We start from the raw sequence: 69853 nt of genomic DNA, 5'->3' as shown, positions 1-69853 counted from the left end.
CTTTCCAAATGTTCAATGTTGAGCTATTTCGGATCTTTAACCTTTAAATCTATGTGATTGTGGGCTATACTAGAACTTTAATTGTAGCTGATGGTTACTGAGCACTTTCTATGTGGTAGGCCCTGTATCAAAAGCTTTAATATAACCACCTCGTCAGATCTGTGGAATGGGTACTATTACTACCCTTACATAAAGATGAGGAAAATGAAATTTAAAGAAGTGAATGAATTTGCCCAAGGCCACAGAATTATTCGCTGATAGAAACGTAAGTCAAGACCAGGCAGGCTGACTTTAAATGAACTCTGAGCCACTCTGTTATAGATCTACCAATACTCATTGGGACCTCATAATATACACTCCATAAACTTGGAGTGTGTGTAAACTTGGAGATAGCTAAATGTTAGTCATTGTGGCCAGATTTCTACCCATAGTCTGTGGGGCTGGGCCTGTGTTCATCTTCACTCCTTTAAATGAGATATCTTACTATCCATTAGATTCTCCCATGGCTTCCACATGGCCCATTCAGCAGCATAGGAGCTTTTAGTATATACTTATGTGATGGACATTAATGACCAAGGACATGTCATTGCTCTGTGATCAGAGAGAAGAAAGGAAGCAAATTAGGGTAGAAATATAGCACTATTTTAAAAATATGCTGGGGATATTTATTCATTTGTATCAGAGAGAACAGTGGTTATCAGCTTCTCGAGGGAGTGTGCCGAGCTGCTAGGCCTGTGCCTCTGGAAGGCCAGGATGGTCTGGTGTCTGGTGGGAAGCCAGGTTAGGGTGTTGCCCTTGAAATCTCTGGCAAGAGGGTGGAGACAATTATGTATGGACAGTAACTGTAGGAAATGATAGGGATGGGACTCTGTATGTGGTAGCTGGCTCACTTGCTGCCTGAAATGGGCACCTGAAGCATCTTTGGCATGTGGACCAGGGATTGCCAACCACCAGCCCGTAAGATTGCTATTTACTATTTGTTGTGAGTGTGGAGCATCATTGCTAACTAGGGTTGTTGAGACAGAAATAAATGGAGAAGGGAGGCCGTCCCGCTGAGTGGAAACATGACTGTTTTCCCAGCCAGCGGGGAAGCGTCTTATACTCCTCGCTTTCTTGACCAAGGTTGAGTAGCACTGTTGCATTTTGATCTGTCTATTTTTAACCTGCGTTTCTCTGTTTGTTTGCTTTTAAATTTTGAGGTCATGTTAGGCTAAAAGAAGAGCTGGATCCTTGAGCACAGTATGATTTAGTCAACAGAAGTGCTGGCTCAGAGTCGAGATGTCTGGATTCTCGTCCCAGTTGCCCCACTAATTCACTGTGTGACCGTGGAAAAGTCATTTAACCCCTCTGGCCTTCAGTTTCCTCACCTATAAGATGAAAAGTTGAACTAGACAATCTTTAAGGTTATTTCTTCTTTTCTAATTTTCTCTCTGTTGGTTTCTCGACTTTTCACTGGAATTTAGATTTTCACCTTTTCAAAGGAAAATGGAATAAGTTTCACGCAGAGAAGATGAAATGGACTCTTAAAGATAATTGAATATTTCAGGTCTTAAACATAGTAGGAACTCAAGAGTAACTGCTGAATTAGTCAATGAGTTTACTATTTCAGTACTCTAGGAAATCAGGACTGCAGAAGGCTGGCTGAGACATAAGGCGAAATGCCTTAAGAAAAAGGAGTTTAACTGGCCTCGAATCTTATTAAGATTAACTTTCACTGGGAAAAAATGGTTCTAGCACCTGGAATAAAATTTACATGTCTAATTCCGTGCCTCTATTGCCCATATTGTAAATAATAATTTTAATATCTACTCTTTATTGAATGCTTACTGTGAGGTATTGAGCTGAGATACCTGCATTGTTATCTTGTCTAAGTTTCATGAGTCTTCTATGAGCTTAGTACTTTTATTATACTCATTCGTAAAGCAAAAAGGAAACAGAGGCACAGAGAAGGTAGAGACTTTCCTGTGATGACCAGCACAGGTGTGTGACACAACCTGGGCTCCCGTCCAGGTCAGCCTGGGTCAGCCCACTGCCTCCGAGGTGGTTGTACAAAGACCTACTTCTGCCCACCCCTGTGTGTGTGTATAAACCCGTTTTTAATTGGGCAAAAGTTACCTAGATATAAGTAGAGACAAATGAACCAGTGAAAACTACACGTACAGCCCTCTAGTAATTAGAGAAATGACTTTTAAAGCATAAGATAGTATTTTTTTTTGCCCATGGACAAAAACAAAAAGATGTATACTTTCTTGTGTTGCTGAGCATGTGGGCAAATGGATATTTCCCTGTGGTCTTGTTGGAAATATAAGTGAATTTGGTGGTTATTTGGGAATATATCTTTAAAAATTAAAACTTGCACATCCTTTGATGCAGCAATTCTAATTCTAGGAACATAGCTACAGACATATTCACATATATGGGCAAAATATATATACAAATGTATTTTAAATTGAAGTGTTATTTGTAATAACAATGTCATAAAGTACCTAATATCCTTCAATAGTTGGGTGGTTAAATAAAACATTATAAATCTATATAATATGGAATATTATGCAACTATTAGTATAATCAAGTTTTATTTCTATAATATCCAGAGAAGGTTCTCATAAAATAAGTGAGAAAAGTAAGTCATATTGATATAGTACTTTATCATTCACTCAATTTTATGTGAAATACAATCCAAATACAGGTTTCAAGACAGATCCCCTAGGCCACACTGCAGTAGAGACATTCTGAATTGCTCCTGCTCCCCAGGTCACCTCCTGAGGTACCCCGTCGGTGTCGGCCAGGAACCATCGGATCTCTAGATAGTGGGGAATCCTGTTACCTGGGTCAGGTGTGCCACAACCAGTTGTATCCTTGTTTGCTTCCCCATGTATAAAATGTTGGCAAGGTACCACCCACCCTGTTCCGAGGGGATGTTGTTAGCTTCACAAAAAGGTAACATACATGCCAACGCTTCTCAAGTTGAAATATAGCCCTGAACATGACTCCTGTCCTGGAGCATAAGGGTTCATCAGCTCTCTCCTCCCACCATCTTTCCTCCTCCCCCACTCTCTCTGTGTTATTTACCTGGCCCCTTGTAAGAAAGAGAGGGCTTCTCTGTGTGCTCTCTTGAACTAAAACCCTCTACAGTGCAGTTCTAGGGAAGATGCCAGGGGAGAGCCAAAGGAGAGTGTCCGAGCAAAAGACAAACCTGGGCAAAGGGGTTTGCTTTAGGGAAACCAAGTTAGATGGGTACGTGAATCCTTCCTTCCCCAAGAGCAGGTTGTGACAGAGGTTGGACAGCTGACACTTCAAGAAGGTGGAGAATGAAAGGCTGCATTTCCAGCCACTCAAAATGGTATCCCCATGGTGACTGCACTGAATGGGAGGAGCAGAAGCAATGACTGAAGTTGGTAGAGTCAGACACTGAGTGACTGACTCTTCTGGGCTGTTCCATCTTTATCAGATACAGCAGCACAAATTGCTAGTGTGTGTGCAGTGGGCATCTTTTCGTGGCTGAAGCAATGCTTCTGATAGAGTAGTATGGGCCTTTTGTAAAGCTAGTGCCTGCCTATTCAGTACGATTTTGGAGGCACCGTAGGCTTACAAGGACCTCTCCCTCCTGCCTTCAGATACTCAGAATTTCTTTAGCAAGACAATCGTCTGTTTCACAATCAGAGATCAGCTGAACATGCAGATGCACATGTTTATGCGAGGTTGTAAATAGCAGGTGCCAGGGGACCTGTTTGGGTAAGTGTTACAGTCCCAGATACCTAAAGAGGGTGGGGAGCAAGGGAGGCAGAGACTCCCCCTGCCGACATCACTTGCTTTAATCCCTACCTCTTCTGAAATTCTTGGCCACCCCAGGTTTTAACTTCCACTTAAGTCTTTGAAAGAAAGAGAGGGCTAGGAGACTTGAGCAAATGCCAGAAACAAAACAAATATACACTAAGTTCCCCCAGTGGAGGCTGATTAAAGAGCAGTATCTTCATGCCCGTGTAGTGGAGTGCAAGCAATTGTCAACAAACAAACAAAAAGTCTAACATGGTCATTTCCTATATCCAGTACAGAAAAACCTTCAAAATCCATTGAGGAAAGCAAGTGTACTAGAGATAGGGTGGGTAATCTATGTGCATAAAATAATTCTGGGGGGGATACATAAGACACCAAGGAGAGGGGGGGACCCAAGGTGATGGTGACAAGCAAGAGAATAATCAGGCTGGAGAGGCGGCCTCTTTCAGGAAAAGCTTGTGAATTAGTGACTGCAAAGTTGGTTCTGGCCTGGAAGGGGCTCCGAGGCCCACGCTAGCATCCTGCAAATCCCCTGGGGGCGAGCAGGGAGGGAGAATGGCAGGGCATGCTTTTGAAAGCTGTGAGGAGTTTGGGCCATTTACCTATTCAAAAAAACTAAATGAAAAAATAGTCAATATGCTCACCAAGGTAGCTTTGGAGAAAGAGAATTGACTAAGTGATCGACGAAGCCTCATGAAAAATTTGAGTTCATAGCATCAAATTTATAACAAGCTGCAGAAACCACAACAGTAACTACACTGGTATGTCATATTTCACCTATCAGATTGGCAAAGATGAAAAATTTTTAGAAACACAGTTAGTGAGAGCATGGCGTGTCACACTGCTGTAATTTGGTACGAGTGACCTCCATGGAGAACAGTTGGCCAACGGCTCCCACAGTTACGATGCCCAGACCATTTGACCCGGCAATTCCATCTACAGGAACACATCCTACAGGTGGGCTGGCACGTGTGCAAAGCAACAGAGGTAGAGGTTATTCGTCGCAGCACAGTTTGTGCTGCTCAGTGATTGGAAACCTCAGTAGGAGACTGGTTACCCAAATTCTGGTCCATCCATTCACTAGAGCACTGCACAGCTGAGAAAAAAGCAAGGAAGCTTTGATGTACTGATACTACAGAACAATCTTCAATCTATATTTTTAAGTGAAAAATGCAAGTTTCAAAGTATATTGTGAGCTATCATTGATGTGATGCATTTCCTATAAGCACAGAATATTTTTGGAAGCATTTCACAGATAACTTGTAATGTTGGAGTGTCCAGGAAAGAGAGCTGGAGAGCTGAGGCACCTGTGTGAAAGGGAAAATGCACACTTTTGTCCTAAATTTTGAAACATGTCCATGTATAACTTTCTCAAAACATGATTTTTGAAAAAGTTAAAGCAGATTTTTTTTTAATCCTCACCTGAGGATATGTTCTTATTGATTCTAGAGAGAGAAGAAGGGAGAGGGAGAGAGAGAAACATCGATGTCAGAGAGAAACATAAATCGGTTGCCTCCCATGTGCACCCTAACCTGGTCTGAACCCATGCCGACTGGGAATCGAACCTGCGACCTCTTGGTGCATAGGAGGATGTTCAACCAACTGAGCCACACCGGCCAGCGCTAAAACAGATTTTTTAAAATTCTGCAAAATTGACAGTAACTTTAAACTCTAAGGAAGACTGAGACTGTTCAGAGGGCAGCCTGTTCAAGTCCCAAATCTTCAAGGGAGAGGAAGACTGGGCATTTTCCCCTCCACTGGAGAACAGAGCATTTAAATATCTCATTAGTTGTTCAGTGACTCAATGACTTTATGATTCTAAATGAAACATTTTCCCAGGAATTTTTTCAGTGAACCCCCCAAAATTTCTAGGGAATGGTTCTGTAAGTTCCTGACAGCTATGAATTCTTCTCTGTAATGTACCTCATTACAGTGCTTTAGCACGTAAAGATGAAAGGACCTCCTTTGCCCAGCTCCTGGAGGAGACAGAAAAGAATTTTTGGCACCCGGTATTTCTTCCTTTATTACCCTTTATTTTCATTGGTGTCTTAGAATTATTCTGCTCAATTCAAAGGCCAGATCCCTTGGGACATGGTTAAAATCCAAACCTGAAAACACATAGACTAAAAGAAACAAGTCTGAGCTGGGGAGAGTATTGGATCCTGAGTATGAGTGATTGTTCTGAAAAGAGAGCGGCCAATGCCTGGCAGTTGCTGATTCAGCCACCAGAAATTTAGAAGATATGAGAGACTTTCTGTTACTCACAAATTTTGTGTTGCAAGAATTATTTAGGGCCAAGAACACGTTTCAAGGTTGATTTTTTCTTAAGACAATTATTATTTTCAGAACAAAAAGGCTGTGAGCAAAACCATTTATTTCCACAAGATGGTGCTGTAACTTCTGCCAAGCAGGGAACTTCCATTTCCTTGGGAGCCAGACAGCAATCCCAGATACACTTCTGATTGGGGACCAAATCTGCATGTGCTTCGGTGAATCCATCAAAGAAGCACATTGGGCAAAAATGTTCTGGTGGAGGTTGACTTGGGTCAAAAGGGCGAAGGTTGTTCCAGGTAATAATGCCTTCCTCTACCTCCACACATACCCAAGTTGATGTCTCAAGGCCTCATGCTCACCTGCCAGCCCACTCCTCCAAAATGCTGCTCTTAACACTGTCAGGCGTATGTGTGTCAGGAATGGGACCTGGATGCTAAGGAGTGGCGCGAGGTGGCAACTACCATGGAAAAGTACCTCCTACACCCACCCACACTCTCCACTTGGCGGCAGCTGATGATTCAACTTCAGTGAAGCCTTCCTTACCACCCTGGCCCACATTAATCATACTTTCCTTTGAATTTCCCTGGCATTATTATTATTGCCTCTCTTTAGACTTATCAGAGATTGTTTAGGATAGTATTTTACCATTTCCACCTACATTTTCCAAGTTGTTCTGGGACAGAGCCTGTGTCATAATTGCCTTTGTATAACCTAGAACAAGGAGCATCCTACCTCAAATTTATGCGTATCAATGATATCCTGAGGGCAGGCAACCTAAAGTAAACACTTAATAACCTTAGTTGGTAGCCTGAGTAGTTGAGATGGTGCTAACCCCAGTTGGCCAGTACCTAGGAGCTGTTTGACCACTCTGCAAGGATAGGGTTGAACTGTCCTCCTAACTCTGCTTTTCTTTCTAATGTTTGCTTCTATGCCTTTAATGTCTTCAGTATCCCTGTCTTGAGGGAGCCGTGGAGGCAAGAATATCTGTGTCATAAGGGAAACAGAAAGGTGTTTCTACTGATGTGAATGGCACCTCCCTCTCTGTTCATCTTTATTCTTGTCGCTATTTTTGTGTCTTTCATTCTTTGGCAATCAAAACTGTGACACAGCAATCAAAGCTGGCCACTCCCTCTATCTTTTGTCACTAGGACCCCTCTACTCCCACAGGGAGATGAGGGCAGGTAAGTGGAAGCCTAGGTGCACAGTAACAGCAGGTGCTCTGGGTCCACTGTTAGGAGGGGGACAGGGGACCTACTGTGCAGCTGTAGGAGTTGTGGCCGCAGTTGGAAGGGGAATGGATAATACGGATGGAAGTGAGAAAGGGATACTTGTAGCTAATGACAGTCACTGGGGACTGTGGTCGCTGGAACAGGACACTTCCAGAAACACATCAAGGACCTGAAACTGGGGATAAAGCCAGAAACTTTATACTGAAGGGAAGGAGAGTGTTTGACCAATTAGGGAAGAGCCAAGATCATTCTGTGTTCAGAATAATCAGACCTGGGGAGAGTGTGGGCAGGCAGCTCATGAAGGGCTTATAGGCCATGCATGCTACTGAGTTTGGACTTCACACTTCCAGAGGTGTGGCTCCTCTAAAGGAATTTTCCACTTCATTGAGGTATAATTGACAACTGTATATATTGAAGGTGTACAGCTTGATATTTTGATATGCACGTGCTGTGAAATGATCAGTTGAGCTAATTAGCATATCCGTCACCTCTCATAGTTACTGTCTTTTGCTTCATTGCCATGTCTTCGCCCACCTTGTGTTAACCACACCGTTTGCTCTTCCCTGAACCAAGTACGCTCAGGCTTCTATTTTTGTATGTCCCATTTCCACTGTTGGTGTCCTCTTCGGCACTGAGTAACACGGTGCTTTCCTAAGACAAGTCAACTCAAGTGTCACTGTATCCTTTCCGCCTTCTCTTACTCCCCAGGCAACGCTCTCTCCTTTATGCCACCGTTGCACTTTGTGTGGATGTCAGCATGACCCTTAGCACACTCTGCTGTCCTGTGTCTTTCCTCTGTTCCTTGGGGGCAGAGACCTGGTCTTTGTATATTTGGTTTCTAAAAATGCGTATTGAGTAAATGAACAAAAGGCAATGAATGAGGTGAATGGTATTTATACCTTGAACAGCACTGTACTTAGGCTATTGACAGTGTGTGAGGGATGAGAAAAGAAAAACTGTCCATCACGATGGCACTGGGTGGCTAAGGACGACAGCAGCCACGTCAGGGTGGACCCAAAGGGAGAAAGATGGAGAGACTGTGCTCAGCCAAGTTTTAAGAAAAGAACTGAATTCAAAATCGGTTCAAAAGGTTCAGAGGTAGGTCATGGGATCAGACAAAGAGCAGAGTTGGAAAGGCCAGAGCAGTTTTCAAAGAACGAGCACTGGATCTGCTGAGAGTCAGAGTTAGCCAGATGGGAGAGCCACCGCCAATGACATGGATGGTGTCACCAGGAGGATATCTGATCAGGGCAGTGATAGCCCCAGGGATGACTCTGACAAGTTCCTGCTTGACAAAAGGTCACTGTAATTCCTTTATTAAAATATTAGGATAGGGAGACAGGCCCGATTAAGAAGCCCAGGCACCAAGAACCAGTATCAGGAAATGGAAAAGGAAAGAAAAAGAGGGAATCATAGTTTGCAAAGCGAAGAGCTCCACTGGTCCCCAGTTTGCACATGCCCTGCAGACAGGATGCTCCATGGGGAGAGCTAACTCCCTAAGGGACAAGTCCCAACTTTCCTATACCTCACTGCTACTTGAAAAGTCAGGTCTAGCCTTGTATGCTTAACTCTCTGGATAAGAGCTCAGAGGTCACTGAGTCGAGGGTGGTGACTTAAACAAAAGTGCTGATAGGTCAGAGCTGGCAGAACAAGAGGAGGTTAAGTCCATGAGACCTGAGAGAGGAAACAAAAGGACAGAGAGCTGTAATCAGGAGAGCCAAGAGGGCCTGAGTGGGGCAGGAAGGATGGCCAGGCTGGTGTGGAGGCTGGTCCAGCACCTCTGACCACACGGCCACTCCAAGTAGGCAGCGTGGAACAGCAGAGGTCAGCAACTGCCGCCCAAGGATCCGGAGTTCACTAGCTTTGCTCACCCATACCCTGGATGAAGTGCGCTCTCCCAGTCTAGAAATAGAGGCAGTTCTAGCTTAACTCTTTTCTTTATTTAAAATTTTTATTTAAGTATAGTTTGTTTACAATATTATATTAGTTTCAGGTATACTATATAGTGGTTCATTGTTTTTATATCTTACAATATGATCATTCCACCAATTCTAATAATGATTGGTCACTATGCAAAGTTATCACAATATTATGACTATATCCCCCTTACCTTTTTCTCTCACCCCTCCAGCCCCTCCTTTCTGGCAACCATCTCTTTGGTCTCTGTTTCTATGAATCTGGGTTTTTATGTTTTGTTCATTTGCTTTGTTTTTTTAGATTCTACATTTAAGTGAAACCATACAGTATTTATCTTTCTCTGTCTGACTTATTTCATTAGCAGAATACTCTCCAGGTCCATCTATGTTGTCTCAAGTGGCAAGATTTCATTCTTTTCAAGGCTGTATAATATTCCAGTGTGTGTGTGCATGTTTATATAACCTTTATCCATTCCTCTATCAGTGGACACCTGGGTTGCTTCCATATCTTGGCTGTTGCAAATAATGCTGCAATGAACTTTTTGACTTAATGCACTCACCACTTTTATCCCCTTGCTGAGCTTATGGCACATGCTAAGCTTTATCGCTGAACTCCTAGTCCTGGTTTCCCCCCATGCTTCCCACACCTCCACAGCAGCATAGGGAGGGCTGAAGGCTGCTGAACGGTTTAGGGCTTACCCCCTCAGAGGAGTGTAGTCGAAGCAGCACATTCTTTGAACATAGAGATGCTTCGGGACTTTATTGGAGAAGATACCTTTCTGCCTTAATTACATTCTATCCTAAAGTCCCCTTCAGAAACCTAGTAGACATGGTCAGCGGCTTCAACACAGCAGCCAGTGGGCACAGTGATCTGGAAAGGGCCTAACCTGCTAGCTGTTTGGGCTCATAGATCTTGTCATTCCCAGGAACAAACTAGCCAGAGAGCCCATGCAGATTCCACTCGGCTTAATCAGCATGGAGCATGGAACCTTTGGGGTGATGGGTGGGGTAGGGGTGGTCTGACTAAGATACCAAGAATCTCATCCCCTAGGGCTGTGTGTGTGTGTGTGTGTGTGTGTGTGTGTGTGTGTCTGCACCACAGAACATTCTGGCATCTTTGAAGTTTATGGAGATGCATAAAAATAGACCCACTCAGGCTTGGACTCAGACCAGCAGAACATAAGCTCTCCCTGAAAGAAGCAGGAAAAAATACAGCTGCGCAAAGCACACAGGCCTGGGACATGGGCTTAGATACTTCAGTACAAACACACACACACAGAGGTCCTGGGGAGAATACAGGAGAACACCCGAGATGCATCGACATCCTAGATGAGCACAGGTAACACCTAGAGGAAAGATGGGCAGGCTGGCTCAGAGATGCGCATTCCTAGGCCCTAAGAGACGGCCTCCTAGGGAGAGGGCGGGGGAGAAAGGGGGAGAGAGAGAGAGAAAGAGAGAGAGAGAACTCAGGATACACCCTTCCTCCTACAGGGGTCACAGGAAGGGAATTAACATCGAGGCCTTAAAGTTAACTCAGAAATGTTAACACAGAAACTCAGACGTCTAGAGACAGAGAAGCCAACCAAAGGCAGATCAGCGTGGTCCAGTGTCAGGCGCAGGTGAAGAAATGCAGGGGAAAAGAGACGCCAGGGCAGATTTCAGCAACAGACAGGGCACAGGGGAGGCCCCCTCTTTCCCGGTCCCTCCTTCTCCGGTCACTCCTCCGGCCGCTGTCCCCTGCCCCGGCACCCGCCCGTGCGCACCGGCTCCCTCCAGGCCGCCGCTTCCCAGATGTGACGCGGGAGCTGCTTTCACACCAATGGGGCGGCGGGGCCGGCGGGCCCTGCCCCTCCCCCAGGAAGGTGTGTCCCTGGTTTCCTCACCTGAAACTTCCGAGGAGAACCAGGTCCCTCCCTCCGGGCCGCGGGGAGGGGCTGCGCGGCGCGGGTGGGGCGCTGGGGCGGCCAGGGCCTGCGCTGGGGACGGCCGGCCGGCGCCTGGGACCCGCAGGGACTCTGGGGCCGGGACAGCATGTGACACTGCCCAGGTGGGTCCCCTCCTCCCGCGCAGCTCCTGGCTCCGGGCGGGCGGCTGTAGAGCCCCGGCGGAGGTAAGGGAGGGACGCAAGGGACGGGAAACTAGGCCTTCACCCCGGGGCCAGCCCCAGCTGGGTCCCAGGGCGCAGGCTCCGGAAATGGGGGGCTGGGCAGATGGGCAGAGTTGGGGCGTGTGGCTGAGTATCCTGGTCTGGAAGGGGAGGGGAGCTGGAGGAAATGCTCTGGCCTGAAAAATTCGCTTCCGGCCTGGTCCCCGCCTTGGAACTGGGCACCCTGCCCCGAGATGTTCCCCAGGCCACTAATAGGGCTCTTCCAAGTCTGGGACGTGGGGAAAGCTGACCCCATAAGGCATAACTGGGGCTCCGTTTGTGGACTATTTCCCACCTGTAGATATTTCATTGTCTCCTGTTTTCTGAACTAGGCCTGGGCCTGCCTTCACTCACCTTCCTGTGGATTCGCACAGTGCACTGTGTGTGTCTTAGTACTTACCTGTCCCCTGCTGGCCAAGGTGCTTTCACCTTGAAAACGACTCCTGCCCTGGCCCCTTCCCTTTCTCACATCTGGGAAGTACCTCCAAACTTTCCTGTCAATCTCAATATTGCAATCTGAACTCAGGGAGGTGGGCAGGGAGCTGTTTAGAGGTGGGGGTGGGGGTGGGGTGAGGCTGTAGTTCTGAGCATCATTTAAAATTGCCTTTTAGCAAGACTGTCCTCACAGAGCTTGTCCTGATGCCACTTGATTTTCAGATCTCAGTCCCTCCTCTTCCTGGATCTTGGATTCCCAAGACAGATCTGCCCTCCTGTCTACCGCAGTGAACTCTGGCCAGGCTCTTGTCAGATTGAGGGACACGGGTGTGTCAAGCAGACAAGGGAGAGAGCAGAGAGAGGCTTTCTTTTCTAGCTTCTTTCCTCTGTGCTCCCTCCAGGGCATTCTGAGGCCCTGCATCCTTGGCCTACTCCAGAAATCCCAGCTCCTAGCTAACAGCTCCCAGTGTGGCCTTTCTCAGACTTCCTGTTTTAGCTACACTGGGGTGTGCAGAAGCTACTGGCCTAGGTCCTAGCAAAAGGGGGTTGTTTGTTGGCCAGTCTTTGGGCCTGAATCGGAAGCCATGTCTATGGAAGGGGTTCCTGGGGGGTGGGGCTGGGAGGAGGAAGGACATGGGTGTCAATTTTGAGTGAGACTGTCTCCGGGAGGAATGTGGGTCATTATCCTGGTAGGGGAGAGAGAGGTCAGGAGGCATGCAAGGGAATCCCTCTTATCAAACAAATACAGTGACTCAAAACATAGTCAAGAGTCTTCATGTATCTTAGTCAAGGGGTCTCCAGAGTGTGTGGCTGCCCACAGTATGGTCTCTCTGAGGTTGTCTGTGGCCACATCAAGCATGGTGTCTGTGGGGCAATCGAGAAGATGTCATCTGTGGTGTCTGGAGTGGTCAGTCAGTGTGGTGTGGTCAAGAATGGGTCACTCACAGGGCTGTGGGTTGAATAAGAGCAGTGTTACTCAGGTGTCAGTGGTGTAGACCGAACAGGTGGCTCACAGCACCCGTTGGCTCACAGCTCCCGGTGCCTGTGGAGTGAACAGGAGCTGGTCATTTACAGTGTCTGCAAGGTGGGCCAGAACAAGGGCACCCTCAGGAGCTATGCTGAGGACACAAAGAGGTCACTCACACATGATCTGTGTGGATAGCAGAGGGCCACTGTGGGCCCATGGGGCATGTCAGCATTGCCACCAGTGATGTTCTTGTGAGCCCATCCAATCTGCAAGACAGTGGATGCTGAGGTATTTCAGACATTAGGCATAGATGAGAGATGTTCACTATGGTTTTCGCTGAGATGCTGGGGCTTCCTAAAGTGGCCAGAACACATGTCTGTGCAGTTAGTGGTCCAGGTCGCTACTCTTATTTTTATATCATTGTAGCATTGGGGCAATCATGTCAGACACTGAGTAAAGGCATCCCTCTATGTGGGAGTTTCATTTTCTACATCAAAATGAGGACATATCTTCCAATTTGGGGCTATTTTCCTAATATAATAGTACAGACGACATAGTATAAATGCAGAAGTGTTGTAATTTGAGTATTTTAGTGATTTGTAGTGTGGGTCAGCGTATTTGAGACTGGTACTTGGAGTCACAGAGCAGGCAGCGTGGGTTGGAAGGAGCAGTATGGTGGAGGTGGGGGGGGGGCTGTCTTTGAACAGTGTTATTTCTGCAGACTATAAACGGACAAGAGCCAAGGTGTTAGGGGGCTCTGGGGAGATACTGAGCTCTGTCATACATTGTGTTACAGGGTGACTTGCAGCTTTGTCTTGAAAGAAGTTCCATGTGGGACAGGGACAGCAAATGCACCATGTGTCTGGTCCAGGTGATGCCCTGCTCTGCCTTGGCCTGTGCTCAGTTAGTGAGATTCACCCCTGTGGAGAGGGGGTCAGGAGGCAGCTCCAACTCAGTGGGCAATGCAAAAACTCTCTCCTGATGTCTTTCTGTGAGTTAAACCATGCTTTGCAGATTTCCCTGAGCTTCGTCGTGTTCTAGGTTTGTGGTGCCTGATTGTAATAAAAGGACAGAATCAAGTATAGGGAATGGTGGCTGAGGCGGTGACCGCCAATTTTTCAGGTGGGTAAAGACTGTGTTAGAAATAGTGCCAGTGGCGCTGCAGGGGAGCAACGTGCATTGTGTCAGTAGAATGGAACTGAAGATGCCCAGGTAGCCCATGGTGCAGACAGACACAGCCTAAATACAGCAGATACAGCCTAAACACATGTACACCTTTGGAGACTGCTTGTTCTGAGGACGTGGTGGGTATGTGGGTACAAGGCCAGCACAATACAGATGTGGGGAAGAGGGCTACAGGTTTAGCTACACCGTCCCCTTGGGCAGGTGGGAGACAAGATTCACAAAGTGCTTACGCTGAGCAAGTACATTAAGTATATTGTTTAATGTGTGATTGAGAGAATGGGATCACGTCACAGTATCACCCATAGTGATTATAGTATTTTGTCCTTAGGACTGGACATAGGGAGCAGATCTTGCTCTGTGTCAGTTAACTGGAAAAGGTTATAAAGGTCCTCTGCACAGGTGTGCTTATGTTAGACATGGTGGCTCTTTGCCCCGTATAGGTGGTATCTGTGTCTATGGGGTGGCCAGGAACTTGTCACACGCTTATCACATCTGCAGGGTGTCTAGGGACCTGCTTGTTTGGTTATGTCAGTCTGTATTGTGTGGAAACTGCAAGGGTGGCTCATTATGTGTGTGTGCACCCATGTGCATGCACGTGCCTGTGGGTGCATGCTTGTGCCAGCATATGCCATATCTCAGGACTGCAGGCATTTGGGGGGGGGGGGGGCTTCCACTTTAAGTCTGGACCAGACAAGAAGGGTGCAGGGCCAGGTGCAGCGGTGGATTCCATAGGCCCCAGAGATCTTCTCCAGGCTGGTGACCTTCCAGCCTTCTTACACCTGGGCTTCCGGTTGCTTATAGTTGACTTGCCGGAAGACCTTGGTTTGAGTTCATCTCTACCAGTTGCTTAGGGAACCTGAGCAAGCATCTAGATGATCTGACCTTCAGTTTCCTCATCTGTAACTTAAGCAAAGTTTTCTGTCTGTCCCTAGAGGTCCTTCCAGCTCATAAGTCCTGTGCTTCTCTCTTACACTCTCTCTCTCTCAACAATAGCTCCAATCCCTAACATTTCTGTGACCCTTTGATTTAACAATGCACTTGTTACACTATCTTACTTAATTTTCATTAGAATTCTTTGCAAAGGAAGCATTTTATCCCCTTTATAAAGATAAGAAAATGGATGTTCAAATAAATTGATTTCCACAATTGTTTTTAAACCTGCAAGATACAAAACAGGCAGAACTAGAAATTGAACAACACTCTTTTAACTGCCTCCTTCCTTCCTTCATTCGCACAATATGTTGTCGTTGAGTGCCCACTAAGCTTCAGGTAGAGGGGACTGGACAGCTAATGTTGCGTTTTTTGCATCCTCATGAGAATAGATGTTCAGTATGTAACCAAAAGTGCAGCAAGTGTGAGCCAGTAGAGGCTTCTCTGGTGCGGGAGATGCTGATTCCAGGCCCAGGAGCAGCAGCCTGAAGGTGCTCAGGAGAGAGGGAGGTGAGCCGAAGGGACTGAGAGCAAGGCGTGGGGGGTGCTGACAGGTGATGAGGCTGTTGGAGAGGCAGGGGGACGCCAGGTTGAGGAGGACACCTAACCTATGCTGGATTATTTGGGTTTCATCCCAATGGCAGTTAGAGGCTACTGAAGATTTTAAATTGGAAGTGAGGCTTTTAAGACTCATTCAAGTGCAAGGTAGAGAATGCCTTGGAAAAGGGGTAGGAGAAGCTGTGTGGAGGTCAGTGGCCAGGCCGTGCCCAGGTGCAGTGGCCGGCCTGAGGACAGCAGCTGGCACCAGATCTAGCAGTGGATTTAGAGAAAAGTGGACAGACTTGAGGGATATTGAGGAGGTGGGGTCAGTAGGACTTGGTGACTAGATTAGATATGAGGAATGTGGGCCCAAAGAGAAGCAAGAATTTCATTCTGTAATTTAAAAATATTGAGCACTTAGTATGGGCCAGGTGTTGAGCTACGTATAGACACGTGAGCAGGACAGATGTAATTCTTGATCTTGTGAAGTTTACCACCTAAGATAGATGAGATAGATGATACATCGGAATACATGCTTAATTATATAATTATAGTTGTGTAAATGCTACAAAGGGGAAGGAAAGCGGACTATTGTTTGTAAGTACTGCAAAGAGGAGTACAGTAGGGCAGTTAGAGGATGGGGGAGCATAGGGGTTAAACCGGTAAGTCTCACATAACGAGAAAGGGAGCATTTCTAGTGTCAGATACGGACAGGGACCTCCAAGACAAGCATCCGTAGAGTCTCCTAACAACTTGATGAGTGTAGGGGAGGCAGGCAAGGTGGGAGGCTGTAAAGGGAGCAGGTGTGAGCAGCCCCTTCTACAGGTTAGAAAAACACGAAAGGCACAAACCTGCTCCAGTGCAGGCGGGATGGTCGTAGCAGAGGTGCCAATGAGAGCATAGTTCCCGAAGGAAGGCTGGAGGAGGAGGTGCTTAGAGGGGGGACACCTGCACCGATGGAAGAGGAAAGATGGGGAGCGAAGGCAGGTTGCTCCGAGTTGTAAGAAACTGAAGCAACTCCTCTCCGGTTTCTCAGTATTTTGCAAAATTTTTGCTGGAAGTGAGAGCAGGGCTGGGAAGGTCAAGGTTTTGAGGAGTTACGAGAAGAGTTCACAGGCTGTTGGGGAGAGAGAGAGCAGGGTAATGAGGGTGACACAGTTTTATGGTCCTGCTTGAGGCAGGTGGCCGCTGTGTCCTGCGGTTCTAATCTCACAAGTCCTCCTGCTTCATGGCAGCTGCCTCTCTAGTTGGAGACAAAGTTTTAATTAGTTACCGGGCTGTGCAAGACTGTAAAAAGGACAAGCACAGTCCAGGCCCCGTGTAAAGCTGGTGACACTGCACTTTGCCTCAGTTCTGGCTGTAATGACCAGATCTGTGTTGATCCTCCATTAGCAGACGAAGACAGATATCCCCGCAGACACCGCTTCTTGGGGCTGTTGGGCCTTGGGCGTGTCACTCACTTTCCGTGTCTGGGAGTTACATAGGGCTGAGTCACTCCTGGTGTCCAGAGAGTAGACGGGGAGAGACAATGTGACATAATACCAGCTCGAGTAATGACCACTGGAGCTCTTGGTGCCGAGGCTCTAATTCAGTCCCTGTCTACCTGCCTCTCCCACGAGACTACAGGCTCTACATGGACAGCATCTCCTTCACTACTGAAGGCCCCCCCGCCTGAAAGGGTCACTTGCTAAGTATTTATTAAATGAACAAATGAGCGACAAATTTATAGAAGCTATAGCTTATCTTGTTGAGTACCTTTTGTCTCAAAGAATGACTGTGTGGAACCAAAGAAATGTCCCCTCTTGTTCCTGAGAGGTAAAAGCAGACAAGGTGATAGAAACTGTTTTTTACCCTCTTTAGGATTCAGCCCCGATGGAGGCTGAGGAGCCCCGACATGGAGCACTGGCTCCCACCTCTGCCGTAGCCGAATTCAGTGTTATCCCTGAAGCCCTCATGAGGATAAGCCAGAGCCCTGCCCTGGGGCCAGAAGCTCAGGAAGGCCAGGAGCCATCCTGTGAGTGGGCAGAGGAATGCAGACTCTTGGAGATGCAGCAGAGGGATGTAAGAGATGCCAGTGACTGTGCACCTGAGGCTCTGACCTCTTTCCCCAAGGCCGCCCCTGCGGATGTGGAGACTGACCAGGAGAACCTTATGATTGAGGCCTGGGCCACTCCAGAGTGCCAGGAAGCAGTGCCCCGGAGCTTGGCAGACAGACGGGCAAGGACACCAGCTCCCCCAGAGCCCTGGGCTGGCCCTGGCCCGGCCGAACATCAGGACACAGTCCCTGTGTCCAGCGAACTGAGTAGCCAATTGGAGGTGGCATTTAGACAAGCAGAAGAGAAAGAGGAAACATCTCCAGATGCCTCTGCTCAGGCCAGATATTTGTCTTCCTGTGAGGAGCACCCTGCAGGGACCACCCCGCTGCAGGACTCTGAAAGTGGGCCCATCGGGCAGGGGCACAAGCTGCAGGAAAGTCAATGGGAAGAAGGGCTTGTGTATCTCCAGGAGGCTGAGGGGCTGGAGGAGCAGGGACAGGAGGAGGGCAGAGCCCTGGGAGGGGCTGTGTGTTCTAACAGGCTCCTAGGGGAGCAGGAACAGGATGGGGAGCAGGTTGATGGTACACAAAGGCAAAGGCAGGAGCAGATGCAAGATGAGAGGGTACTTGTGAAACTAGGAGAGACGGAGGGGCTTGGTGGGGGACTGGGAGGTGTGGATGGTGATGAGTGGGAGGGACGGGCTCCAGGCCAGGAAGACTGGGAAGTGGGCGACCAGATGAAGAGGGTGTCGAGGGGGCCCGACGAGAGTGGGGTGGGTGCTCAGTGCCAGGAGAATCAAAGCTTAGTGGGGAGATCAGTGAGTGTACCCGGAAGGCAGGAACATCAGGGTCTGCCAGGGAAACTGAGGCTGGAGGAAGAGGAGGAGGCGGAAGATTGGGATGGGGAGGGGTTGGGGGGAGTGGGAGGAGAGAGCAGTGCAGAGGAGGAGGAAGAGGCTGAGGGTCCTCCCACACCTGCTCTGGTGCCCCCCGAGGTCGCCTCTCCCTGGGACTTGTTTCCCATCTCCTGTGATGCCCTAGCCAGGCTTCCTGGGACTCAAGCCGAGCTTAGGGCTGAGGAGCTGTCTCCCGGAGCTCTGACGCCTCCCCCGGAGCCAGTGTGGTGTTCCCACCAGCCCAGTCCTTTACCTGGCTCCTTTTCCCCTGGGGGCTCCCCTGACCCAGAAACAGCTCAGGACCTCCAGCCAGAGGGATCCGAGCTGAGGATGGGGGCAGCACCCAGCGGGGTCATTGAGGTGGCCTCTGCCGGTGCACCTGAGACTTCTCCAAGGACACCAGATTCAGCTCCTTCCTCTTCTGCTGACGTCTCCCCCAGTGCAGCCACCTCAGCGGCTGCCAGCTCCCCAATTGCCATCCCCAGGACCAAGGCCTCCTTCGCTGCATATTCTCCGGAAACCACCGGAGCTGCTTTCTCAGCCGACACCCCGTCTCCCTGCGGGGCCTCTGAGACTCTCCCTGCAGCCCTCCACGGCTTCTCCTCCGTGGAGGCCACCATGGACTCGCGTGGCAGCTCCACCTGGGCCCCCCCTCAGAGCCCCCTCACCACGCCCGCAGGGGCCGTCCAGCACCTGCGCAGCAACTCCTTCCCCGGCTTGCACAGGACGCAGCTGGCTCCAGACCTGGACCTGGTGGAACGCTCGCTTTCCTTCTCTCATTCAGACTTGCCCCAGAGGCCCCCCAAACCTGCCATCTATGGCTCTGTGGCCCCAAGAAGGGACAGGAAGAGCAGCAGGGACTGCAGCGTTATTCTCGAATCCCCCATTTCACCACCCGCTCCTGGGCAGGACTCTCGAGACTTCGCCTCTGATCCGCACGGGCCCAGCAGTACCCCTAGCAGCCAGCCGTGGGGCTCCCCACATCATCCAGCCTTTGCCCCAGGGTCTCCTGCCTATGGCTCTTCACCGCCCCCTGTCTTTGTAGACATGAGGCTGCATGAACCCCCACCCCCTGCTCCCCCAGAGAAGAGGCGCGCCCACCTCTCCATGGTGGAGAGAGACAGCCACCCTAGTGCGGTGGTCCCCACCCTGAGGCACTGTAGCTATCCTCCCCTAAATTTAGAGCTATATGGCCCCCCCAGGGGCCCACTTCCTGAAGTTCCTGACCCCCCTGTGGCAAGGCAGTACCGACCTCTGCCCTCTACCCCGGACGATCCCCACCATCCTCAGACCTCTTCCTCCCCCAGGCTGCGATACAACAAGCCATTACCCCCTACCCCTGATGTGTTCCAGCCCCACCATTCTCCTGTTTCTCATATTAGCCCGAGGAGCTACAGGCCTCTACCCCCTGTCCCTATCATAGATCCCCACCCCGAACCACCCCCGTTACCCCCAAAGGCCAGGGGGAGGAACAGGAGCACTCAGGGAGCACTCATAAATTCAGGGGGTCAAGCCAAGCCAAGGCCTATTGGTCCAGAGTGGGTGGTCCCCAGTCCCCACACTGCCGGACGTACCTCCTGGCCCCCAGCCATGGGCCGATCATCAGACTCTTTGGCGTCCACCAGTTGGAGTAAGAGTGAAGTGTCCCCTGGCATAGCTTTCAGCAACCTGACTAGCCTTCCTAGTCCCTCTTCCCCAACCACCCCCTGGACTCCAGGGCTCCAGGGGCCCACCTCTGAGCCGGGGCTCTCAGAAGAGTCGGAGGCCCTGGCCAGGGGATCTCTAAGAAGAACAGTCCCCCAGGAAGGAGCCAATGGCCTGAGGAGGTTGGATCTAGGGCGAGCAAGGCAGCCTGAAAAACCCAGCCATCCCCATCTGGAGAAGGCGTCCAGCTGGCCCCACCGGCGGGACCCGGGGAGGCCGCCGCAGGGCAGCGGTGCACAGGCGGCCGCCCCTGGCGAGGGCTCCAGCAAGCACAAGGGCTGGCATCGGCAAGGCCTGCGCAGACCTTCCATCCTTCCCGAGGGCCCTTCAGGTGAGCCAGGGGTGCTCATCGGACCGAGCTTTCCGCAGCTTTACCGCCTCATCCACCTGCTGTCCCCAGGGCTCCTCCTGTTCCCCCGCTGGCGCCACTCACCAGTGTCCAGCCCCAGCACAGAGGGAAACCCTTGGAAGCCTCTCAGCTCACCGCGATGCTATTCCTTCTTCCGTCCATCTCCCACTGTCACCCAATCATGCTGTTCTTTTATTGTGTATCTTTTCCCCAAGGTTGTTCTGGACACCCTCCCCCCACCCCCAAACACACCCCACTTTCCAGTTACCAACACCTGTCTGATGTCCCCATGGTAGAGAAGACATGACGTCCTCTACTTGTCCAGTTTACATTCCGGCACGAGGATGTGTTTGTACCTGGCAGGAGTGTCCGCAGGTGCTTCCTGCTTTGGCCCTTCCCCCCTCACACTTTCCCAGCTGCCTGCATCGCACACTCTAGGTCTTACCTTCTTCGGCTATCTCTGAATGTCCCTCTGACCCCTCAGTTACTTCACCCATTTCCCTTTGCAGATGCAAGAGGTCCAGCCACTGAAAAGTCCCCTGGCCTTTCAGACACCATTGTTTTTCGGTGAGTCACCCTCTCTCCCAACAGGCACACTGTACTCTTTTTTTCTTAGAATACTGAGATTTCTATTAGCTGACACAGGTTCTGGGGCCCTATCTCTTCCAGGTGGAAGGAGGGAAAGGGACAGACACCAGGATTCCAGGGGGAGCCCTTTGATCAGCCTGGTCTTGTTTTCCGAGTCCTAGTTTTCCAACCCCCCAGGCCCATTGGCCATGACCCAAACCCCCTGTAAAAGTTCCATGTGACATCCAAAGAAGCTCCAAACTACCCCAAGTGGGTCAGGCGACAACATTCTTCTCCAGGGGCCTTGGCCTGAACATCCCAGGGCACGTCCCAGAGGTTAGAGATTAGCCCGTCCACAGTTGCCTGGGGCTCCTCAGAACCTAGTGGCCAGCAGGCACCCCAAGCTCTTCTTTGCTCCACAGGGAGAAAAAGCCAAAGGAGGCAATGGGAGGCTTCTCAAGACGCTGCTCGAAGCTCATCAACTCCTGTGAGTATCTCGAAACAGAATGTAGCTGCACACAGGTGCTCTACCCAGGCCTAGAGAGGGTCTCATGGCTGTAACAGTGGGGAGGGGATACCTACAGGCGAGAAAGTTGCCAGGAGATCCAGAAGCATTCTGGTGGCTTTGTCTCTAACTCCCTCCCTCCCCTGCTTCTTCCCCCGCCACAGCTCAGCTGCTTTATCAGGAGTACAGCGATGTGGTTCTGAACAAGGAGATCCAAAGCCAGCAGCGGCTGGACAACCTGGCGGAGGCCCCTGGGCCCGCCTCCCCCCGGCAGCCCCGGAAGGCTCTGGTGTCCTCAGAGTCCTACCTGCAGCGCCTCTCCATGGCCTCCAGGAGCTCCCTCTGGCAGGAGATCCCTGTGGTGCGCAATAGCACCGTGCTGCTCTCCATGACCCATGAAGACCAAAAGCTGCAGGAGGTACCCAGCAGGCCAGGGCAGGGCAGGGAGAGGGATATGGGAGGGAGGGCCCCCATCCTCACCATGACCACACACCTGTGCATGCCCCAGCTATCAGTCATCTTCACTCTGCTGGACTTGAGTCGATCTCAGAAGGTTGCCACCAGCCTGCCCCTTCACTTCTCATGCCATGGCCATTTCCTACCACCCAGTATTGGTTCAGACTCATACACAGCGGCCATGCCTCCAAATTTGTTGGGAGACTGTGGAGTTAATCCCATCCCTACTGCTTCAGGCTAGACTAAAATTTCCCTTTCAGCCAGGGTTTCAGGCTCCGCTGAAGATTTCCTCTTCAGCCAGGGCACATACAGGGGCTTTTTGTTGGGTCCCTTGAAGACTGGGTGCCCCTTGCACCTGTCCTGTGTTCCATTGGACCCATAGAGGCTTTTGAATGGCCATCAGTCTCTGCTTGGCCCTTACTCCCAATGGCAAGACTGTAGTAGAGGCTGTTTGTCTGATGCTATTACCGTTAGTGGGTTTCGCATGGAGAGCTTCTCTGGCAACCAACCTGAAATACACCTTTCTTCCCAGGAAGACAGTGTGGCACAATGGAAAGGTGCCCTGGAGCAGTGTTTACGTACTTAGGTTCCAGAGTAAATGACCTGGCAGCCCACTGTAGTATTTCCTAGCTATTTAACTCTGGCCAAATGACTTGCTCTTGCAAAGCTTCTGTTTCCTCATTTGTAAAACTGCTTTGCAAAGAGGTACTGGGAGAATTTTTTTAAAAAAAGAAAAGGAAGATAAGTTGCTAATATGTAGTAATCATGCAAAACATAATCAGGCAAGCTGGGTTTGAAGCCTGGCTTCAGCATTTACCAGCTCTGTAACCTCAGGCAAGTTATATAACTGCTCAGTCTCAGTTTCCTCATCTGAAAATTGAGGATAATGAATGCCTACCTTCCAGGTTGCTGTGCGGTTTAAGTGAAATAACACGTATCTGGCTATAAACATAGTGTGTGGTATGTGGTTTGCTATGTAGAGTGCTGGGCTCTCCCCTTCAGAGGTGGGGAGGAAAAAGCATGTGGGCCAAAAGACTTGTGGATAAACTGCTTTTACCGGGTCAAACAGAGGCAGGTGTGCATTTTAGGATTTTTGAGGCTCAGACTTGGAGACCCTGCTCTGACCTCAACTTTTAAAGCTCTTGGAGGGTACTTAGGAAATCACTGCTCTGCCCTGTAATTGTGGACTTAGCAGTGGGATGAGGTCTGAAGCCGAGCTGTCTTCTACCGCCTCCAGCACACTCGCGGGTCCGCCGCGGCTCCCAGGCCAGCCGGCCTCATGTCTCTGAGAAGCCGAGCCTCTGCGTTCATAAGCACATGTTTCTTTCATAAAACAGCACTTCTGGGGGCTACGAAATGCTCTCACTGACTCCATTTCTCTTGACTGTCACATCTTTGTCAGGTGGGGTCACTATCCTTGCACAAAAAGACAAGAAAACCGGTCCAGAGAGGGTAAATGAGCCACCCAGAGTCATATAGTCAGAAGTCACAGGTACAAGTGAACCTTGGGAGTTCTCCGCTCAGGAGTGACTCCATCACTTTCCCAGTTACTGGACTCAGAATGGAGGCATTAGCCGTGACTCTTTCAGCTCTTTCAGACCCATTCCTAGCACATAACCGGGTTCTTCCAGTGTCCCTCCATCTCTCACCTGGACTCACTAAGGCAGTTTCCTAACATGGCTCTCTTGCCCCTTCTAGCCTTTTCTCCACATTGTGCTTAGACATACATTGACGATCGAGTTATTCCTCTATGTAGAAACTCTTTGTTTCCCCGTGGTCTCTGGCCCAAACTCTCTTACCTTGTTTACACAATCCTCCAGGCCTCCACCGGTCTGCCTCTCTGGCTTCATCTCCTGCCACTACTATAGCACATGGTTCCGAAACGCTCAGTTTAAGTTTCTGGGAAGCATCTTTTTTCTCTCACCCGTGGGGCCTGCACACATTCCTCCCTTGGCTTTGGTGCTCTTTCCCTCTCCCCAGTATCAGCTTAGGTTCCCGTGCGATGGTGGGCGACAGAGGGATCCGTCTTGGTCACCACTCTACCCCTAAAACATACACCAGGGACTCAAAAAGTGTTTTTTTTAATCTTCCTCCTCCCCAACTCCTAGGCCAAGTTCGAGCTAATTGTGTCGGAGGCCTCCTACCTGCGCAGCCTGAACGTGGCTGTGGACCACTTCCAGCACTCAGCCCAGCTCCGTGCCATCCTCTCTAACCAGGAGCAGCAGTGGCTCTTCTCCCGCCTCCAGGACGTGCGTGACGTCAGTGCCACGTAAGATCCTGTATCCCTGGGGCCACTCACTCAGCCCCAAGGTCTTCATCCTGTCAACCTTCCCTTGGGGTTTCTCTCCACTGCTCCCTCCCTAACTGCCGGTGGCCGCGGGGAGAGGGAGGGAAAAGAAGAGGAGGGGCGGTGGATGTATAGAGCCACTGGTGGATGAACAAATGACTGAGAAGTGCCTCCTGGGTTGAGTTTCGGATGAACTGTGTGCATGCAGGGCATTGGAGATGAGACTGGGAAGCATCTAAAGGTTAGAAAACCAGAACATGTTACAAAAAAGGAACAAGAAATGGAATATTAGGACCTGAGAGTGAGATCAGGGAAAACTAGGAGCAGCCTCGGAGAGGACTCTAGTGCAGAGCAGGGGCCCAGAGCTGAGCGCAGTCGATAGGAGTTAGTTACTAATGGAGACATCACAGGTTCGAGGGACAGCAGGGCTCAACCAGCAGCTCACGTGAAGCCCAGGGGTCTCACGAGACCTGTTTGAACTCGCTCAGGTTCCTTTCAGACCTGGAGGAGAACTTCGAGAACAACATCTTCACCTTCCACGTGTGTGATGTCGTCCTGAACCATGCCTCCCACTTCCGCAGGGTGTACCTGCCTTACGTCACCAACCAGACCTACCAGGAGCGCACCTTCCAGAATCTGCTGTGAGACCTGTCCCCGTTCATCCCCATGTGGGGTGGGCGGGACATGACCTTGTACCCGAACTACAACCCCCAACCCAGAGTGCTGTCCCCAAAGCATGTTTCCTTGTGCCTGCTCCCAGACCTCAAGGCCCACCTGCCCTTTGCAGTGAGAGGCCCTCAGCCATTATGTCTGCGCCCTGCCTGGCTCCATGTCACCAGACCCCACCACTCCTCCCTGACCCAGAGATGTCTCACTGTGCATGTTTCACCATGTCCCCACATTCCCCACCCCTCCTCACTTGGCTCACTGTCTGCACAGGGCTTCCAACAGCAGTTTCCGCGAGGTCCTGGAGAAGCTGGAGAGTGACCCTGTCTGCCAGCGCCTGTCCCTCAAGTCCTTCCTGATCCTGCCTTTCCAGCGCATCACCCGCCTCAAACTGCTGCTCCAGGTACAGGCCCCACCTAGGACTCTCTCCTCATCTCAAAGGGGGCCCTCCTGTGCTGCCCCATACCCCGTGGACAATGGGCATTTCCCCACCACCCACACCCTTCTTTCTCAGGGTGAATTTGCTACTAAAATTGTGTTCCTGGACCTTTCCGTTAGCCCACCCCCATCCTCTCTTCCTGTTTCCCATCCCTCATCCATCTAGCTGCTCTACTCTCTGTTCTATAGAACATTCTGAAGAGAACACAGCCTGGGTCCTCAGAGGAAGCGGAGGCCACAAAGGCGCACCACGCCCTGGAGGAGGTAGGCAGCTCCCACTTCCCCTCACAGAGAGGTCTTCTGGGCCCAGGTCCACAACCACGGCTGATGGGAAATCCCAGGCACCTCCTATATCCACCAAACCTCCCTCCACACCCATAGCCTCCTCTCCCTCCCAAAGGACGCTGCAGCCAATCTCCAGATTCCATCTTTTCGCTTGGCTCAGGAATGCTAACCCTGTCATACTAAGTCTATCAGGGCCCCAAAACTTCAACCAGATGCTGCCTTCATGCAGTGTGGGCCTGTAGAAAGACCCGCTGTCACAACTACTGATTTCCAGATTCCTTGTAGGGGCTCAGAGGTCAAACCTCTGACCTAGTGCTCTTCCTCTCTCCTCACCCTGCCCTGCGCAGCTGATCCGGGACTGCAACAACAATGTCCAGAGAATGCGCCGGACAGAGGAGCTCATCTACCTGAGCCAGAAGTTTGAGTTCGAGTGCAAAGTGAGTGAGTCTCGGCATGTCAGCAGGTCACCTGCTAACACAGAGCTCTCCTGCTCTCACCATGCCAGTCTCTAGCCTCACGTCTGCACGCCTTTGTTCTGTCCAGTTTCTGGGGTGCCTGAGTGCCTACTTCCTTCTCCATGATACCCCGTTAAGTGAAAAGGGGGAGATGCAGAACTGTGTGTATTACCTTTGGTGGGAAAGTAGGAGGGTGCAAATCTGTATATGCATTTGCTTGTGTGTATATAAAGAAACTGAAAGGGAGACATAAGAAAGGACAGGGTCTCCTGAGGGGCAGGGAGTGCACTTGGGAACTGGGCAGACGAGAGAGAATTTATCAGTGAAAGTCTTTATAAAGACGTGTATCTGGTGCTTCAACCAGTCAATATTTTATGGTCTCCATTCTAGTGTAGCCACAGAGATATAAAATTGAATCCAAAACTAGGGCCAAAGTTTCCCATCCAAATGCAGATCTGCAGTAGACATTTAAATTCCAGCTCAGAGCAGATACCATTCTTATCTCCCCAAGAGAGGGACCATCCCTTGTCTACATATCGATCATAGTTTCTACCCTTATCTTTGCCCAAATTCCAGCTCCAAGCAGATTCTACCTAGTTCTTAATCTCATTTGCACATGTGATCCCAGCTGCTCCTCTCACGTCTCTGGTTATAATCAAAGAAAGAACCGATGTGGGAACTGCCCAACCTTCTAATTTCTGAGACACACACACATGCTGTTCCCTGCCTTCTTTCATCACATGCCCTAGCTGGGCTTGTCACGTCTCCTTCAGTTCAGGTTTCTAGGGCTGAGCTTTCTCACATGGTCACTATTCGAGTTGGACCGTAGGCACCTTCCATGGCCTGAGTTGTGCACATGGGAGCTGGACCACAGTAGACACTGGTGGTTGGTTGGGGGCTCCACAGAGAAGCAGAGTCTGAGGGGTACGTCATGAGCAAGCGGGAAGATGTGGAAGAGCTGATTGTCAGTGGAGCTTACGAGGAGGGGGCATGGTGAGGAGGGCAGGACCAAGAGGAGCCTCACTTTGGTCCTGCGTGTGACTATGCCTTCTTGCCCTCCCTTGCCCTGCAGATCTTCCCGCTCATTTCACAGTCACGCTGGCTGGTAAAGAGTGGAGAGCTGACTGCGCTGGAGTTCAGCGTCTCCCCGGGGCTGCGAAGGAAGCTGAACACGCGCCCGATCCATCTGCATCTTTTCAACGACTGCCTGTTGCTGTCTCGGCCCCGAGAGTCAGTGACTGGAATGGGAGGCCAGAGCACCAGGGGGACGTAGGGGAGGCCAGAGGCAGGACAACAAGGGATAGAGAGGGGACGTGTCCCTAAAGGAACCCTTCTCAGTGGCCCAACCTGTGAAGTCAGGTTGTGGCACAGGTCGTGGCACAGAGAAGAGAAAGAAAGATCCAAAGCAAAAAAGGGGATCCCACCAAATTATGTCACAAGATCACACGGCAAGACCTGTACCATGTTATAGACACAGAGCAAAATGCAGCAAATCAGCTATTGTGTTCTCAATTGGTCACTCTGTGGTTTCTCTGGGCCATGCTCAGCCTGCTAGCCTAAAGATACTTAACCAATTCCAGATCCTAACTCTGGTCCAAAGGGACTTAGAAAATTTGTATTGGTTCTGTCTGCAACTCTTTAAAGTGGTGAAGTATCCATGAGACTAGATATGTGGTTTGCCAAGCTAGTGACAGATCCCTGGGGACCCTGGAGCTATCACCCTGAGAGCAAGTTAGCATCATGGTATGGCTTTAGGAGAATTTGCAGGCTACAGATGCCAAAGACAGACACTTGGAATCCAGAGATCTGAAGGTGGATGAGGTATGACAATGCTAGATCTGGTTGAAAAGCCTTGTACTTTGCAGGGGCAGCCGATTCCTGGTGTTTGACCACGCTCCCTTCTCCTCCATCCGGGGGGAAAAGTGTGAAATGAAGCTCCATGGACCTCACAAAAACCTCTTCCGGCTCTTCCTGCTGCACAACACACAGGGCACCCAGGCTGAGTTCCTGTTCAGCACGGAGACTCAGTGAGATGGGGCTGGCAGAGGAGCTGGGGGATGGGGCACGGCAGCCTGGGAAGGAAGTGGGACCAAGGCAGGAATGTGTCCAATAAACAGCCACAGCACTGTTGAGTCCATGCTAGACCTGAGAGCATCCACAGAGAAACCCAAACTCCTGGCGCTAATAGGCACCTGCAGGAGATTGGGGTGGGTGAGGGCATATCTTCGTATCTACCGTATTCCCTTTAGTCTGGAAGGACAAAGCCTGTGAGTTACCAGAAAGGAGATGGACAGGTGTGGAGTCACTAGAGTCAGGTTACTGACATCCATGAGCGAGTGCCCATGTGTGCCAGCCAGAAATCCCCGTTCCCCATGCTGGTGCACCTGTGTGAATGGGACAAGCACTGGGTGCCTCGGGCCTTCCTTGTCCCATCTTCCAACCCAGTCCTGTGTCGAGCAGAAATCCATAGTGTTGAGAACATCAATGTACTCATAATAATAATTGAAAAATACATTCACACATAGAGAACATATTGGAGAATATTAAAAAATAATAGCTATAAAATCTGGTACACTGGGCCAGTAATAATGAGTAGCTACAAGATGATACCTTTTGGTGATGTTATAAAAGATACGTGAAATCTTTCCTTGAAAAAGAATTGCCATGATACTTAATAGTCTGAGGCTCCTCATGTTTCAACTTTTCAGTACTGTCCCTGGGAAGACCTTCCAGGGTGGGATCAATAGTGCTGTGTTCACGGGGCAGAGGGCCTGGTGCAGGATTCTGGATGCACAGTATCACCCACACCAAGTAATCAGACACGGCCTCACGGCCTTTGCTTGGTGCTTTGGGCCACATCTTCCTGGAACAGTGGCAGTGCCAGCTCTCAGTTACTCTGGCGTGTTTGGAAGCCAAGGCTAAGATAATGCAAAAACCTTTAGATGATCACAAAATTAGGCTAGGATGATATTACACAATAAAAATTAGGAGATAGAGCTCCCTGATCTAATTATGATCACAGAATGATTTTTATCTCTGAGACATTTAATAGAAAGGAGGTGGGCAGAGGAGTGTCAAGAATTATGCAAAGTGACAGAGGGGAATCTAAACTGAGATAAACATTTAGCTTAGTACAGTTCCCAAAATGGAAAATGCACCTGTTTCTAACCATTGACTTTATGTCCCCACTTGAAAGATATGAGATGCCACTGACAGGATAAACTTGGAAAGTGAAGGAAAAATTAAAGGTTGGCTAGACATTAACATCCAATTCAAGGTCCTGTCCTGTTCCCAGCCAAGCAGGGTCCCGCCGGCTTTTGCCCTAGACAGCACTGAGCTAGATAGGTTCTTCCCACAGCCACATTTTTTCCCATCGCTGCCCCTCGTCCCACCCCTAGTGCTGCCTCTGAAGCAATGCCCCTCTGCTTTTTCAGGAGTGAAAAGCTTCGCTGGATCTCCGCCTTGGCCATGCCCAGAGAGGAGCTGGACCTTCTGGAGTGTTGCGGTGAGTGGGAGTCTGAGACGAAGAGGAAATGGCAGGGTCAGAAGTCTCCTTCAGAGGCAGGAGTTGAGAGGGCCGGGTGGTAACTCAGGGAGGCTTCTGTTTAGTGTGTTTGTCCAGAATTTCAGGGCTGAAGACTGGCCACTGGATGCTAACCACCTGAGATGCATCTGCTTAAAGCTGCCCACCACCATGGCAATGCCTCATCCCCATGCCATCCCTACCTGGGGCAATAGTTTGCCCTTTTTAAATATTTGGCCCCTTAAGTCTATCCTGTTATTGTTTTGCCTGGATGTCACTTGCTTGAAGGTCTTAGGGGAACTAGGGGGAGGAAGCAGGGCTGGAGTGGGAGTTGTGAGACAATGGCCCAACAGTTTTGTCTTATTAAGCACACCCTGTCCCATATAGGATGACCTGAGACCACTGCCCCACCCCAGGCTTCCAGGCTCTCACAGGTAGCCCCAAGTAATGAGTGTGTCTGCATTCACACTAGGACTGGAGTCCTATAAGGACTGGTCTCCTATAAGCCCCACCGTTGTCCACCAGCAAGGATTCCCTAATCCATATGGAAAAGGAACTGAATTCGAAGGAAGACTGGAGCTCCGTTGACTCAAAAGAACAAACAAATACAAGGAAGTGTGGGAAAGGAAGTAGGGGAAGCGGGCTGCAGACTGAGTACTGCTACCTGGCCCACCTTCCATCCTGCCGCTGGGCTTCAGTCCACAGGGCTGGCGGGGACAGCAGATCGTTCCTCCTCCGCTGTGACCTTGTGGGCGGCGTAGGGTGGCTCTGGAAGAAGTGTGGGTCATTAGGCACGTTCTGTTCCTCTCTGAGGACACCGGTGCAGTTAGAAAGGAGAAAGGGCAGTAAACCCGCGGGAGACGGATGCTTGTGGGTCAGGAGTACTCTGAGAGTATTAATCTCAAGCTTCAAACTGGAGGAATTTCCCCCAATTCACAATATAGAAATAAGGGAAATCCAGAATTATCTCAAGAATCTTCTTGGTCAACCCAGTCATGTGCCGGTGAGGAAACTGAGGCTGAAGGGGATTGAGCGCCTTCTTAGATTGGACCTGGGACCCCACCAGTTAAGTCTCCTCGGGGGTCACATCGAGTACCGGGGGAAAAACGCAGAATGAGATAGAAACTCGGGTTTTACAACCTCTTTGCAGAGTCAACCAGGCCGGGGTTACCTGGTCTTGCATAGCCCGAGACCGTCAGTTTTGAAGGAGTTCAGAATCCACTGAGGACCGAGTCGGGAAGCTTCCAGAGGGAAGATGGGTCTGGAGTGTTTGTAATACCGAGGCACTAAAGGTGTGCCCTGTGTAGTTTTCCATTCAGGTTCTCCAGAGAAACAGAATTTTTGGTTCATTTCAATTCTGGCATTTCCAGTTCCTGGTCAACCATTTCGTTCCCTGGTAAAGATGAGGACTTTGCCAGTGGTCTCTTGTCTGTAACTTTCACAAGCCCAGCCTTTTCCCATCCAAGTCCTCCCAGCCTCCCCTGCAGTTCCTGACCTCTGTCCCAGTCGCTTGCCTCTCACCTCTCTCCACACTCGTCTGTTCCAGACTCCCCGCAAGTGCAGTGCCTTCGAGCCTACAAGCCCCGAGAGAACGACGAACTGGCTCTGGAGAAGGCAGACGTGGTGATGGTGACTCAGCAAAGCAGCGATGGTAAGGCAGAATGCTCGAGGGGCAGGCTGGCGCTGCAGGCGCGACACTGTAGATGGGTGTATTCTCTTCCCAGGGCTGCGGTAAAAGTGCCACAAATTGGGTGGTATAAAACAATAGAAATGTATTCTCTCATGGGTTTGGAGGTCGTAAGTCCAAAACCAAAGTGTTGGCAGGGCCATGCTCCCTCTCCAGCCTCCAGCTTTCTCCCAGCTCCGGTAGCTCTAGGTATTCCTTGGCTTGTGGCAGTGTAACTCCAATCTCTACCTCTGTCTTCCTTCTGTGTGTGTGTCCTAATTTCCCTCTTTAAGGATACCTGGTACATTGGATTAATGGCCCACCTTACTTAAGCCTGAGCTCATCTTTTTTTTTTTTTTAAATATATCTTTATTGGTTTCAGAGAGAGGAAAGGAGAGGGGGAGAGAGAGAAACATCAATGATGAGAGAGTCATTGATTGGCTGCCTCCTGCATGCCCCTGACTTGAGATTGAGCCCGCAACCTGGGCATGTGCCCTGACCAGGAATCGAACCCCAATCGCCTGGATCCTAGGTCGATGCTCAACCGCTGAGCCAAGCCCCGCTGGGCTGAGCTCATCTTAACTTGACTAATTACATCTGCATCAACCCTGTTCCCAAATAAGGTCTCATTCTGAGGTATTTGGGGGTTAGGACTTTTTTTTTCTTTTTAAAAAATATATCTTTATTGACTTCAGTGAGAGGAAGGGAGGGAGACAGAGATAGATAGAAACATCAATGATGAGTCATTGATTGGCTGCCTCCTGCTTGCCCCAGACTGGGGATCGAGCCTGCAACCCAGGCATGTGCCCTGACCTGGAATCGAACTGCGATCTCCTAGATCCTACGTCGGTGCTCAACCGCTGAGCCATGCCCAGCTGGGCTGGGGTTAGGACTTCAACGTATATTTTGGGGGAGCACAATTCAATCCATGAGAGTGGAGAAAGAACACTGAGTAGGCAGCTTAGACTTGGCCAGACCTAGAGCAGCAAGGTGAGTGCCCGGGGAGGTAGGTGTCCCATACCCTGGGGGCTCACCAGTCCATTCAGCCTTATGATTCAGAAATGTTTCCGGGAAGGAGGTTCAGGGGAAATGATGGCAAGTGTCTTCCAGATAATTCTTCTTCCCACCCACCCTGTGCCCATAGGCTGGCTGGAGGGCATGCGACTCTCAGATGGGGAGCGAGGCTGGTTTCCTGTGCAGCAGGTGGAGTTCATTTCCAACCCAGAGGCCCGTGCACGGAACCTGAAGGAAGCCCAGCGAGTCAAGACGGCCAAGCTACAGCTTGTGGAAAAGCAGACCTAGCTATTCTCTGAAAGGGCTCCCTGAGCTTAAGGACAAGATGTTCTTGGAGAGGGCTGGCCCCACAACCCTGCAACAGAGGCCTTCTATGGGCCAAGAGCTGGACCTTCTGAGAGCCCAAAGACAAAATCCAGTCATCAGTTGCTAGATCCCTGCCTCCTGTTTTGTTCCTTGTGCTTGGTCGGGGACTCTGAGGGACTTTGCACCGGACTCTGGAAACCTATTCTCATAGGAAATGGGACCAGTGGGGCCTACGCCAAAGAACTTTACTTCTACTGTATAGTACTTAAGCATTCTCTGCCCCCAGAGTGCAGGTTCAGTTTCTGTCGTGGCCATATGTTAGAATCTGACCTCAGTCCACACTGGTTGGAGAGGTTTAAGGGGGTTAACATGTCAGATGGGAGCATCAACCTGGTGACCTCTGAGGTATCTTCCAACCCTAACGATTTTCCATGATTGTTGGTATGAGGTAGTGCATGCATCTCTGGGACCTGCTGATGGCGATGTGAGGGGGATGCTCTCTCACGCTAATAAACTTGGCACTACTCGAACGTTTTCTCCTGAGACTCTTGAGCACTGGGTGGGGTTCAGAACATGGAGTCCCAGGGGGCTTCCAGGTGTCATGAAAGATGAAGATAGAGCCTAGGCCATGGTATCTGTCAAATCTTGCTTTGTGACTCCCAAGAATTTAGGCAGTTTCTCTGCTTGGTATGGTCTGAGAGGTTGTATAAGAAATTAGGAGGAAGGGAGAAAAAGGGACATCTATAATATTTTAAACAAAAATAAAATTTAAAAAAAAAGAAAAGGAAGGAATTGATGGGTCATAAAAATGTTAAAACACTATTCAAACTTCTCTTTAAACTGTAAGGTATAGGCTAGTTGGAGTGGATTTGGAAATCCTTCTCAGACCATTCATGATTTTATATTTTGATTTGAATTAGTGTGAAGGTATCTTCCCGGCTGTTTCATCCTGTTTGTGAAAAGCAGTACAGTGTAATGAAAAGAGTCGTAGGATCCAAGTCAAGAGACCCATACTCCAGTCCCCACACTGCCATGATTCAGCCTGCGCATGTCTCAGTCTCTTCAAATGTAAAATGCAAGCTTGGACCAAGTAACTCTGAAGTCCCGTCCAGCTCTACAGTGTGTGATTGTCTAGCTCCAATCAGATCTCCCTTCTCAGCTGAAGAGCATCACTCTTTACTTTTCCCTCACATAGAGCCTCATACAGCACCTGCACAGCCATTGTCTAAGCTGGGCCATTACAGTCCTTTCCTGGACAGTCTGTGCCTCTGCTTTGGCTTTGGGAGGGCTCAGCAGGAAAACTGCGTTGCAGCTTTGTACAAAGGTGAGAGTCATGCTACACCCCATTCTATATCCAGCTAACGATGACATGACCTGATAGCATCACTTTTCATAACACATTTTGTTTTCAGTCCATCCAGAAATGTAGGCTGGCTTGCTTAATTTTTAGAAAAGTTATCCCTATCGTAATTAAGATAGGGCTAATAGTAATTTATCCTAAACAGGTTGACACTACTAAACAATCTAAAATGGGATGGTTTTAGAAAAGTTCTATTGAGGTTTTTCACTATTTTCATAAAGCCAGCTTTTTGTTAATATATCATATATTAATATGTATATATTATATGTAAATTAACTGGTTTTTCTTAACAGCAATAACAATAATTATAATCTTAATTTTATTTGTTCAAACCAATATTTGAATAGTGGCCTTATGACTCAAACAGAGGCATATCCAACCTTAGATTTTCTAGCCAAATTTTCCCAGAGAGGTAAAATACTAACTTCTGAATGATATACATGCAAATAATCTTTTTAATTGAATGACTGCTTCTTTGTCTGAAGTTGCTAAGGCTTTCTGAGCACCGGTGAAGCCAACTTCTGAAAGGCTGAAACCCTCTTCAGGTATTTAATATGAGTTTGTTTAATTGGGTCATTCTCATCTGTGATATTAAAAGACAATAGGTTTCTACCTGTCTTTAGGTCCTTGGTGTTAAAAGAAAAATGAAAAACAGACTAACAAAACTTATATGAGTCATCTCCCCTCAGCTGAATTGCTAAATTTCCTGTACCTTGGGTTTCACAGAACTGGGTCCAGGCCCAATCATTGTCCCTTCCGCAGATTTCCAGAATCTTACTCAACTTAATTCTTTAATTCTGATCAGCCTCATTGTCTTAGAAAAAGCAATTTCTTACCAGACATTGTGAAAACAACAACCATTAGCCAACATTTTTCTGACAGAACTGCTTTTGAGGCCTATACGAATATACAGGGCTTTGTTGGGTTTTTAAACAAAACTATGCACAGGGTAGTGTCTTCAGGAGACAACAACCCTTTTTATGGCCCCTTTGCTGACTTGTAATGAGGTTGGGGTGTAAAACCATATGGATATCTGTGAACCGTTTCCTCTGTGCACTGGACTACACTGGACCTCCATCACTTTTGCCTCCTCCAGATTTTTACTGGGCACAACTTGCTCTGTTGTGGTTATTTATAATGATTTTAATAAGATCAGCCTACATGTTAGTGTCAGGAAGGCTGACAGGTAAAGATGTGTTTACTTCTCTTAATTTAGTTTTCCGTCTCTTAAACAACCTCTATATCCATGATGCAAATAAAATGGATTTCAGTTCTATGATGACTGATTTTTGTTTAATTGGCCTTTGGGATAGAAGTTGTTTAAAAGTCTTTGAAAATCTAAAGAAATTCCATTCCCTGGCTCCCTCCTGTCACACATACATTTACCCACTGATATAACCCAATTTCCTTCTGGACCCCATGTCACTCTACCCAGGGCAGTCTGTGTGCTTTTAAATGTTTAGTGGTGCTTCCCTTATTGTAGCCTCCTCTTGTTAATGAGACCAAATTAGGAGTCCAGGATTTCGATAGAGTTGCCCTTTATAGACACTGTTCCTCACCCACCTGCCCCAGACACATCGCGGAACCTGGTGTGTGCTTGTTCGAGGTTTTCAGTCTGTTCATAACTATCTCAGGGTGCGGGGAGGGGTTGGCTCCATCACTAATACAGCTGGGTGACTCGGGAGCCCAATGGCTATAAAGGTGACTCAAGAGCTGCCTGCTGTTTAATGCAATCGCCTGACTCTGAAATCAGGTGTGCAGAGGGGCCAAAGGTTACTAGTCAACCAGCTAAAGAGCTAAAGAGAAACCGATGGCCAAACCCAGGCATGATTCAAACGCCCTGAGAGCATTCTCTTTAAATAGCCTCCGACCCCTTCTTCCTACCCGCCCATTTCAAATTGCAGTGACGCAGTAGACATTTCTCCAGCCTCTCCCTCGGAAGAGATTCAGGCCACGTGCCCACTGAGTCTGCAGAGCTCCCAGGGACAGAAGACAGGCTGCGGTCACCAGGAAGACAGACGCAGACGCAGGGCGCGTGGTGAGTGGACGGTGGCTTGTTCCTCTGGGCTGGTGAACGGGCTTGTGTGGGGGAGGTAGGGAGCTGGGTCGGTGTTGCTGTGAAGGTCTGAGCTGGTGCCGGAGCTCCCAGGGAGGGACTACTGATCCCTGCTGCTTGGTGAGTGAGTCATGGGCCTGAGGGCAGAGCCTGCTAAGGGAGGGGCCCAGTCTGGCCCACAAAGTCCTCCTGGAGCACCAGCGAGCAGATAAATATTTTCCTGGCAGTTATCTGAGCATTTCATGGAGGCAACTACCTCTGAACAATGCAATGGAAATTCAGTGGAGTAGGAGTCGGGTCAGTTTACAGCACTGAATGAGAGGGACCACAGACCAAGGGGCTCTGGGACACCAGGGAGAAAGTTCAGACTCTCCTGGAAAGGGTGGCTGGGAGTGACGGACCATGGGTACTGCAGTAGAGTCCACAAGTCCAGCCAGAGGGATTTCCGCCACCTCAGAAGCAGATGGTCTCTGGGAGAAAAGGGAAATGCAGACGGCAGAGAAAGGCTGGACTCTTGCATGGGGCTCATCCAGCCAGTTTTAGAGTGTTTTCCTATTGAGACCCACTTGGTGGGGATGAGAGATTCATCCCCTGTTGGGGGCAGCAGAACCCTAAAGGTGTTTGTGTCTAACACCCTCACTTGTCACGGTGGAGCCTGGAGAGGGGAGACAGTTTGCGTGATGTCACACAGCCAGTGAGTTATAAACTGCAATTTACAACAGCCCGGTGTTCACCAATAGGGTTTAAGCGGGTGACCTGCTGAGTTTGTTGAAGGTGACTTGCCATAAATTATTAAGATTGAGTCGACACAACATGGATAGGCAGATCATTTTTGAGAGCGTGGGAGGAGCAGGTGGTGAGACTTGTGGAATTGTTAATAAGCAGGCTTTGGTGATAGAATTGAGCATGGCCAGGCAACCGACTGGAAACACACAGAAGGTGTGGTTTGGCCTCAAAGAAATGAGGAGTGTCTGGAGTGTGTGTGCGTGTGCTCATGCCTGTGTATGTGCACGTGTGTGAGTGTGTGTGTATGTGAAGGGGTGGCTGTTTAGCTTTCGGGCTGGAGAGGACTAGAGGGTCTTTACTAGAGGAAGGAATTTATGCAGAGACTGGGCTTCCTCCTTGAAATGAAGCAATTTGGGCGTTAACAAAAGGGGAAATAAGAGGAAAGAGGGCATTTCCAGTTGAAAATCAAGGTAAATGGGTGTGTAAAATAACGGCAGCCCTTTAAACTGGTTCTGGGGACAATCTTTAGTTCATGGGGTATAAGAACGCACTCAATTTTGCCAGTTCAAATAATTAATCATTACAGGAAGTATCAGAAAAGTCCAACAAAAGCAAATAACGGGCGAGGAGGTATGATGAAGGCGCGGGCAACCTGGATGCTTGGACACGGAGAGGCTTAGTGTTGCTGATAGCTCGGAAGGGGCCACATTCCCCGCCGGCTCTAGGGAGGTGGTGGGCGAGGGTGCCAGGCTGGGAGGGCACAGTGCCGAGGATGCAGTGGAAGGGACTGCAGGACGGCAACAGGGTGAGAGTGCACTGGAAGGGACCGAGGAATCTCCAGTCTCCGTGGGTGGAAATTCCACTCCCAGATAATACAACTCCGGCAGGAGGAATGTACCTGATGCAAGTAGACCAGAGTGATGAGACTAAGAGCCAGATAACCGGGGGAAGCTACAAATGCAGGCGAAGCCGGAACGCTGAGGCCGCAACCGGCACCTCTGGACTCCCTTTACCTGTAAGTCATGCTCCCAGATGCCTGGGCTCTAACACCCGTCAGTTTGACATTGTCCCCTGCCCACTCGCACAGTCAGGGTCCGCTGGTTTCCCTCCATGTCCCTGCACCGTTTGTCTCAGCAGCTCAGTCCTGGGCACTGGAGACTCCCCGAGGGCCCACCTACCTGCTCCCACTCTCCCCCCACAGGCTTTCTGGAGGCGTGGGCTGTCACCACCTCCAGTTCCAGCCTCCTGTTCACCCCTCTTGCCTACCTGGTAATGAGGCTGCTCATGGCTGGGTCGCACCCGGCCCTCGGGCCCCCCACCTGCCTCCTCTCTGTCCGCTCGTCCCTCGCGGCCTGTAGTTCTCACACAGGCCAACCCCTTCCGGCTCTGGAGCACAGAGCCTCCTGTTCCCTTTCCCACTGTCCTCTTTGCCCTCTCCTGCCTCACAACAAGGTCCCTAATTCGTTTAGATCAAACTGAACAGCACTGAGTGTTGGTTATCCAAGCACAGACCTAGGGTCTATGGAGGATTCCACACCTAATCTAGATTATACCTGCTGTTTTACTGCACTCACCCTACTTTCCGACTTTTATTGGCTCCCTCCAGCACTATCAGGAAACGCAGCTTCTTGATGCTATCGCCTCCTAACCAATACTCATTTCTTTTGCAACTTTGGGCCAATACTTAAAGGTCTTTGAGCCACATGAATAATGTCTTATAAGAATAAATAAATAACGCCTTACAGAGTTGACGTGAAATGACCTATTAGAGAGCTACATACACAGTAAGTGCTAAATAAATGATTATCATCAATACTTTGAGGACCAATTTCTGGGTAAACTCTTTCAGTTCCTCACATGGTGTCGTGAAACGCACACGCCGAGCTGGCTGTCACAAGGAGCCATTCACCTATTAAGGCTCTCGAATCTTCTCCCACAACCTCCCCACAGGCCTCTTGGATACAGATCCAGCCATTCCGGACTCCTCCTTCCTCATCCCAGTCCCAGTGCCCTTGCACTCTAGGTCCCTCTGCCTGAAATACCCTCTCTCCCCTGCGTCCCCAATTTCTGTTCTCCCGTGTGGCAGCCTCACCTCTGGGACCCCCTACGCATTGTTCTTATTCCCAGGGCTGGCCCTGCACAGCACCACCCACCTGCGGCCTGACTGGGTGCTGGTGTGGTCAGACTCCTCACGGAGACTGTCGGTCCCCTGGAAGCTAGAAGACGTTTGTTTTATCTATTGTGTTCACCCAGGACCATAGGTGCCTGTGGATCCCACTGATCCCGAAATAAGTGGCTGCCTTTATTTCTGAGATTTGTGATGAAACTCAAAACTGAGAGGGTATTTTTGAAAGAACAGTGTAAACTAACCCAAAAATATAAGAACCATAAACCTCCCTCTGGATTAAAGTAACACCACTCCTGGGTGAAGGAAGATGTACTTCCTGAACTCAGACTTACTCTTAATTCGTAAAACCCTTTGGGACTTGGAGTGGTATCAACAGGAGCCAACTTGTCTTTTGTGGCCTGTTTTTCTGCGCTCCGTTTATGCAAATCATGTTAATAGGCATTTAAAAGAAATTATAATGGACAATCAGAAATATATAACTAATATAAAAAAATTAGCTAACAGGAACAGAAAATATAATAGGAATCCAACAGGTTTTAGAGCATTTTTAGGCTTGTGGAGCCTGAATGGAGGGTTACAATGGCAGGCTGGAGGGGTTCCTCTATGAATTGGGTTCACGCCACAGTCTCGGGCTATTCAGGAGCCTGAACTGCAGAAAGCTGAGCCAAGATTAGAGGCCGACTCCTGGACAACCTCTGTTTAAGTCGAGAAGCTGTCACGGATGTAGAGTCCTTAGCAAAGCTCTGTAACTAGCATTGCCAGGTTTTGCATAAATAAAAATACGGGACACACTAATACTGTAGGAAGCATTCCTATACAAAAAAATAATTTGTTTTTCTGCAACTCAAATGCAACTGGACATCCTATATTTTATCTGGCAAACTAAGGTACAACTCAAATGACTAATATATTTGAACGTGATGTTCGTGGCTATAGGGCTTTTGGAATCATTAGCAAGGGCTTTCTTCCTGTAAACTAGCGACTTACAGGTTTTAAAACATGCAATACCTGACTAGTCAAGGGCACTGATATCTTTTCCCTTAGACTGTCAAAAATATGACAACAGCCAGCACAATAGCCCATCCACGTGAATCAAAATTATACCTATTTTCTGTCAGATCGGCAAAAAATCAATGCCGCAGAATTTTAGTAGTTAATGTGCGGTGAGGTGGAAAGGTTGACAATCCCTGCTGTAGTCGGCCAAGGCCACAGTGAAACTGGTGGTAGATCGCCACCTAGTGGGAACATTGTGATAGTGAAAGCTTAAATTAGACCGGGGAGACACTTTTTCTGGAGTCTGCAAGGAAGGATTCTGCTCTGGTCAGTGGCAAACCCCCGAGCTTGCACTGTTGAGAGGGTGAGAACAGCAGGAGGATGTGTATTTTCCAATAATCATAACATTCAGAGGTACAGAATGCCCCCCCCAATGCACAGGGGCACCGTGGGACTATCAGATGTGGGGTGCTAAATATATAAGAGCATCATCTTCTTGGTGCCCCCCCCCCAAAGCTTTGGGAATGTAAGTCATGGTCCACAATACTGGAGACCCACCCTAACATATCCTTGGGCTTCTCTTATAATTCTATCCCCACAGAGCCCAAATTCCAGAGAGAGGCCGGGCTCAGCTGTGTCCAGGTTCAGCTGGGTTTGGGAATACAACATGGATTACGGCAGGACTGAAGACAAGGCCCCAATGCCCAGTGGACACCTCACCTGAGACGCCCCGGACCACAGCCAACCACTGGTCAGCCGAGGGGAAGGCGGCGAGGGAAGTGGAACCGTTACTCAGTGTGAGTGGGGAGACGCACAGTCACAGAGAGGAACCCAGGGCAGACTAGTTTACTGCTTACAGTGGATGCTGGCTCATTTGTCCAGCAAGGAAAGCAAACACACAACTGATAGAGCATTGGAAGTGATACGGCAGGCCATCCGCTCTCCTAGGGACCAGCCGCCATCCAGAGGTGTGGGCCACCCCCTTCCTTCACCATCCAGCAGGATGAGCCCACGCGGGGGTGTCCCACCTCCACCCCGTGACACAGTCCACAGCCTTTCCTGACGCTTCAGCCGCTGTCTCGGTGGTTCCCCACCCTCTCCACCGAGCAGCTGTCTCATGCGTGGCCCCACGACTAGGGGCCGTGGCTGTTCTTGTCGTCTCGGACCTGCTCGGGTGCTGGGCGCTGCTCCACAGTGGCCCTGGGCGGCTCCTCGGAGGCCTGGCTGGGTAAGGGCCCAGCTCCTGGTCCAACCCCCTCAGGCAGCCGGCTGGGCCCTGGAGAAGGCTGCCTGCTCACCGGCTGAGCATAGGGTGCCAGAAAGAGGTCGGGAAAGTAGCCGTCCCCTCCTGGGGGGTGCCCCAGAGCTTGAGGACAGAAGGGGCCAGGGAAAGGCAGTTCTGGCAAGCAAGGGTCATTCCAGGGCGCTGTGCCTGCGTGTCAGAGAACAGGGAAGATCAGACTGGACATCAGCCACCATGGGCTGTGATAGTCACCTCCACAGGGCACAGGGTGGAACCCCAAGCAAGTCCAGGGGACGAGCTAGCATCAGGAGCTCCCCTCAGGGCCAGTGTGCTCCTGACTCGGGGGCCTGGGTCTGGTAACAGACTCACACAGTGGATCGGGCAGCAAGGGGGCCGGGCACCACCTGCCAGTCTTTCCTCCCCTTCTACTGGAATGTAGTCATAAGATGGTTGCTCCAGGTTCTCAGAGGCCCAGTGGCCCGTCAGAATGCTACACTAGCCGCCACCTGCTCTGTGGCGGGTGCGTCCCTCAGATTGTTTCTCCCTCCACCCGGCTCCTCTATGACATGGAACAGTTCCTATTTCAGAGTCCAGGAAACTGAGGCCCAGGACAGCTGGAAACTGCCGAGCTGGACCTCAGACTTTGCTTTCCTAACTCCAGAGCTCTGGCTGACTCTCTCTGCAGCCCTGAGAAACTCGAGGAGGAAGGGCTCCCAACAGAGCCCCGGGGTGAGGAAAATGCTTCCCTCACACCATGCCCTGCCCCGGCCTCCCTCCTGCAACGAGGCTCTGTCCCTGTCCCCTTCCTCAGCCACCAAGGGCATCTTCCCTTCCAGCCCCAACTCACCCATGTTCCCAGCAGGTGGCTGCAGCAGGATCTGCCCTGTGGGGGGCGCTGGGAAGTAGCCTTGCGAGGCACCCCCGTTGGGGCCGTAGGGTGGCGGGAAGAAAGCGTCTTCTGGCAGCGGGGGCGTCAGTGAGCTGGCCATGGGGAAGGGGAAGGGAGGCAGGTATGAGAACGGGGGCGGAGGGGCTGGGAAAAGCTGGGCCTGTGGAGCCTGGGGACCCTGGAACAGCCCTGGCTGGCTGCTCAGCTGGTAGTCCTGGTGCTCCAGCTCTTCCAGGTATGAGCAGGCGGAGGGTGGTGTGACACTGTGGGGACAGGGGAGCGTTTTTGTGAGGGTCAGCGTTAGGGAAGGGCCTCCTCATTCCTACCACACAGTAGGTGAGTGCCCGCCCCCCAGGACCCCAGACTTGCCACCTCTTCCCCTTCCTGCTCTATTGCTGAGGGACCTAGACCCGCCCCGCCCAGAATCCACTTTTCCTTTTAACCGTCTTCAAGGTTACTACTCCTTGCTCCTCTCAGCTAACCCTTTGCCCTGCCAAGCTCCCATCTTTACTGCAAAACCCCTCCCAAAATAACTCAAGTGACCATTGGGTTCCATACCTTGGCCCCCAGGACCCACAGGGGCCGTCTCTGTGGCTGCCGTCGTTTCCAAGCGCCTCCATCAGCAAAGGCATCAGTTGGGGTGTGTGGGCAGGGCCGAGGGGAAAGGGGAGGCTGGCCCTTTGAACAGGTGGGGGGCTGAAGAGCGGTGGGGTCACGGCCACCCTCTGAGCACCCTCGCTCTGTGGGCCTGGGGCAGGAGTCTGGTCTGATGTCAGAAGCATGGGGGGCTCTAGGAACAGAAGCCAAAAAGGGGTTGTGATGGTAAGAAGATGGGGGGCAGATATGGGGATGCCGGATGTAGACACGTGCAATGCCCAGGTCCCCTGAACACGACCGGACCAGACGCGAAGAGCTTTGGGCCGCTCCCATGTCTATCAAGAAAGACACTCTGTCCTCACTGTCTTGCTGTCACCCCCCCAGATAATCCTCGAAGGTGGTCAGCTCACCTGGAAGAGTGTCCAGAGGGGCTTCCTGAGGGAAGGCGCCAGGCTCTGGGTCCCGGGGCACAGGGGGTGGCAGCTCAGCAGCAGAGCTGGAGGCAGAGTTGAAGTGGTACTTTGAGTGGTCCCTGGGTGTAGGGGCCTCAGTGCCAGGGAAGGGACACAGTCCCACACTCTGCCTCCCTCCAAGGCACTGGCCACTTCCCCGCCCCAAGAGCCAAAGCCCCTCTATGCGCCAGCGCTCCAGCCTCGCGCCTAGCTGTTGAGCACTCTCTCCTCCTAGACCCAGGTCCCAGCTGGGACCCCACTTCCCACCTCCCGGATGACCCAGCAAGAGGAGAAACTCACCTGCACTGACCACTGGCGGCCACGGGGCCTGCGGGGCTCTCCTTCCCCTTCTTCCCGTTCAGCTTCTCCACTTTCCGCCACTTCGCCCTGCGATTCTGGAACCACACCTGTAGGGGAGACGCTTGAAGAGCTTGAGAAAGGGGCAGAGACTAAGACTCGCGTCCCCGACTGTGGCGCAGGGAGCTACCTCCCGCTTTGCAGCAGGTGGGTTTTATAAAAGGGTCACCTAGGTAGCCTCTTCTGGCACCTGAGGCCGTGGGAGTGGAGAGAGGCAGGCACCCAGCCCTGATGAGCTCTAACTTCAGCCCCGAGTCAGGAGGTGCTGAGCACTCGCCCGGCTCTCCTGAGGTCCAGCTGGCAGGTTCTGCGCTCCCTGTCCCTGTCCCTGGCCAGCCCCCTTTACCATGATGCGCTGGGGGGTGACCCCCACGGTCTGGGCAATCTCCCGGCGCTTGTCACTGTCAGGGTAGTGGTCTGCTTGGAATATCCTCTCCAGCTCCTCCAGCTGGTCTGCAAGGAGAAACGCACATGCAGACACACGCCGGGGATATGGCAGGAAAGGGCAAAGGTGGCTTCCAGAGGGGACCATGTCCCCAGCCCCAGGCCCTCCCAGCTAAGTTTCCCACGGGGCTGGGCCTTCTCTCTCTCTGGGCTCTGTGGGTGGGAACGGACCCACAAACCTGTTCCCAATTCCACTATCTGATGAGACAACCCAACCTTCCCCTCTGGGAGGCGTGGCCCTGCCACGGGGTGCCGGAGGGCCCAGGACCCTCCAGGTGACGTGCAAACTAACCACATTCGGGACTCCTGGGGCCACAGTCCCTGTTGAGTGCACCTTTCCCACAGATGACACTAGATCTCAGGGATCCTCTCACCTTCAGGGACTCACCTGAGCGGTACAGGGTTCGAGTCTTTTTCCGAACTTGGCAGGACACTTCTAGGGGCCTCTTCTGGTCTTTGTTTTGGCTGCTCTGGGCCAATGTGCTGAGAAGGTTGGCCAGATGGCAGGACCCCCGGCCTGACCCACAGGGCACTGGGTTGTGGGTGGCACGGGCCGAGTTATCGGCACAGGGAGGTGACGTTGAGGCTGGACCCACGGCAATCGACTTTTTCTGCTTACCGGAGCCTGGAGAGAGGGGCTTTTTCTCTGCTTTGGCCTCTCTCCTGGGGAGGGGACCACCTCCCTGAGGCTGGGGTCGGGGTGAGACCACGGTTCTGTCTTTGTGGGGAGCCCCTGAGCTGGGTGGCTGGCACCCTCCACCAGCATCAGGGGCCTCCAGTGGCTCCTCCCCAGAGACAGCGCGGGAGAGGGGCGGCTCCCCACTCGCGACATCCTGAGTGTCAGGGGCTGGGCTCTGCGGTGGTCCTTTCTTCTCCGACCCAGCAGCAGGGCCCTTGCGTCCACCTTCCTGGCCTGTGGGGAGCCAGCACCCACTGAGCTCAGCACAGGGAGAAGGGAGAGTCTGGACTAAGGGGATTTGCGGCCTCCTGCCCTGTAACTGTTTCCTGCAGCGGCCCAAGCATTACTTGTCCACGTACAGGATGGGGTAGTGATCCCAGAACCTTCCCAACCCGGCTATTCTGAGGATCAACTAGATAAGCCGGCTGCTTTGGAAAATGCTAGCAGGTCTACGCAACTCTAGGGGGCCAGGCTCGTGCACACAGGTGGTAGGAGGGCGACCCTAAGGGGGGCGCTCACTGCCTGGGAGTCCCTGAGTCTCCTGACACCTGGAGTGAGTCTGAAGGACAGGCATCTGCTCAGGCATTTCTAACGGAGGAGGCCGGGGTTGGGGTAGACTGTGGGGGGAGAGAAATTCTGCTTTTTCTAAGATGGGAGTTTGTTCCGCTGCAGACACAGACATTATGGCTTCGAGTAGGGACAGGGTGGCATGGGATGGCCTCCGAAGCCCCGACAAGACATCGCAGGAGCTGATAGGAATGACTCTCCCCGCCTTCCACAGAAGTCACTCTGCCCTGCCAGCCCTCCTCAGGTCCACAGGCCCCTGCTCTTTCCCCGGACAGGACAGCAGAGCCTGGCACAGGGAACTCGGACCCAGGTGCCCGCAGGACACAGGACAGAGGGGTGACGCAGCTGAACCCGAGTCCCCCTCTCTCACCCTCTGAGCTTGTCTGCCTGTCCCTGAGCTACGACTGGTTCACCGGGTGCTCACCACGGTCCAGGCGCTGTGCTAAGCGCCTTTCAAAGGTCAGTACCGTGTGCCTTGAGTCCCCGTGAGGAAGGCACTGCCCACGTCTCCTAACAGATGCAGAAACGGACCAGAAAGGTGCGTCATTTGCCCAAGATCACAGGGCTTCTAATTCCTGCAGAGTCCCTACCAGGGCCACCTCTGCACATACTCAGGACCCCCCCGTCCCCAGCCCAAGGAGCTGCTCATCCTTCCAAGTAAACTGGAGTGTTTTTAAATGAATACTAACCAGTGACTGGGTGCCATTGTTACTTTAGTGGAATTGCATGAGCTATAATGTCTTAAGGCAGGACTTCCTCAGCGTGTGTGTAGTGAGATGGACCTCCGTGGGCTCAGGTGCTTTGTCCAGCTGTTTCCTTGCACAGGGGGCCTGACCCCCTGGAGAGGCCTGAAGCTGGGGGAGGGAGGTGAACAGACCTCTATCGCGGTGGAGGTGAAGGGCAAGGCTGGGAGGCCCGTGGGGAAGGCAGGGCAGGTTGGTTTTATGGCATTTTAGGAGAGCTGGTAGCCTAGCAAACCTGGTACATAGAAGGTGCTCTGTAGATGCCACGTATCAGGTAAGAAAGGTGACGGGTGGGAGCCTAGACTAGAAGAGCCCTGGGGCTCCGGCCCTGAGTTTTCTCCTGCGCTGTACAGAGGCGGGGACCCGCTGGAGTGGGGGGCCTCTCTCGCACCCCAGCCCAGCCCCTCGGCCCACCCAAGCTCTGGGGCCTCCTAAGGCCCGTGCTGCGGCCCCCGCGCCCCGGCTCACCCCGCGGTTGCTGGCGGGGCTCCTGGGTGGGTTCCATGGCCTGGACTCCGCGGCGAGGCCGGCGCGCGGCACGGGCGCGGCCTAATGAGGCCTCGCGGGGCGGACAGGTGCGCGGAGCCCGCGCTGGCGCGGGGGGGCCCGAGCCTGCGCCCCTCGCTCCGCCGCCAGGAGAGGCCATCCTGGATCCTCGGGCGGGCAGCTGGGCCGAGGGCCCGCGGGGCGGGGCGGGGCGGGGCGGGGGATGGTCCGCGTCCGGGCCGCGCCGCCCACGCCGCGCCGGGGCCCAGGTGCGGGGCTCGTGCGGGCCGCCCTCCCGCGTGGATTTAGAGCCCCACGTGCGCGCGGAGGCGCCGGCCGACCGGAGCAGGCTGCGGGGTCGGTGAGGATCGCCTGCCTTGAGTCTTGGGCACAGACGCCCTCCCCGTGAGCTGCGGAAGGCGACTTCTTGGCCTCTCCGCGGGGGACCCCCGAACCCTGGGGTGTCCCTCCAGCTTCTCCGCGCTCAGGATTAATGGGCCCGGAGACCCTTGGCGCAGGGAGCTGACCGCGGGCCATGAACAAGCTGAAAGCGCCCGGCCAAGATGAAGCCCGGGCGGTGGCCGCGCGGCTGCTCGCGTGGGCCACAGCGAGGCGTGGGCACAGCCGCGCGTGGGCACAGCCGCACATAGACACAGCCGCGCGTGGGCACAGCCGCGCGTGGGCACAGCCAGGCGTGGGCACAGCCGCGCATAGACACAGCCGCGCGTGGGCACAGCCAGGCGTGGGCACAGCCGCGCATAGACACAGCCGCGCGTGGGCACAGCGAGGCGTGGGCACAGCCGCGCGTGGGCACAGCCAGGCGTGGGCACAGCCAGGCGTGGGCACAGCCGCGAGCACAGGTAAGCACAGGTGCGCACAGGTGGACCGAAGCAGGCAGGAGGTGGTCGGGCGGCCCCCCCTGCACACCCAGATGAGCGTTTCATTCTTGGAGAATGACGGGGAGTCTGGTGAGGGCGGCCTCGGGGTGCGCTTTGTGGCCGCCCTTCCCGGGTGCTCCCCGCCTTCTTCATAAAGTCGCCTCAGGTAAAGCTCTGGTCCCGGGCCTCGCACCTGCCCCTGAGGGCGGCCTGACACAGGTGGGGCTGGGGCCGGCCGGGGAGCCAGGTGCTCTGCTTTTCGGCTTTAAACTACTCTGCACACCCCGGGCTTCGCGCTGTAATCAGCCACCTGTGGCTGCATTTTCCTGCCCTTAACCCCCTGCGAGGGGCTCGCCCTGTGTGGACTTCGGACAGAGTTGTGCTTTGGTTCTTTCTGGAACATATTAACTGTGTGATGGTACAGTCAAAACCTGGGGCACCTGATGTTTCTTTCCGACCCTTGTAATATCCGCCGGTCAACGAGGGGTTTAGAAACAGGGCCCAGTTTCTCAGCCAGGCACGAAGGGTTCTAGGCCGTGCGAGCAAGGAGTGGCCTAGAGCTTTCTGCGGGGAAAAGTCAGGACCCTCTGGCGGTGACATGTTTGTAAATGGAACCCAGTAGCCTGCTTGCTGAACATTTGCGGGACACCCGCTGCGTGCCGGGTTCTCCTCTGCCTGCAGAAGCTTACTGGTGGAGAGAGGTTAGACACAGGACACAGGGGAGTGGCCGGGGTCACCACAACGTGGTCGGTGCTGGGTCAGAGGGAGCACGAAGGAGCAGGAGCCTCTGCTGGACCAGGACTGGGGGCCGGGGAGCAGGGGAGTCCTTCTTGGACAGGACGACACATGCGTATGAGCTGAAGGTTAAAGGGGCAGCCGGGTTCAGTGCCCAGCTCACCGTGTCTCAGCCCGGCGCTGGCCCCTGCCTGCCAGTGAGGTGGGGACCAAGCTCCCTGCCCGGGGGTGGCCTTCCGCGGTCCGGTCCCCGCTCTGAGGCCTTCGCTCATCTGCTCCCCACACCCAAGCATTCCAGTTTCATTGTCTCTTTTGACCTAGTGCTTCTCAACGAATGTTCCTAAAATCCCCTGGATTAACATTTCTTAGGGAATTTGTTTAAAATGTGATTCCCAGGCCCCATCCCCAGAAATTTTAATTGGTAGGTCCACAGACGGAGCCAGAAATGGCCACTGTAACAAGCCCCTCAGGTGAATTTAATTGATGGCTGAGTCAGACACTCGGAGACCCTTGGAAAACAAAGTTGATTAGAAGCAGCCTGGGGATGGGGGTGGGGGCCTGCGGGGGGAGGAAGTGACCTTTTCTCCTTCACTGAGGTGTCTGCTGAAGTGAACGGGGCCCAGTGAAGTTCTTCGGTTATCCTGCCGCATTCAATTAAGACTAAATCAATCTCTTCTGCCATCATTTATGCTGTATTTCCTCTCTGTCTGGTTGCCCCCTGCCTGGGGGAAGTCAGAAAAGCGGACTCGAGTCACCCATAGACTGGAAACCACCCTTACACCAAACACTGAAAAGTACAGGGTCTAACTGTGTGAAAAGCTTTGCCCTGGGGCTTTAGGGGATTGAAGACATTGGCCTTTTCAAACACAAATAATTGAATTTGTCGGGCTTGGGCAGTGATATTATCAAATTCAAGTTGTTGTTCTCTTGATATTCTTGGCTGGCTGTTGTGTGACTTTTTAAAAATGATCTAGTTTTGTTTGTTTATCTCAATGAACATTTGATGTAATGGCTACGAGTGAGTTTGGCCTAAGAAGGCTCGGCTCGGGAGAATGTCTTGCTGTGTTTTGTTGGGAAGGGCTGTGTTTGTGATACGTGTGCTGTTAAGAGCGTCTTTGACGGGTCACCTTCAAGGGAAAGGTGGGCTTTTGCGTGTGAGGAGGTGTTTTAGGGTATTTGGGGATACCTACCTCTGTCTTGTTCGGTTATGTCTCCTCTTCATGGTCTTCGGGCAAGTTCATATGTTCACGCTTGTTTGGGGGAGGGGGGGTTTAAAATTTTTATTTTTTTCGTTTTCGGAGCCAAACTGTACACGACACTACCCCCCTCTCAGCAAGAACCGTTTATCCCAGTCTCTCGCTCCTCACAGGTAGCCGCAGGTGTGTTCCCTTATGTTGTTAGCCTACTACAGAGCAAAATCAGTCCTTGTTTTCTGTCTGTGTAGAGCGGACTAGCTGACTGAGAAAAAATTCAAAGCAGAAACACATGGTAATTTGTTCTTGTCTAAGCACCACGCCCAGGTGTAGGTGGCAGCAGGTCATTGGAACTACACACGTGGGACCAGAGAGGCAAGAATCGGGTTGTGAAAGTGGAGCAGAAATCTGAACAGGGCCCGGGCAGGGAAATCGCTGTTCCCGGGAACAGGAGCGGTCAGGGCCCCAGGGAGCCACCAGGGGGCGCAGCGCCTGCAGGCAGGGGAGGGCCGGGGAGGGCGGAGGCGAGCCCAGGCAGCCACGTGTTCTGGGACCCTGGGACCCCGGCATCCTCAGTCACAAGAAGCAAAAGGCCAAATGCTCAGATGAACCCCTCCCAGGGCTCACTCCCTGGGACAGAGCTGATGGTGTCCAGTGGCTTCCTTGGAAATCCAGGGAGAAGGTGGATTGAGGCTGCCGGGGAAGGGCATTGGGAACACCTGGCTACTGGGGACACGGGCCTGGCAGAGAGAACACAGGTGTGGCGTGAATTCGCCTGATAACTCCGCTCCCCTGCCCCCGACACGCACGGTTTTATGCTTCTAACAAGGGCATGGTGTTCATCGGCCGGTAGCAATAATCAGCCGCCGTTGCCTGTGTTCCCTGACCGAGGACGTTCTTTCCCATGGTCCAAACCCCGCCTGGTGGCCTTGTGTTTGGGAGGCAGTCTGCCTGCCTCCTGCTCTGTCTCCCACTTCTCCAGGACTGAAACCCACAGTGCTACTATAGCGTGGACTCGGGGCCCCTCAAAACCTGGGGCTTCATCTGTGGCGACATCCCTTCCTTGTCACCCTTCTGTCAGATCCTGGCTCCCAGAATGACCGACCTGCCTGCCTCGGGGTCACACATCTCCCCGCTTTTTCTGCAAGAACTGCTCTGCGGTCGCACTGACACCACTTGACCGCGCATGGGCCGAGCTGAGCTCTCTCCGCCTCCCGCAGCCAGGACAGTGGCTCCCTGCCCCGTCCTGCAGCTGCTGTGTTGACGCTGACACCAGCTCACCCAGCATGGGCTGCCCGCGCCCCAGCTCCGTGTTCTCCCTGCCTGTGAGCTCTCAGGTGCCCGCATGCAGGTGTCAGACCGGGCCCCATCTCCTGCCTTTCAAACATGCTCACTGAAGCCTCGGAACGGCCCTAGGAGGGTCGAGGAGCCCGTTCTGTTGCAGAAACCGGCATAGGGAGCTTTAGGGCCTGCCAAAGGTCACACGGCTGTAAGGGACACACCCCAGCTCTGAACCCAGTTAGTCCGGTTCCCGCCCTTTCTCCTAACCACCAGCCACGCTCTTTACTTGATTTGTATTTGTGTCACCATCATCCAGAGCCTGGCATCGTGATCCGCACTCCGCGGATCAGTGATTGTTCATGGACCCAAACGTCGATCACCATTGCGGGGAGTTAGGGGGCAGGGCCGGGAGGGAGAGGGGGCTGTGGCTGTGCCAGGGAGAAGTGAGGGGACTTTTCCGAAGCTGGACTGGTGGTCACTTGAGTCTGCACAGGAGATAAAGTTGCACAGGACTAAAGATGTACATATCCACACAATGTAAGAGTAGATTCGGCTGCATATGAATCTACTATTATCTCAAAATTAAAAACCGTTGATCCCAGTGTTCTGACCACGAGTTCAGGTCTCCTCGGCTTGGCTATATTTAATGCACAGAAATGATATTTTTTGTACAATAGCACTACGAACCTTTTGTTGACGGTAATTTTAAAACATTTAAATTATATCTATTTCACAGGGCTATAGATAGGCAAGCAGAGAAATATATATCTAATTTGTGTTCCAAGTAAAGCAACAGCTATGTCTCTGTTATAAGAATGCAAATTTATTAGGAAATCATTGGTAAATACAGAATGACTAGAAAAGAAAAAATGTACAATTTTCCACCCATCGACATCAGTTATTAACAGTCCGGTGCATTTCCTTCCAGTGTTTTGCCCTGGCTGTGTTTTGTCCATGTTCTACATGACTGTAACTCTGCTCTGTATGTAATTTTCATCATTTCTGCCCTCAATGTGCGGTGACAATATTTCAGCCTTCAGAGTTTATTGAGTGGCAATGCCTTAAATCTCTACCGGTCTGAAAAAAATTAAAGATCTATATTTTAATTTTCAAAATTAAAAAAGCAAATTTGAAAAAATAGCTGTTCTTTTTTTTCTCTCACAGGCCCTTTCTCTTGCTCTCTCTCTAATCTTTTGTCACTGGCAGTTGACCTGGTCTATGTAATTTTACAGCCTCGAACCTATGAGGAGCCGCAAAGCTGTTCACGGCACAGATGTAACAGGCAGCCAGGCCAGCGAGGGCCTGGGACGCTGTGGTCATGACAGCCGGCAGGGCAGCGATAGTGAGAGTGAGAACCACCCCGAACAGGTGTGTTTTCCTCCTCTGGCGTCCCGGGGCTGCACCTCTGCCCGTGGCTCACAGATTTCCTGGTGTCAGGTCAAGGTCAGCAGCCCCGGGAGAGCTCTGCCAGGAGACCTCTGGGTGCAGGAAGAGAGCTCAGTGCCCAGGACATGGATGCATGTCCTCCTGGGCGGTGGGCCTTCCTGCCCCCGTGACCCAGGTGCCCGCCAGGACCCGGGAACAGTGTGGAAGGTGGGGTCATGTCATGGCCAGCAGGCTGCTGGGTCCTTTGGAGGCTCCAAACTTTCAGGTCCACAAACAGCAGGGTGACAATTCTGGGTCTTTGAAATTGACGATGACTTGCTCCGTCCTTGAATGTCTCTTTCTGCTTTTTATCGGTCGGTTGAGGGCAAGGTCACTTGGTTTGTGGGTCGGAAGCCGGCAGCGACCTCCTTTACCCGGCAGAGGGAATGGTGGACTATCAGGCCTGTGTCTAGCGCAGCAGCGAGGTGAGATGATAGGAGGCTGGGCGATTACCCGAGGAATGACCGGGCCTGTAAAACCTGCCATTCGGTTTGTTGGAAAGACCCGGGAGCAACAGAACCGGGCGGGCTGCTCGATCCAGCCTTCCGCTTGCGGAGGCTTTTGATGACGCGTCTTACCACCCGGTCGCTGCCTGTGTTACCAAGTCGGAGCAGGGGACTGTGGCTGTGACTGGGCCACCGGAGCCGCCGGGCCGTCCTGCAGGGGGGAGAGGAGGGAAAGGAGCAACGGGGGCGGTCATAGCTGGGGGCAGAGATGTGCTGGGCATGGTTAGCTACATCCTCAGTCAGGAGGTCTCATTTCCGACGGATTCCGCTCCAAGGCCCACGTTTTTGGCCTGTTGGTTTGGGCTCGTGAGCGAGGTGTGTGCATACACGCACACATGCATGCCTGTATTCCACAGCTTCGCTCTGTGCTCCGTTACTTGGAGACACTTTAATCCCTTCAAGACTTACTTTAAAAAATATGTCTTTATTGATTTCAGAGAGAGGACGAGAGAGAGAGAAACATCAATGATGAGAGTCATTGGTCGGCTGCCCCCTGCAGGCGCCCTGCTGGGGATGGAGCCTGCAACCCCGGGCCTGTGCCCTGACCGGGAATCGAACCCGATCTCCTGGATTCTAGGTCGATGCTCAACCGCTGAGCCACGCCGGCCGGGCAAGACTCACTTTTAAGTTTTTCCCGTAGAACCAGAGCAGCCGTCAGCCTCAGGCTGGCCTTCCCCACCTCCGAGGCGGCCGAGGCGGCCCTGAGCAGCACAAGGCTCTTCCACTCTGACCCAGCGGAGCGCCAGCCGCCCTTCGGCCCCGTCTTTTCACTGGCCCCCCTCTAGCGAGGTGGTTTCTCACACGCGTGCAGGGATCAGCACCCCGCTGAGGACTTGGGGGGGCCCTGCCGCTCTCTGGAGCTCTCCCTGTCCCTTTCGCAGTGTTCTCTCCATGAAGCTCTCTCCTCGCCCTGTAGTGTCCCCCCCTTCTCCATCCTGTGACTTCACCTCCACCCCCAAACTCTCAAGTCCTCTGTTCTCACCTCACCAAGGCCACCTGCCTTGCAACCTAGGAACGTGCTGGGCTAACCGTAGGCTGAGCTCACTGTTCCCCGCATCTCGGGGGTGCTGTCCTGCACTGGCTGTTGGCTAATGTCTGAGAATCGTCGTTTCGTGTGTGTTGTATAGTTTTGGGCTAAGATGACTGGGAAAATCTGGCGCCGTCTGTTAGTCCATGTTGGCTGGACACGGAAGCGGCCACGGACACTTGGTGAACTTCAGTCAGCTCTCCCCTGCCCGCGGGGTCAAGTCCCAACCCCTCGGTTTCGCCCAGTCAGTGCTTCCCAGGCCGGCCCGGTGACAACCCTCATGCCCCGCTTCCTCCCGCCCGAGCGCTCCCCCTCAGCACCGCACTTGCTCTTGTCCCTGCCTAGGGGGACTTTCGGCCCCGCATCCCCCATCTGGCCAGACCCCACTTGTTCCTGAAGACCCCGCTCAGTGAGCAGTTCTCCGTGAAGCTTTGCCAGGCCTCGGTGTGCCCACAGCAGTCAGGGCAGGCCTCTCTTATGCTCTGAACACACTTTTACGGGGGTTCTCAGCTTGACCCCTCACCTCCCTGAGGTCTCCTAATCTCTTTGAGGGTAACAACCTCTACATCTTTTTTGTGGTGGTGGTTAACCAAAGAATTTACACGCATACATGCACAACCCATGGACACAGACAATAGTGTGGGGAAGGCCGGGGGCGGGGGTGGGTGTGGGGTAGGAGGGGTTGATGGTGGAAAAAAGGCACATCTGTAATTCTTTCAACAATAAAGATAAAAAAATTAAAAAGTCCTGACTATTGAAAGCTGACAGTTTAGGAAAGAGCAAACCTGTTGGAAGCCGACCTCCACAGTCCGGATGGGGAAAGGCAGGCAGGTGGGTCACAGAAGGAAAACATCCACCAGAGCTTTAAGTAAACACAAAACAAAACCCAAGTTTTACTTGCCAGGCAAGAGGACACACACCACTGAAGAAACTCACTAAATAGTGAACCGAGGGGCCGGGGGTGCAAGTGGGGGTCAAGGGGACTTACCCGCTAGAATGGGGGCCTCAAGGTGCTTATGCTGAGTGATGATGGAAAACACCCTCTGAGCGGAGCAGGATGAGTCCATAAGTCTGCATGGTCAGGAAAGAGTCGGTGGCTTGTCCCCTAAGGGTCTGACATAGCCGGTTACTCAGCAGCCAGGTCCTGCGTCAGAGTGGTCTGGGCAACGGTGTGTGGCAATTCCGTGGCGGGGGGACACCTGCCCCCGGCTGGAAGCAGCCTTGGTGCGACTCAGCATTCAAGGCTGATCTCTCTCAGGCACGTAGCTGCTCGTGGGACAGTCCCCTTTCAGAGGTGTGGTCATGTAATTTATCCCACGTGGAATTTGGGGGAGACGCGCCTGCTTTAGCCGGGAGAAGGGTTTTGCATGTCTCGTGGTAACCAGATATAAGATGAAAATAAAAGATGATGATTTACTTTAAAAAAAATCAATGGAAAAAATATCCTTGGATGAGGGGTAATAAAAAAAACCCCCAAAACCAAAACAACCCCCCCCCACTAATTAAATACTAGTTAAAATACTATTTGCAGGTTCAAAAACTGACCTTTATTCACATGCTTCCTGAAGAAGTTAGATTCTATTCTCACCTCAGGACAGGGCTGCTTTTTCCTGTAAGATGCCGAATAGTTGGTGCTGGAGATGGGGCGTCTGCGGTGAAGGTAAGTAGCCAAATGCGCCGGCCCAGCAGCTTCAGGTTGGGGACCTCAGAGGACTAGTATCACGTGCCCAGAGCCAGCGCGTGGCTCCTCTCGTCCCCACCCCGACTGGTCGTGCGCGGCCTGTAACGTAAAGCTAAAGTCGCCCACGCGGGGAGCGACCTGTGACTGTGACCCAGCTCAGGACACCGCGGGATGGCTGGAACTCCCTGAACGGGCTGGGAGGTCTGGCTGTCCTCCCTCCTGGTCACGGGGAAAGTAGTCCAGGTGCGGGGATCCCAGGAGACGGAGGAACTGGTGGGATCACAAACTGACAGATGCCCAAGTCCCTAGAGAGCAGGTGAAGTACCGGGCACCTTGCTGTCCCAGAGGACCCTGTGGCTGAAATGGGTGCGACTCGCGGCCCCGAGGCCTGAGGGGAAACGCTCGCTGTCCCCATGACAATTGCCTTACCACGTGTTGTTTGAAGCCACCAGTCATGCGATTAGAAAAATTTTTTTAGGCAGAAGCACGTGGCAGGTGGTGACTTCCAAGGACGGCAGTGCCGTTCTGCAGCTTCTCTGTCCTGGGCGTTGACTGTTTGTAGGTAAAGGGCTGTCCCTGGACGACGTGTACAGTGTGACCCCGATCGAGGGGGAGAGAAGATTGCCAACGGACAGGACAGGGTAAGGTAGGATCAGCGATGCTGAGAGCTCTCAGAGCTCAGCGCTTTGAGGTGACAAGGCGTACCGGTCACTCATACTGTGTGTCCAGCATTAGCCAGTGGCCATTCTGCTTCATATTCTGAGACCCGCGGTGACCATCTGGTCGCCCCGTCAGCTGTGCGGCATGTCCTGTCCTTAGACCTTCCAGCAGGACTGAGGGCCTTTCAGTGGCCGTAGGTTAGGACTGACCCCCCCCCCCCCACTGCTCACGGTCCATGGGCCTGAACTGGTCAGGTGGCCCCAGTGAACCGCGAGGGTGCTGGGAAAGGTGCGAGGAGATGGATATTTGGGGAGCATCGTTGCCTCTGCCTTAGCTTTCTCTTCCGGCCACCAAATGTCCGTCGGCTTCTTTCTTCCCAATGTCTAGAGACGACTGGAAAGTTCTGCTTGGTCGATGCCTCTGGCGCCTGTGACAGGATCACCAAGTCCTGTGAAGTAATCAGGATGTCAGGCTAGAACCTGGCTCCCCTCGGCTGGAAACCTGAGAGAGGAGACAAGCTATCTGCTGCCCAGGTGGCAGGACAAGAGCAGGTTAACGGCGGTCAGCACTCATGTGCACGGTCAGGAATGGGGGATCCGCACCAGAAAGACGGGGCTTTCCTGCAAGAGGTCTCGTGTCTCTAAATATAATCTGTCCCGCTCATAATAAATCCAACTGTAGTTTCTCTAGGAACTCCTACCCACCTGTTTGCGTTGTTAGCCCCAGCGTCTGTCTCTCCGCTGGTCTCTTCTGCTTGGATGCATTTCATGGTATGTGCAGTAAGCACATCGTGTGTGCGCAGCACATGCTGAGGCTGCAGAGGGACTGCGATGGGGGTCCTTGGTTCTCGGTGGCACTCATCTCACGGACTTGGGCAGGAAGGAGCTCGCCGAGGTTGATTCGTACCTCGCTCATTATGTTTTTTCCTATTTTAGGCGGGTGATTGAGCCCAATTTTTCAGGGCCAAAGGCCAAAGAAAACGGCTTGAAATCAGACTCTTCCCGCCTTTTTTTTTTTTTTTTTAATGTCTTTATTGATTTCAGAGAGAGGAAGGGAGAGGGAGAGAGAGAGAAACATCAATGGTGAGAGAGTCATTGATCGGCCGCCCCCTGCTGGGGATCGAGCCTGGCACCCAGGCTCATGCCCCGGACCCTGAATCTAACCGGGATCTCCTGGATCCCGGGTCGATGCTCAATCACTGAGCCCTGCCTTTCTTAAAACACAGAGGACATTAAAGGGTCTGGCGGGAGGACTGAGGCAAGGAGAGCGCCTCCGAAAGGAGCGAGCAGGGGAGGCGGCCAGCTGGGAAGCGGTTGGCAGGAGCCCAGGCGCCGCTGTGGCAACATCCCCAGGAGGGGCGTCCAGGGCCTGGCTCGGTTTGCACCTCGGGAGGCCCAGGGGAACGAGGTTCTGCATGTCTTACCCCCTTTTTAAAGGCTGAATCTGTCCGTCCTTCCCCCTCGCCTCCCTCACGTATTTCCAGAGCACCTGCTGGGGGGACGCCCTGGAGACGCGGTGGGAAGAAGTGGTGGTTCTTTGGTGGCCAGTGGGCCACATACTCGGGGACGACCCACGGCGACCTCTGCTTGACCCGTCACCTCCAAAGCACAGCCTGTTCCCCAGGCCTTCCAGCAGAACGGGGGGCCTTTCAGCGGCCTTAGGGGAGAACTGGCCTCACCCCCTTCGGCTCATACTTTGTGAGCCTGAAGGAGTCACATGCCCACTGAGGGGACATCGTTTCAATACAGTGTGATCGAAGCAGCCTGGGCGGACAGGACAGGAACCGGCCAACCTCGCACTTCAGTTTTCTTTCTTCGGCCGCCCCTTAATTTCTGTGGCGTTGTGCTCCCCCGACTCCGCATCTCGAGCGTGTTTGAGCCTTTGCTCCCTGAGCGCAGTCTCCATCTCTGACCTTCTGTTTCTTCCTCTCCCATACCCGGAGGAATTTATCGTGGGTCTGTTCTGTCCAACAGTGTCCTCCAAATCCTATAAACTTAGGCAGGGGAGGAATTTATTGAAAAATATACGAGCAGCCCAGAGATTGCAGGGGAGCTGAGAAGTCGTATTTGGAAACTGGCTGGGTGTGTGGACACCCAGGAGGCCGTTGCTCTGGCTCACTCCTTAACTCTTCCTGCACCTTCGAGCGTCTCTAAGACTCAGAGTCCTGCCCTGGCCGGTTTTCTCAGTGGTTAGAGTGTCGCCCGAGCACCAAAGGGTTGCAGGCTCGATTCCCAGTCGCGTGCATGGACCTGGGCTGCAGGCTCTATCCCCGGCACATGTGGGAGGCGGCCAATCGGTCCCCCCCCCCACGCCCTCCCCTCACTTCCTCCCACTCTCTTTAAAAATCAATGGAAACTATATCCTCAGGTGAGACTGACAACAGACTCCAAGTCCTGAGCAGAAGCGTCTGACTGACCTGGTCTTGGTGCAGCCTCACAGTCCTGCCACTGGAGGCAGAGGCAGGTGCCACAGGCCTCTAGGCTCCACACTGAGAAGTAGAGCCCGGCCCCACCAACATCCACGGGGGGGGGGGGTCTTCCAGAATAGGAACGTGTTGGGGTGGGATCTGTCAACCAGCAGGTCCCTCCAAGTACCTCGACCTGCCTGTACTTTATCTGGAAACTCGGGCTCCTGCTGGGTCTCAAATGCCCTCCTGCCCTTTCTCTCCTCCGACCCCGTCCTTCCGGGTGCCCTCAGAGCCTCGCTCCGGGTGCCCCTCGGCGCGCCGAGCCTCCGGGGGACGCGAGCTGGTCGCACCACTTCCCTCCCCTCCTCATACTTCTTCAAGGGTCACCGGGGTACTGGTTGCAAACGCAGAGCCCGCGGGTCCCCCCCTGCCCCACGGCCCCGCTTGCCCTCCTGGAGCAGGGTCCAGAGCTCGTGCTTTCCAGCCGGGAGCCCGGTGACTTGGACAAGGGCAGAGGCTGTTGTCTTCGAGGAACAGGGCCCTCCTGCCCTCTCAGGTCTTTCCTGCTCGTTCCGGACGAGGTGCCTTCGCTGGGGCCCAGCTTTCCTGCCGCCCGCCTCCGCCCCTGGCTTCCCCACCCACCTGTCTCACCGCCCTAGCGGGGCGCGTCCCCAGCATGCCGTGTGGTGACACCAGGGAGGCGGGGGGGCTGGCTCTCCACTTGCCTCTTCCCTAGAGATTCCGCTGCATTTCCAGAAACCGGGTCCCGCGTGCCCGCTCCGGGGGGACAGTGTTAGATGCCTGCAGGGCCACGGGCGCTCACCAGCAGGGACGGCCGCTGGCTGTGCCACCAGCCCTGACCCTGCGCACCCTGAGCGTCGTCAACAGGGTCTCTCCGGCATGTTCCTGCCCCCCAGCTGGCCTTCCCTGGGGCGCCGCCTGGGCTGCCAGAGGGGCCGCGAGGCCCTGCCCAGGGTGCTCTGCAAGGGGCACGACCCGCGGCCACATCCACCCCCTGGTTTGGTGCATGATGACCCCCCCCACACTTCCTCTGGACATCTTCCCTTTCCGACCTCATGGTGGCTCAGGGCTTGTCTGTGCCTGCAGCTGGTCACTAATTACTCGGTGGCCCTGTCACCTCCGGCCAACTGGACCAGCGTCCTGTCCCTGCAGGAGGAGCCCGCTGTCCCCCGTCTCCTCGGAGGCCCCTCCTCGCCAGTCCACCCCTCAGCCCAGGGGCAGCTTTTCTGCTCAGAAAAACCCGCCTCCCCAATCCACTCGACTTCACCCCTCCAGCCGTGTTCTTAGACTGAATTACTAGCAACAAAACTTTAGCTGACCTTTCCCGAGAACGGGGGGGGGGGGGGGGGCAGGGCTCGGAAAGTGATTTGGGGGGTTGCACCCCCTCCTTCTCGTGTAGCAAAGAAAAAGTAGGGGAGTCCGACCCTGGAAATCTCAAGTGCCGCCGCCTGGGTGTTCGTTCCGTTCCCGTGTCTAAACCTGAGCCTCGCTCCTGCTCGTGGCCCGGCGCCGACTGGGCCCTGGACACGCGGTCACGCGTCCGAGGCGCCCCGCAGGCCGTCGGCATCGGGCAGGGCTCTAGGTCGCGTTCAACAGCAGCAGCAAAACGATTCTGGCAGATTTGAAGCAAAAAGGGTCCGGGGGCATCGGGGAAGCCCCCACGGAAACAACAGAGCAGAAGTCACGTGGAGCGAGCCGGCTCCATGGGGCGTCGGAAACGGAGACACTGGAGAAGGGGAAGGGAGCAGAGGGGCCTGCCGGCGCCGCCTCCCAGGGCCCTGCGGGGCACTGCGGGGCACAGGCGGGCGTGTCCACGCGCAGCTCCGTCTTGGGGCCGCCCGCTCCCGGGTGGGGCGGTGACAGCCACACGCTGTATTTTAGTTAAGTCGTGCCTGCCACCCGGTGGGGCAAGGTCTCCAGCAGGCTCCTGTCAACACTGAACCGACGAGATGCAGAGACGCACGCGCCCCTAGTCGGCTGCATGTCTGGGTGCCCGGAAAAATATTCGGAAATAGTCCGGTTGCTTAGGGGACTTAGAGACGCGCACGGATGTAGCTGTCTGTGGTGAGTATGTGGCGTCAGGGTGTGTCTGTCCGCGCACAGAACTGCGCATTCAGCAGACGGCCTGAGCAAGGCAGAGCCTTCTAGGTCCTTCCCAGCTGAGGCTGTGCACGGCTACCCAGAGCTCGGGGGGACAATTCTTTTTGTTACTTTATTTTATTAAAAAAAAAAATCCAAGGTGAGAAAAACGTCTCCATTTAGTTTTATTTTTCAATTACAGTTCACAGTCAGTATTATTTTATAGTAATTTCAAGTATACAGCATAGTGGTTAGACAACTGTACAACTTACAAAGTGATCCCCCAATAATTCTGGTACCCAGCTGGCACCATACACAGTGTTACAACAGAGCTGACTTCCCTGTGCTGTGCTTTACGTCCCCGTGACAGTCCTGTGCCTGCCAGTCGGTGCTTATCGACCCGTGACCCTCTGCACTGCCCACCCTCCCACCTGGCAACCGTCAGTGTGCTCTGTATCTGAGTCTTGTGTTTTCATTTTACGCTTTAGATTCCACACGTAAGTGAAATCGCGTCGTATTTGTCTCTCTCTGTCTGGCTTTTTTCACTTAGCTTAATACCCTGTAGGTCCATCCATGGTGTTAGAAATGGAAATTTCCTTCTTTATGACTGAGTAGTCCTCTCTCTCTCTATACACACACACACGTGCTTTGTCTACGCGTCTCCTGATGGGATGGGCATTGGGCTGCTTCCAGATCTCTGCTATTGTAAATAACCCTGCCGCGAACGTGGGGGTGCACATATCTTTTTGAATTAGTGTTTCTGGTTTCTTCAGATAAATACTCAGAAGTGGGATCACTGGGCCATAGGTAGTTCTGTTTTTAATTTTTGGAGGACCCTCCACACTTTCCCACAGTGGCCGCACCCGTCTGCATGCCCAGCAGCGGTGTGGAGGGTCCCCTTCCTCAGCAACCTCGCCAGCACTTGTTTGTTGATTTGTAGCCACTCTGACAGGCGTGAGGTACGACCTCATTGTGGTTTTAATTTGCATCTCTGATGACCAGTGATGCTGAGCATCTTTTCATATGTCTCCTGGCATCTGCATGTCCTCTGGAGAAGTGTCTCTTCAGGTCCTTTGCCCATTTTTTAATTACATTGTTTTTTTGGTGTTGGGATGTGTGATTCCTTTATAAATCTTGGGTAATAATCTCTTATTGGATGTATCATGGGCGAATTTTTTCTCCCATTTAGTAGGTTGTCTTTTGATTTGGTTGATGATTTCCTTTGCTGTGCAAAAACTTTTTAGTTCAATGTAGTTCCATTTGTCTATTTTTTCTTTTGTTCCCCTTGCCCGAGGATATAGCAGAAAAATATTGCTACAAGGGATGTCAGAGTTTACAGTGTTTTCTTCCAGAAGTTTTACGGTTTCAGGCCTCACATTTAAGTCTTCAATCCATTCATCGTTTCCCATGTTTATCATCCAAGAATATAACCAGCTATCATTCACTAGCCTTTAAAAGAAATATTTAAGGTCTGATCTTTAATCTTTCATCAATTCCTTTTACGGGTAGTTAAAAGAGCTTCCCAACACTTGGGCTAAATCAGCATTGTGTGTTCGATGTCCCAGTTCTCAGGGACAGCTGTCAGTCTACTAGAAAGGTCTGATTTCGTAACTGCGGGGATCTCGGGCCCTGTCTGTTTTGCAGGGACGGCGTTTGTTTTGATCTGGGTAGAATTAGGTCCGAGGGGATCCAAGGTGTCCTTGGGTCCGTTTCCCTCTCCACTGCCTGTGAGGACGACGTTGCTGTGACCTGCTTTACGTACAGTGGGGACGTCACACCTGAGCTCCGAGCCTCTGGGGGCCAGGCCAGCGGAGAGGAACCGATCCCGGGTGCCTGGAGCACTGTTCTGAGATGGGCCATCAGAAAAGAAAACGATGACTGAGCGAAACCTGCTGCGGGCAAGGAAGGGCTCACGTGTGCGTTCAGGGAATTTTCCATTTCACACACATTGACTCCCTGGGAACGCTTGGCCTTGTGCCTTCAGGTTTCATCTCCCCAGGTGTAAGGATCACTTATTTTATTCTGAATACAACTCACTAAGACCCAGTGCCCCCATTCCCAATGAAGTTAAACTGATTTTGTCCCCAGTAGGATCACATCCTGCTGTCCCTGGTAGGCCAGTGCTCTCAGCACGCGGACAGACGCAAGCTGATCATCGAGTGCCGGCGTGGTAGGTCACACTGCGCTGGCCTAAGTTTAGGAAAGCATGTGCTCCAGGCAGAACTCCTGCGCGCACACGCGAACACACATACATTTTAAAAAGTCCTTTTACACATTCTACCCTACCCCTGGGTGTGTTTTTCCAATCTAGAATAGATTTCTTGGTGCTTTTCAATTTAGAATAAAACTATTAGAGTACTGTGTGTGTGTGCGTGCGCTAGGTCACAAGACTGTGTTTCTGGTGGGTTGCGGCGAATATATTTGAAAGTCACCACTCAGACCACACCCTTTATAATCACAGTGCTGGGCAGAGAAGGGTGGTCGTCTTTTTGCTAAATATCCACTTATTGACACTCGTAAGATTTTCAGGGTCAACAGCACATGCATTCTTTGTGGTAAAATCTTAATAACAGTGGGCACATTTCTTTTACATGCTGTGACTACATTTCTAGTAAGGAGTACGCGGCGGCTGAGCCCGACTTGTGAGGTAGAGAGTAACACCGGGCACCAAGAATGCCCGCGCCTGGCCGGCCACCCGGCCTCTCTCCCCTCCTGTGCAGGTGGGGTTCGGGGCAGCGGCCTGAGGGTCTCGGGCAAGCTTCTCTGCTGGAGGCTCTGAGTTAAATGAGCTGAAGGAGCCACTGCCGGCCAGTCTTCCCCGGGCTGCTCTGCTTTCCTGTGCTGGGAGTGGGGAGCTGGGCCATGTGTGCACAGGAGCTCTGGGCTCTGCGCTTGTGCTGAGGAGACGTGGACAGGCCTGGACTCTGCCCCCGGCCACAGCACCGAGTGCGCAGGCTGTCTGGATGCCTCTCTCCCTCCCCCGGGCTCCTCCTCCACCAGTGAGCTTTACTCCCCCTACTCTAGCAGGGCCTGCTCTCTCTCCAGCTTGTAAAGCTCTTGGAAAGCAGTCTACCCGCCTTTCCTTTAAGTCCTGCAAGGTACACAGGTCTACACCTAGACGGGATCACAGGTAAGCAGCTGGCACGAGGGACCTAGAGTAACTCCCCTGGGAGAGGTCAGAGAGCGTGTCAGTAATAGTCCAGGTTGTTCCCCGAGTCAGGTGAGTGAAGGGCTGTCCTGACCGATCGTCCTCTGAGCAGGTCTCTTAAATACAGAAACACTAATATGAGACAGGTAGTAATGAAATAGTTGAGAAAAGACTGTTTTCTTCGATACCGACACAGACGTGCACATTAACTAAACATTTTCACTTGGCACCTGGGTTTCGTCTCACACCCACTTGCACAGGTAACGAAGGGTCGCAGGGCTGCCTGTGTGCACCTGCGGGTGGTCCAGCAGGTGGCCCCTGGTTCTCCACGCTCCGGCACCGGAGGGCAGGGCCGGGGGTTTGTGGGGAGCCTGTAGGGCAGGTTCCCCTCACTTCCCGGTCTATGTGGCAACGTGTGGTTTGGGAAATGGGACAGAAAAGGACAGGCTGGAGGAGGGTCTCACCGTAAATGCAACGTAACTGTTCCAGTGCCCTGGGGGCTGAACGCTCCCACCTGGGCATGACCTGCCCATAACCGCCAGCATCGGAGTCTGGGACCTGAGTGTGGGAAGCTGCCCAGGCTCCCTCCGTCCAGCCCCTCTTGTCCCAGGTGAGGAGAGGGGCTCCGGGAGTCAGGTGATGGCTGGATGGGACCTGGGACAGGAACGCAGGCTTTCAGACCCAGGCTCCTCAGGACATGGGGTCACTTTTCCCCACAGGCTACCAGGTTCATTTTCTGGTCATCTGAACATACGTGTTGTCTATGAACCAGTATTTTCTCAGTCTGAGGTGTCAGGAGCGAGTCCATTTTAGGCTGGCTTTCTGGGCATGGCTCTCAGTCCATGTTGTAGCTATGAGGGCGGCCTTGATGGTCACTCCGCAGAAGGAAGCAGGGCCCCTGGGGGTCGCCACAGGGCCATTTCTCCTTCACCTAGAGCCTCCATTCTGCCTGCTCTCAAATGTAATAACCAGGTCAAGGATTCTTATTTTTAAAACACAAACACCAAAGAAGGTAATAAGGCCGAAGTAAATGGTGCAGATCTAACATCTCAATCTAGAAAGAAACTTGTGTCTGTACTACACCGAGGAATCTAGCACTAACAGATGTGCAGGCAAAGGCCTATGTGCTGGACACCCAGGAGCCTCACGGAGCCTCTTGGCGTCAAAATCAAGCAGCTTTCTAGGCTAAATGGAATGGTTCATAACATGAGATTCTGAGCACTGAACTGCATGGTGGAATGATCCACATTAGTTTTCTAATTGAATGTAACAGACTGATTTATTTTCTGAAAAATAATGATATCTCCCCTCCCTGTAAAACTGAGATGTGTCACTTATATTACCTGAATTATCAGAACATTAACATCTGTAAAACGAGCGGCCTTCCCAGGGGGAAGCTTGGATTCCTGTGGACCGAGGGGAGCCGCTCTTGTTGAGCAATGAGTCGTTGGCAGATAAGTTGGAGGCACAGTGACGAAGGCCAGTCCCGGGTCAGTTCTTGATGGCCATGGTCCAGAGGAGTGGGCAGTCTGTCTCCACTGTCACGACCCCTGATCCGTCGTAGGTGTTGGAAGTGCTGACCAGTGTCCCAAAGCTGAGCACATGATTTGCTGTGAGGAAATAAGAAAAATGTTTGGTGAGAGCCAGCCCTTCTGCAGTGTGCAGCGGCTCTGTCAGCAGCTACCAGAAAGCAACAGCAGGTGCCGTGGTAGAAGGTATGGAAATGTGGGGAAGGCGCAGTCAGGACGTGGGACTGAAACCAAGCGCTTCTAACGTGCTGTGGCCACTCCTCCTGGGGCTGGTTACTGGTTACTGACCGTCCGGATATATGCCTTTCTCATACCAACTGCATTAACGCTTTTTCTTTTTGTTACCAACGGTAAAACCAAAACCCACTTCTGAAATGTGTGGCTTGGTTCCTTGCCTGGTGCCATTTTGATTTTTCTTGATGATTTAGAACATTCTATGTCAGTTACTATACTCAATAGTGATTCTGTTTTAGCTTCAAGTATAAATAATATCAGGCAGAAAACGAACTGCTTCAAGAAACCATAGGATTTTGATCTTTCTTTCCTGATAAATTAAGAAAAGACAAAACGGACAAGGCTTATTTTCTGTGAAATTAATAGGAACCCAACAGTCGGAGCAGACTGCCAAGGGCGTAACCTTGAGGGAACCACTCACGCTCAGCTGCAGAATGGGGCGAGATGAGAGCGGTCCAGCAGATGCCCTCTTTAAACCACCTAATTGTCCAAGCAAAGGCTTACGAGCGAAACTACATAATAGGAATTACTTATTCATAAGTTACACATGCATAAATCGACATGACGTATCCTAACACGAAGGCTGGAGTCGATGCCCAGGCACCGAGCGGTAACCGCACTGCTCTCTGCTTATGTAAGAGCAGGTCACTTCACCAACATAACTGTTTTATCATTTTTTTCTAAAATTCAAAGAGAAAAATAAACAAATGCAATGGGGCCCACCTGTCAGAGTCAGAAGACGATGCAGTTACACTGTTTTGGGGGAAGTAATTCGATTGTAACGTTCACTTCCCACTAGAGGGAGCCTGTTATCTTTCCGAGGAGATCTTTGAAAAGGCAATTTTAAAATTTAGATTATTACAGGATGACGTATAATGAGTAACACCAGGTCACACGGTTTACTCATTATGACTGAAATTATTACTTCTCCACAGCTGTCAGCACCTGCACCGATGTGGATATGAAGTTGTGAAGTAAAACTGGCTGGGATTCTACGCGGGCACCGTGAGTAGAAACTCAGTCTGCCAAGGTCCACGAGCTGGTGGCAGTGCACCTCCCTCACACTCGCGTCCCCAGGGGTCCAGCTGCACAGGGACTTTACCTGGCTCGACCAGGAGCGAGTGACCCTCACAGGCGCTTCCCTAACGTGTAATTTAGCACAGGAAGATCTGAGGTGACGTTTCTAAGTGACAGTGATATGCACGTACATTAAATGTACAAATGCAGACACTGCTGCCTGGAGTGGGAGAGGGGGACGGTTGTAGAGACTCGCTGCAGGGTGACCTTGGAGTCTGGTGAAGAAAGAAGGCTCGGCTCTGCCGCCCTGCAGCCCAGGCCTAGGCTTTCAGGGTTTTCCCGACAGCCAGCCGGGGAAGGGCTGGGGAGCAGTCCAAATGCTTCAAACCGCTTATTCACAGGGCACATGGGTGCTCCGGGGGCCTGCTAGCTTTAGAGTGGAGGCTCCCTAGTGAGGAGCCAGGCATGCACGACCTACCCGAGTCTGAGCCCAGGTAGAATCCCTGTGCAGCTGGACCCCTGGGGACGCGAGTGTGAGGAAGGGGGGGACGGGTGCACAGCCACCAGCTCTTGGACCTCGGCAGACTGAGTTTCTACTCACAGTGGTGCCCATGTAGAATCCCAGCCAGTGGCTGCAGAGCCAAGACAGCGGCCAGTCTGACTTGGGAGCTTGGCAGGGCACAGATCTGCCTGATTTGGGACCTCAAACCTTGGAGCTGGCGGGGCTGCTCCTCCCAGGCAGGGGAGCTGACCCAGCCCCGCCCAGTGCGGAGTGTAGGCCCCAGGAAGCCTGGCCTGGGCACCTACCAGGGAAGCCGCTTAGCCCAGCAGCCCTTGTGCAAAGAGCCTGGCCAGCAGCACTGCCATGCGCAGAGCCAGGGAGCTGGTGCACAGTTCTGCTTGATGTGCCCATTCTGTGGCCCCAACTAGGTAGGGAAGATAATTTACAATCCAGTCCACTGTTGAATAGGACCTCCACCCCCATTTAACCAGGAAACCCAACCAGAGCACCAGGAATCAACACGGGCCATCCTGAGCCCCAATTACAGTGGCCTTGAGTGCAGAGCCAATAGAGTAGCCGTTTGGCCAGGAACGTGGTGCTTAGTTCTGCCTAATGTGATCCCCAGGCAAGAGCCTGTACAGCTGTCACACCCGGGCAGGGAAACTAATTTAGAGCCCTGCCTCCTACTGAACGCAGCCTTCTGCCTCCCCAACCAGAAACCTAACCAGAGCCCATCCCGCAGTCCTGCTTACAGGCACCTGTGCCTTCTCCATCTGCAGAGCAAAGCTGGTGGCTCCATGGAGCCAGGGAATTCGACACGCAGTCCTGCCTGATTCAGGTCCCCAAACAAGGGGTCTGTTTGCAGCACCACCCAAGCAGGGACGCAGATTCATAGCCCTCCTGCCTACTGCATGCAGGAAGCCCAACCAGAGAATCCAGGCACCTGTGCAGCTCACCCTACAGGTTGGCAAGTAACCAAGACAACACATGGGACATTTTCTAGGATAGGTCATACGTTAGGTCACAAAACAGGTCTTAGCTAATTCAAGAAAAGTAATATCAAACCAGTTATCGTCTCTGACTACAGTGGTATAAAACTAAAAATCAATAACAGAAGAAAAACTGGAAAATTCATGAATCCATGGAAATTAAACAAGTTTCCTGAGCAACCAGTGGATCAAAGGGGAAATAAAAAGTATTCTGAGGCTAATGAAATTGGAAATACAGCATACCAAAACTTACAGGACGCAGCAAAACCATCTTATGAGGGATTGCCCTTGTGGGCTCTGGAGCAGTGGCCCAGTGCAGGGGGAGCTGGAGTCCACCTTGGGGCTGTTACTGACCCCTGGAGAAACCACAGACTCAGGGGAGCCCAGCTGGTGAGAGTTGTTTGGGGTGGGGCGGCTCCTCTTACCTTCTCCCATGTCTGTCTCAGTCTTGACGGTTTGGGGGCTGCTCCAGCCTCACCTCGTGTTCCGGGACCCTCACAACAGTGTCTTGCCCGTGGATAGGGGACTACAGGGAGGAATGACCTGTCTCCACTCGATGGCATCGCTGCCTCAAATTCTTCATTTCCACCCCAGAGGACTTGGCCCAAACTCGGGCTGGCTGAGCACTCAGTTCAATGTTTAGGACATTTAGCTTCAATTTCTCCCCCTCACTGTTTGCAGAGATAACACAGTTGTTCTAAGACAACCATTCAATCAAGTCCTGTTTTAGCCAGATAAAAATCAACGTCATAGCTAAACGTAAACTATAAGGAAGCACCATAGACGTGTGATAAACACAACCTAAAACTGCCTCACCTTTTGCTGCAAAGCCATCGTCATCAATTGTTTTAAGGATAACTGGAGTCTAATGAGAGGCCTGCCCCAGTGGAATTTAACATGAGTTATATCAGGGGACAGAGCATAGCCTGACTTTTGGTTTTTCATATTTTAGAGAAATAGAACTTCAAAACATGAGAAACATTAACATAAACTTTGCAATTTTCACCTATTATCTCAAACTGTTCTCTTTCCCAAAGGTGCAGATGAGAATTAGGTCCTTACGGTTCCACAGCTTCAGTGACTTCTATCAGCTTTTGTCCCAAACCAATAGACCCAATTCCTATAACCTTCCCACCCCCACCCCAAGCATCCTGGCCTGGCCTCAGAGGCCCTTCACACCTGCTTCCCCTCCCTGCTTGCCAGCTATGCCAGGCTGCTTGCCCCGTCTTTAACAGATCAGGCACTGCCCGCTCCCATGAACAGTTCTGATGGGCCTCTTCCAGCACATGCCCGATCTTTTCTACGCTTGCTGTGTCCTTCAAGGCTCATGTCCAATGTCGCCTTCTGGCCTGAAGAGCTCCCTTTGGTTTTCTACCTACTACCGGTGGATGATAATTCCTCTTCTATTTATAAACGACTTGACTGCTTCCCTAGAACATACTTTGTGTTAAAGGCTGGCTGTGAAGACTCCTAGTCCAGGCCCAGCAAAGTACAGGGTGAGCCTGAAACATCTTGTTCCAAAAAGCAAGAGAGAGCTAAAAAAAAAAAAAAAAAGTCGCGCACTTTATTAGGTAGAGAAGAATACGGAGAGTGATGCGAAATGATACATCACATGATCAAACGAACCCCACAGGCAGGGAGAGGAAACCTCTTCTGCAAGACGAGTGCCAACGACTAAAGGGCTGAGCGATGGAGCCAGAGGTTAGGCACCATTTGCGGCTGCCAGTGTGATAACTGGCTCGGGCAGGATCATCTATCAAGGGAGCAAGATATTTACAGTGTCAAAGTACCACTCCATGTATTACTTTTACTTTTAACTTTGAAAAGAGGTAGCAGACAGAGCTCATGACTATCACCTTAACCAAAGGATCCAACTCAGCACCACCAGGAGAGGGACAAGCGGCCCTACGTTCGACGCTGGGTGAACAAAACACAGCACCACTTACATAATGTGCCAGAGTGCCTAAGCTGAGTCTAACCAGGGAAAACGGTCAGGCCAGTGCAGAATGTGGGACACCTGACCGGTCAGCTGGCCTGGGCTGTTCGAGCTGTCACTGTCAAGGAAGGAAGACCAAAAGGTGTGTGTGGGGGTGGCTTTTCTGGATTAAAAGACACTAAACAGACATGACATCTAAATACAATGCATGATTTTTAAAGACTTTTTAGTGGATTTAAAAAATGTTATAAACAGCCTTGCTGGGAACCTTAAGGGCTATGATCTGGGCTCTGAAACACTATTCTGTCAATGCTGTTCTTTGGAGTAAAGGCAC

General features: G+C 52.1%; 3 protein-coding genes across 6 annotated transcripts in view; 1 reads left to right on the top strand and 2 right to left on the bottom strand.

Moving 5' to 3' along the window:
• Positions 1-11246: 11246 nt before the first annotated feature.
• On the top strand, positions 11247-33081 carry ARHGEF5 (Rho guanine nucleotide exchange factor 5). Its single transcript, XM_016195454.2, has 15 exons — positions 11247-11306; positions 17260-20365; positions 20893-20950; positions 21373-21437; positions 21620-21873; positions 24020-24180; positions 24687-24839; positions 25138-25267; positions 25492-25566; positions 25935-26024; positions 27115-27272; positions 27908-28069; positions 29477-29547; positions 31112-31216; positions 32376-33081. The coding sequence occupies exons 2-15, from the start codon at positions 17272-17274 to the stop codon at positions 32531-32533; spliced, it is 4734 nt and encodes a 1577-aa protein (XP_016050940.2). The 5' UTR covers positions 11247-11306; positions 17260-17271; the 3' UTR covers positions 32534-33081.
• A 7866-nt stretch (positions 33082-40947) lies between these two features.
• NOBOX (NOBOX oogenesis homeobox) lies at positions 40948-46290 on the bottom strand. Its single transcript, XM_087821363.1, has 7 exons — positions 46254-46290; positions 43699-43805; positions 43296-43402; positions 42954-43039; positions 42505-42736; positions 41905-42209; positions 40948-41246 (listed from the first exon to the last, which is right to left on the bottom strand). Exons 1-7 carry the CDS (start codon positions 46288-46290, stop codon positions 40948-40950), a joined length of 1173 nt encoding a protein of 390 aa, XP_087677489.1.
• A 15492-nt stretch (positions 46291-61782) lies between these two features.
• TPK1 (thiamin pyrophosphokinase 1) overlaps positions 61783-69853 on the bottom strand; it is a 183805-nt gene continuing 175734 nt past the window's right edge. For all 4 annotated transcript variants that reach the window (XM_087820966.1, XM_087820968.1, XM_087820967.1 and 1 more), the window contains one exon: positions 61783-64922. In XM_087820966.1, coding sequence (XP_087677092.1) covers positions 64804-64922 — 119 coding nt within the window. In that variant the 3' untranslated portion in view covers positions 61783-64803. The remainder of the gene's footprint in view (positions 64923-69853) is intronic.

This window comes from Miniopterus natalensis, chromosome 10 (genome assembly GCF_054644295.1).
Source record: "Miniopterus natalensis isolate mMinNat1 chromosome 10, mMinNat1.hap1, whole genome shotgun sequence".
Classification (NCBI taxonomy): domain Eukaryota; kingdom Metazoa; phylum Chordata; class Mammalia; order Chiroptera; family Miniopteridae; genus Miniopterus; species Miniopterus natalensis.
The sequence above is the reverse complement of the archived record's forward strand: the minus strand, read 5'-3'. Positions and strand labels throughout refer to the sequence as shown.

Coding starts and splice junctions, on each gene's coding strand:
- ARHGEF5 (XM_016195454.2), top strand. CDS start 17,272: ATGGAGGCTGAGGAGCCCCGACATGGAGCACTGGCTCCCACCTCTGCC. Junction 20,366..20,892: donor CCTTCCCGAGGGCCCTTCAG/GTGAGCCAGGGG, acceptor TTCCCTTTGCAG/ATGCAAGAGGTCCAGCCACT. Junction 25,567..25,934: donor CGCACCACGCCCTGGAGGAG/GTAGGCAGCTCC, acceptor TGCCCTGCGCAG/CTGATCCGGGACTGCAACAA.
- NOBOX (XM_087821363.1), bottom strand. CDS start 46,290: ATGGAACCCACCCAGGAGCCCCGCCAGCAACCGCGGG. Junction 43,403..43,698: donor TCACCCCCCAGCGCATCATG/GTAAAGGGGGCT, acceptor TCTCCCCTACAG/GTGTGGTTCCAGAATCGCAG. Junction 41,247..41,904: donor GCCACCTGCTGGGAACATGG/GTGAGTTGGGGC, acceptor TCTGACACGCAG/GCACAGCGCCCTGGAATGAC.